Source organism: Homalodisca vitripennis, chromosome 6 (assembly GCF_021130785.1).
Source record: "Homalodisca vitripennis isolate AUS2020 chromosome 6, UT_GWSS_2.1, whole genome shotgun sequence".
Taxonomy (NCBI): Eukaryota; Metazoa; Arthropoda; class Insecta; order Hemiptera; family Cicadellidae; genus Homalodisca; species Homalodisca vitripennis.
The window spans coordinates 91,920,035-91,992,123 of NC_060212.1; the positions used below are offsets into that span (position 1 = coordinate 91,920,035).

The window sequence follows — 72,089 nt, forward strand, 5'->3', positions numbered from 1 at the left end:
TTAAAGGAATACTTTTGTACGTAGGATAATCAAAGTTGGGGTTTTATATACATATATAACATCATAACATAGGTGAAAACTTTATTTTCGCGTTCCTTGTAAGTTTACCTATTACAGATGTGCCTGGAAGTAACTGTTTGTATATAGTAATTTAAATTTCTTCGTTAATGTTTATTAAGAAGAAACTGTAAATTTTAAAAACTAATAACTGCAGTTAATAATTTCTTATTAACTCGCTAAAAACTCTATTCATTTCTGTTGCAGATAAGAAAGCTTAAATATCATGAAAAAAATAAGGAATCCTAAAGTTAATATAAATTGGATTACTAATAAGATAAATGCACTTGAGGAACATATTAAGAGTGACGGTATCTATATTAAAATTTAAAACATAAATTGAAAATTTTCTTAACAACATATTTAACTCATTGATTAATGGTAACATATCATTTCTAACTAGTTTGCATATAAATAGTTTGTTTATATATTTTAATATATGTACCTTTATATTTGTAGGAAGATGCTGAGGAAATTACGGTAAGATATTTAATACAGATTTTATAGGAAATTTTTTAATGTCGACTGTGGAAATTTGTAGTGTACACATACAATATAACATTTGTTAAACCTTTAGATTTTTATATCCTTTAAAAAGTTCCTCTGATTCAGATTCGACTTAAGTCTTATGATTTGAATAACATTATTTTCTGATTATAAAAATAAATTGATAAAAGGGAGAACCTCCATGATTCCCTTAATGAGCGCATAAAAAAACAGGTAGTATAATGTCCACAAAAAGGTAAGTTAATAGCTGGGAATTTGTAAGAAAATGTGTTACATATTAACGGAATACCTTTGTACATAGTATAAGTAAAGTTGTTGTGTTCATATATATATATATATATAATATTATCACATAGGATAAAACTTTCTTTTCGCGTTCCTCGTAAGTTTACCTATTACAGATGTGCCTGGAAGTAACTGTTTGTATATAGTAATTTAAATTTCTTCGTTAATGTTTATTAAGAAGAAACTGTAAATTATAAAAACTAATAACTGCAGTTAATAATTTGTTATTAACTCGCTAAAAACTCTATTCATTTCTGTTGCAGATAAGAAAGCTAAATATCATGAAAAAAAATAAGGAATCCTAAAGTTAATGTAAAGTGGATTACTAATAAGATGAATGCACTTGAGGAGCATATTAAGAGTGACGGCGGTATCTATATTTTGATTTAAAGAATACATTGAAAATTTTCTTAACGACAAATTTAAGTAATTGATTAAAGCTAACACATCATTTATGACTAGTTTGTATATAAATAGTTCGTTTATATATTTTTCAAAAGATGCTGAGAATAGTATGTTAAGAAATTTACTAAACATTTTATAGAAATATTTTTGAACGTATACTGTGGAGCTTTGTAGTGTACACATACAATATAACATTTGTTAAACATTTAGATTTGTATTTCCTTTAACAGGTTACTATGTTTCAGTTTTGATTTGAGTCTAATGATTCGAATATTATTATTTAAAGATTATAACTATAAACTGATAAAAATGAGAACATCTATGATTCCCTTAAAGAGCACATAAAAAACAGGTAGTGTGATTTAAAGAAAAAGGTAAGTATATTAAATAGGAATTTGTTATAAAATGTGTTACATTTTCAAGGAAAAGTTTTGTACACAGAAGAATCGAAGTTAGGGTTTTTATGTATATAATATTGTTCTTTTGAAGATAAGAAAGCGTAAAGATCATGAAAGTCATAAGGAACCCTAAAATTAAAATAAAGGGGATTACTAATAAGATGAATGCACTTGAGGAACATATTAAGAGTTACGGTATCTATATTATAATTTAAAACATAAATTGAAATGTATTTAAAAAACAAAATAAGGTATTTGATTACTGGTAACACATCATTTATAACTACTTTGCATGAAAATATTTCATTTATATATTTTGTAGGAAGTATATCTACATTTACTTTAACATTTGTAGGAAGATGCTTACAATCTTACGGTAAGATATTTAATACAGATTTTATAGGACATGTATTAATGTCGAATGTGGAACTTTGTGGTGTACATATACAATATAACATTTGTTAAACTTTTAGATTTGTATTCTCTTTAACAATTTCCTCTGTTTCAGATTTGACTTAAGGGGAGGCGGAATCCCTATCTCCGTAATGCTAACTTTATGTTCCTTTTCTCAAAATCTATTAGGCCTATCATTCTGTAATTTTTACCAGTTATTTATTTGGTTTTCATACATAACCTGAGTTGTTTTCATGTACTTTAATCAAGTCTTAGCCTAGATATGATTTTTTTTCTACCTGTATAAAAAATATATTTTTATATTTTATCAGTTTTATTTTTTTTTCTTATAAGTTATTCAACTTAAGACCTTAAAAAAAAACTCAGCTTGTATAGAACAATAATATATATTTGAGTAAAAATTTCAAACTCTGTATCTATAGTGGTTCCTGAAAAAAGGAACATTACAACTAACAAAATACAAACTTGCGGAAAACGGCAATTTAAATGAAAATATTTGTTATTTTGACTACTAAAACATTCCAGCATCATATGAAGTGGCTGCTTCTTCATCTTCTTCAAGTTTTCTCTTCCTTAACTTTTCTAGTCTTCTTGACTGTCTCAAAAACCCTGAGATAGCTTGATCGGCTCTGCGGATGCGTTCGCTGTCCAAAAACTTCATGGCACGAATAGTATTATAACTTGGTTCAAGTCCCAATGACTTTAACACTCGACACTTAGTTATGTTACCATCATTGTAGCTGGCCACAGCTTCAAAGACACCAAATTCTAAAGTTTGTAATGTAACAAAATTGTTCTTAGGAATTCTGGTCCATATAACGCTGTTGACACTCTCGTTCACATTTTGTGTCTTGCCATGTGTACATTTTTTTAATAAATTTGGATCAATCAATGCTTTGAATATGGGCTTGATTGCTTGCATTATAGGCTCTGGTAAATTGTTCTTGTGCTCATACATTTTGCCCTCAGCCCTTGGCCTTGTTGTACTTACACCAAGATTTCTCACCTTGCGGGCACAATCGGTGCTCGGGTTTTTCATCAGAAGATCCTGTGTGGCAATAAATAGCCCATATGGCTTGTCGCATATCTTGAACAGTTTTATTCTCTCTTATGGCTTTGCCGTAGTATGACTGTATCTGGTCAATTTTTTTATCTGTTAGGCGATTCTTTCCTCCCAAAGACTTTCCATCGTCGAAGCTTCTGTTTTTTCAAATCCTGCTTCAGTCTGCGCAATCTAGCACCCATTCTCTTACTAACGTGGTTTATAACACTCTAATTTTTTAATTTCAGTATTTCCATAGGGTTTTAATGCAACAATGCTTTCAAAGCTACTACTGTCTCCATCACCTAGGTAACTAACATATCTTACTTTATACTTTTCTTCAGACCTCAGAAAAATTTGTCTTATACCGGCACCCTCCATGCTGCCGCTCGAGCCTTTATGGTTTGCGTAACAGTAGGCATCATGATTTTGCTTGTCCACACAAATACAGTATTTAGACAACACTGCCACATCCATAACTTTACCACTATCAATGCTAGTACATGTTACCACTCCGTTAAGAGACTGGTGGCCTCTACGCTGCCATGTACCATCAAAACCAGCTGATATGTCTCGGGGTTCCAATATAACATCAGGTACATTACGCTTCTCTTTCTTCAATCATCACTTCATTTTTCTTGCACAGCCTCTTCTACAGCGTTTTTCATAGAGTCAAATGCAGCTATTTTACATTTGTTATGTAGTATGGTAATGTATGGAGAAAACTTTGTTGGAGGTTGAGGAAGGTTGAGAATTCCGCACAAAGCTTGACCAGCAAGTAATCCCTTTCCGATGCATCGTAAGCCATACACTAACCTAATATTTACATCAAAGTATGTTTTATTTACATCAGGAACTTTAACTTCCTTAGTGTTACTGAATTTTACAACAAAATCACAATGTAAACAATGCAGAATCAATGTAGAGGCCAAACCAACACAGTTTTCAGAACGAATTTGTAAACCGTATTGTTTACAATTTTTACAAATAGTATTTTGCAGTAATATATCTGACAAAATACTTAGATCAATTAGGTTCATTCTTATAACTATTGTCAATGTCATACTTATCATTATTCAGAAAAAGTCAATCTTCTTTGAAGAGCGTGATACCTTGTAAGGCTTGCAAGTTTTCAGGCAAGTTAGGCCTAGGTTGTGGAGTTTCAGCACTTTCTGTTGCATTATTAGAATTTTACCACTTTCTTCTTCCCACGACCACCAATACCTTTTCTACTTTTGGTAATCTTTACCAATAGCTCGCGGCATTATACTTATAAAAAATATCTAATTCCAACCTGAATTATCAAAAAGTAAACAATAACACACACTCACACCAATAATCTTGACAAAAGGTTATGATATGTTTGATTCAATTCAATTCAATTTGACAGCTTGTGAGTCAGTTCAGACACATTACTTATGCAGTGTAGCCAACATATGGACAAGAAATAGCAAACAAAAAGAAAGACTGGTTGTATAAATACAAGTGTGACAGCGCGAAATATTGTAATGTAAAAACTTTTCTAGGTATGCATATTTGTTTCAGATTTTTTTCAAATGGATAACACATTTTAATAGCAATGTGTTATATATCAAATTGTTCAGAAATAAATTCTCTTCAAAATAAAATAATAAAAAAAAAAAATTTTTTTTTTTAAATTTTTTACCTTACCGCCTCCCCTTAAGTCTTATGATTTGAATAACCTTATTTTCTGATGATAACTATACACTGATAAAAGTGAGAACCTCTATGATGTCCTTAATGAGCATATAAAAATAGGTAGTATAATGTCCAGATAAAGGTAAGTTAATTAGCTACATATTTGTTAAAAACTTTGTATCATATTAAAGGAATACTTTTGTACGTAGGATAATCAAAGTTGGGGTTTTATATACATATATAACATCATAACATAGGTGAAAACTTTATTTTCGCGTTCCTTGTAAGTTTAACTGTTACAGATGTGCTGGAAATAACTAGATTGTATATAATAATTTAAATTTATTAGTTAATGTTTGATAAAAAGAAACTGTAAATTTTTTAAAACTAATAACTGCAGTTAATTAATTCATTATTAACTCTCTATAAAACTCTATTCATTTCTGTTGCAGATAAGAAAGCTTAAATAACATGAAAATAATAAGGAATCCTAAAGTGAATATAAAGTGGATTACTAATAAGATGAATGCACTTGAGGAACATATTAAGAGTAAAACGGTAAGTTAATTAGGTAGAAATTTGTTAGAAATTGTTTGAAATTATAAAGGAATACTTTTGTACATAGTATAAGTAAAGTTAGGGTGTTACATATTATAATATTATCACTTAGGTGAAAAGTTTATATTTGCGTTCCTTGTAAGTTTACCTTTTACATATGTGCCTGAAAGTAACTGTTGTATGTAGTAATTTAAATTTCTTCGTTAATGTTTCATAAGAAGAAACTGTAAATTATAAAAACTAATAACTGCAGTTAATAATTTTTTATTAACTCGCTAAAAACTCTATTCATTTCTGTTGCAGATAAGAAAGCTTAAATATCATGAAAAAAATAAGGAATCCTAAAGTTAATGTAAAGTGGATTACTAATAAGATGAATGCACTTGAGGAGCATATTAAGAGTGACGGCGGTATCTATATTTTGATTTAAAGAATACATTGAAAATTTTCTTAACGACAAATTTAAGTAATTGATTAAAGCTAACACATCATTTATGACTAGTTTGTATATAAATAGTTCGTTTATATATTTTTCAAAAGATGCTGAGAATAGTATGTTAAGAAATTTACTAAACATTTTATAGAAATATTTTTGAACGTATACTGTGGAGCTTTGTAGTGTACACATACAATATAACATTTGTTAAACATTTAGATTTGTATTTCCTTTAACAGGTTACTATGTTTCAGTTTTGATTTGAGTCTAATGATTCGAATATTATTATTTAAAGATTATAACTATAAACTGATAAAAATGAGAACATCTATGATTCCCTTAAAGAGCACATAAAAACAGGTAGTGTGATTTAAAGAAAAAGGTAAGTATATTAAATAGGAATTTGTTATAAAATGTGTTACATTTTCAAGGAAACGTTTTGTACACAGAAGAATCGAAGTTAGGGTTTTTATGTATATAATATTGTTCTTTTGAAGATAAGAAAGCTTAAAGATCATGAAAGTCATAAGGAACCCTAAAATTAAAATAAAGGGGATTACTAATAAGATGAATGCACTTGAGAAACATATTAAGAGTTACGGTATCTATATTATAATTTAAAACATAAATTGAAATGTATTTAAAAAACAAAATAAGGTATTTGATTACTGGTAACACATCATTTATAAATACTTTGCATGTAAATATTTCATTTATATATTTTTTAGGAAGTATATCTACATTTACTTTAACATTTGTAGGAAGATGCTTACAATCTTACGGTAAGATATTTAATACAGATTTTATAGGACATGTATTAATGTCGAATGTGGAACCTTGTGGTGTACATATACAATATAACATTTGTTAAACTTTTAGATTTGTATTCTCTTTAACAATTTCCTCTGTTTCAGATTTGACTTAAGTCTTATGATTTAAATAACATTATTTTCTGATGATAACTATACACTGATAAAAGTGAGAACCTCTATGATGTCCTTAATGAGCATATAAAAATAGGTAGTATAATGTCCAGATAAAGGTAATTTAATTAGCTGGATATTTGTTAAAAACTTTGTATCATATTAAAGGAATACTTTTGTACGTAGGATAATCAAAGTTGGGGTTTTATATACATATATAACATCATAACATAGGTGAAAACTTTATTTTCGCGTTCCTTGTAAGTTTACCTATTACAGATGTGCCTGGAAGTAACTGTTTGTATATAGTAATTTAAATTTCTTCGTTAATGTTTATTAAGAAGAAACTGTAAATTTTAAAAACTAATAACTGCAGTTAATAATTTCTTATTAACTCGCTAAAAACTCTATTCATTTCTGTTGCAGATAAGAAAGCTTAAATATCATGAAAAAAATAAGGAATCCTAAAGTTAATATAAATTGGATTACTAATAAGATAAATGCACTTGAGGAACATATTAAGAGTGACGGTATCTATATTAAAATTTAAAACATAAATTGAAAATTTTCTTAACAACATATTTAACTCATTGATTAATGGTAACATATCATTTCTAACTAGTTTGCATATAAATAGTTTGTTTATATATTTTAATATATGTACCTTTATATTTGTAGGAAGATGCTGAGGAAATTACGGTAAGATATTTAATACAGATTTTATAGGAAATTTTTTAATGTCGACTGTGGAAATTTGTAGTGTACACATACAATATAACATTTGTTAAACCTTTAGATTTTTATATCCTTTAAAAAGTTCCTCTGATTCAGATTCGACTTAAGTCTTATGATTTGAATAACATTATTTTCTGATTATAAAAATAAATTGATAAAAGGGAGAACCTCCATGATTCCCTTAATGAGCGCATAAAAAAACAGGTAGTATAATGTCCACAAAAAGGTAAGTTAATAGCTGGGAATTTGTAAGAAAATGTGTTACATATTAACGGAATACCTTTGTACATAGTATAAGTAAAGTTGTTGTGTTCATATATATATATATATATAATATTATCACATAGGATAAAACTTTCTTTTCGCGTTCCTCGTAAGTTTACCTATTACAGATGTGCCTGGAAGTAACTGTTTGTATATAGTAATTTAAATTTCTTCGTTAATGTTTATTAAGAAGAAACTGTAAATTATAAAAACTAATAACTGCAGTTAATAATTTGTTATTAACTCGCTAAAAACTCTATTCATTTCTGTTGCAGATAAGAAAGCTAAATATCATGAAAAAAAATAAGGAATCCTAAAGTTAATGTAAAGTGGATTACTAATAAGATGAATGCACTTGAGGAGCATATTAAGAGTGACGGCGGTATCTATATTTTGATTTAAAGAATACATTGAAAATTTTCTTAACGACAAATTTAAGTAATTGATTAAAGCTAACACATCATTTATGACTAGTTTGTATATAAATAGTTCGTTTATATATTTTTCAAAAGATGCTGAGAATAGTATGTTAAGAAATTTACTAAACATTTTATAGAAATATTTTTGAACGTATACTGTGGAGCTTTGTAGTGTACACATACAATATAACATTTGTTAAACATTTAGATTTGTATTTCCTTTAACAGGTTACTATGTTTCAGTTTTGATTTGAGTCTAATGATTCGAATATTATTATTTAAAGATTATAACTATAAACTGATAAAAATGAGAACATCTATGATTCCCTTAAAGAGCACATAAAAACAGGTAGTGTGATTTAAAGAAAAAGGTAAGTATATTAAATAGGAATTTGTTATAAAATGTGTTACATTTTCAAGGAAAAAGTTTTGTACACAGAAGAATCGAAGTTAGGGTTTTTATGTATATAATATTGTTCTTTTGAAGATAAGAAAGCGTAAAGATCATGAAAGTCATAAGGAACCCTAAAATTAAAATAAAGGGGATTACTAATAAGATGAATGCACTTGAGGAACATATTAAGAGTTACGGTATCTATATTATAATTTAAAACATAAATTGAAATGTATTTAAAAAACAAAATAAGGTATTTGATTATGGTAACACATCATTTATAAACTACTTTGCATGAAAATATTTCATTTATATATTTTGTAGGGAAGTATATCTACATTTACTTTAACATTTGTAGGAAGATGCTTACAATCTTACGGTAAGATATTTAATACAGATTTTTATAGGACATGTATTAATGTCGAATGTGGAACTTTGTGGTGTACATATACAATTATAACATTTGTTAAAAACTTTTAGATTTGTATTCTCTTTAACAATTTCCTCTGTTTCAGATTTGACTTAAGGGGAGGCGGAAATCCCTATCTCCGTAATGCTAACTTTATGTTCCTTTCTCAAAATCTATTAGGCCTATCATTCTGTAATTTTTACCAGTTATTTATTTGGTTTTCCATTACATAACCTGAGTTGTTTTCATGTACTTTAATCAAGTCTTAGCCTAGATATGATTTTTTTTCTACCTGTATAAAAAAATATTTTTATATTTTATCAGTTTTATTTTTTTTCTTATAAGTTATTCAAACTTAAGACCTTAAAAAAAACTCAGCTTGTATAGAACAATAATATATATTTTGAGTAAAAAATTTCAACTCTGTATCTATAGTGGTTCCTGAAAAAAGGAACATTACAACTAACAAAATACAAACTTGCGGGAAAACGGCAATTAATTAAATGAAAATATTTGTTATTTTGACTACCTTAAAACATTCCAGCATCATATGAAGTGGCTGCTTCTTCATCTTCTTCAAGTTTTCTCTTCCTTAACTTTTCTAGTCTTCTTGACTGTCTCAAAAACCCTGAGATAGCTTGATCGGCTCTGCGGATGCGTTCGCTGTCCAAAAAACTTCATGGCACGAATAGTATTATAACTTGGTTCAAGTCCCAATGACTTTAAACACTCGACACTTAGTTATGTTACCATCATTGTAGCTGGCCACAGCTTCAAAGACACCAAATTCTAAAGTTTGTAATGTAACAAAATTGTTCTTAGGAATTCTGGTCCATATAACGCTGGTTGACACTCTCGTTCACATTTTGTGTCTTGCCATGTGTACATTTTTTTAATAAATTTGGATCAATCAATGCTTTGAATATGGGCTTGATTGCTTGCATTATAGGCTCTGGTAAATTGTTCTTGTGCTCATACATTTTGCCCTCAGCCTTGGCCTTGTTGTACTTACACCAAGATTTCTCACCTTGCGGGCACAATCGGTGCTCGGGTTTTTCATCAGAAGATCCTGTGTGGCAATAAATAGCCCATATGGCTTGTCGCATATCTTGAACAGTTTTATTCTCTCTTATGGCTTTGCCGTAGTATGACTGTATCTGGTCAATTTTTTTATCTGTTAGGCGATTCTTTCCTCCCAAAGACTTTCCATCGTCGAGCTTCTGTTTTTTCAAATCCTGCTTCAGTCTGCGCAATCTAGCACCCATTCTCTTACTAACGTGGTTTATACACTCTAATTTTTTAATTTCAGTATTTCCATAGGGTTTTAATGCAACAATGCTTTCAAAGCTTACTACTGTCTCCATCACCTAGGTAACTAACATATCTTACTTTATACTTTTCTCAGACCTCAGAAAAAATTTGTCTTATACCGGCACCCTCCATGCTGCCGCTCGAGCCTTTATGGTTTGCGTAACAGTAGGCATCATGATTTTGCTTGTCCACACAAAATACAGTATTTAGACAACACTGCCACATCCATAACTTTACCACTATCAATGCTAGTACATGTTACCACTCCGTTAAGAGACTGGTGGCCTCTACGCTGCCATGTACCATCAAAACCAGCTGATATGTCTCGGGGTTCCAATATAACATCAGGTTACATTACGCTTCTCTTCTTCAATCATCACTTCATTTTCTTGCACAGCCTCTTCTACAGCGTTTTTCATAGAGTCAAATGCAGCTATTTTACATTTGTTATGTAGTATGGTAATGTATGGAGAAAACTTTGTTGGAGGTTGAGGAAGGTTGAGAATTCCGCACAAAAGCTTGACCAGCAAGTAATCCCTTTCCGATGCATCGTAAGCCATACACTAACCTAATATTTACATCAAAGTATGTTTTATTTTACATCAGGAACTTTAACTTCCTTAGTGTTACTGAATTTTACAACAAAATCACAATGTAAACAATGCAGAATCAATGTAGAGGCCAACCAACACAGTTTTCAGAACGAATTTGTAAACCGTATTGTTTACAATTTTTTACAAATAGTATTTTGCAGTAATATATCTGACAAAATACTTAGATCAATTAGTTCATTCTTATAACTATTGTCAAATGTCATACTTATCATATTCAGAAAAGTCATCTTCTTTGAAGAGCTTGATACCTTGTAAGGCTTGCAAGTTTCAGGCAAGTTAGGCCTAGGTTGTGGAGTTTCAGCACTTTCTGTTGCATTATTAGAATTTACCACTTTCTTCTTCCCACGACCACCAATACCTTTTCTACTTTTGGTAATCTTACCAATAGCTCGCGGCATTATACTTATAAAAATATATCTAATTCCAACCTGAATTATCAAAAGTAAACAATAACACACACTCACACCAATAATCTTGACAAAAGGTTATGATATGTTTGATTCAATTCAATTCAATTTGACAGCTGTGAGTCAGTTCAGACACATTACTTATGCAGTGTAGCCAAACATATGGACAAGAAATAGCAAACAAAAGAAAAGACTGGTTGTATAAATACAAGTGTGACAGCGCGAAATATTGTAATGTAAAACTTTTCTAGGTATGCATATTTGTTTCAGATTTTTTTCAAATGGATAACACATTTTTAATAGCAATGTGTTATATATCAAATTGTTCAGAAATAAATTCTCTTCAAAATAAAATAATAAAAAAAAAATTTTTTTTATTAAATTTTTACCTTACCGCCTCCCCTTAAGTCTTATGATTTGAATAACCTTATTTTCTGATGATAACTATACACTGATAAAAGTGAGAACCTCTCTATGATGTCCTTAATGAGCATATAAAAATAGGTAGTATAATGTCCAGATAAAGGTAAGTTAATTAGCTACATATTTGTTAAAAACTTTGTATCATATTTAAAGGAATACTTTTGTACGTAGGATAATCAAAGTTGGGGTTTTATATACATATATAACATCATAACATAGGTGAAAACTTTATTTTCGCGTTCCTTGTAAGTTTAACTGTTACAGATGTGCTGGAAATAACTAGATTGTATATAATAATTTAAATTTATTAGTTAATGTTTTGATAAAAAGAAACTGTAAATTTTTTAAAACTAATAACTGCAGTTAATTAATTCATTATTAACTCTCTATAAAACTCTATTCATTTCTGTTGCAGATAAGAAAGCTTAAATAACATGAAAATAATAAGGAATCCTAAAGTGAATATAAAGTGGATTACTAATAAGATGAATGCACTTGAGGAACATATTAAGAGTAAAACGGTAGTAAGTTAATTAGGTAGAAATTTGTTAGAAATTGTTTGAAATTATAAAGGAATACTTTTGTACATAGTATAAGTAAAGTTAGGGTGTTACATATTATAATATTATCACTTAGGTGAAAAGTTTATATTTGCGTTCCTTGTAAGTTTACCTTTTACATATGTGCCTGAAAGTAACTGTTGTATGTAGTAATTTAAATTTCTTCGTTAATGTTTCATAAGAAGAAACTGTAAATTATAAAAAACTAATAACTGCAGTTAATAATTTTTTATTAACTCGCTAAAAACTCTATTCATTTCTGTTGCAGATAAGAAAGCTTAAATATCATGAAAAAAATAAGGAATCCTAAAGTTAATGTAAAGTGGATTACTAATAAGATGAATGCACTTGAGGAGCATATTAAGAGTGACGGCGGTATCTATATTTTGATTTAAAGAATACATTGAAAATTTTCTTAACGACAAATTTAAGTAATTGATTAAAGCTAACACATCATTTATGACTAGTTTGTATATAAATAGTTCGTTTATATATTTTTCAAAAGATGCTGAGAATAGTATGTTAAGAAATTTACTAAACATTTTATAGAAATATTTTTGAACGTATACTGTGGAGCTTTGTAGTGTACACATACAATATAACATTTGTTAAACATTTAGATTTGTATTTCCTTTAACAGGTTACTATGTTTCAGTTTTGATTTGAGTCTAATGATTCGAATATTATTATTTAAAGATTATAACTATAAACTGATAAAAATGAGAACATCTATGATTCCCTTAAAGAGCACATAAAAACAGGTAGTGTGATTTAAAGAAAAAGGTAAGTATATTAAATAGGAATTTGTTATAAAATGTGTTACATTTTCAAGGAAAAGTTTTGTACACAGAAGAATCGAAGTTAGGGTTTTTATGTATATAATATTGTTCTTTTGAAGATAAGAAAGCTTAAAGATCATGAAAGTCATAAGGAACCCTAAAATTAAAATAAAGGGGATTACTAATAAGATGAATGCACTTGAGAAACATATTAAGAGTTACGGTATCTATATTATAATTTAAAACATAAGTTGAAATGTATTTAAAAAACAAAATAAGGTATTTGATTACTGGTAACACATCATTTATAAATACTTTGCATGTAAATATTTCATTTATATATTTTTTAGGAAGTATATCTACATTTACTTTAACATTTGTAGGAAGATGCTTACAATCTTACGGTAAGATATTTAATACAGATTTTATAGGACATGTATTAATGTCGAATGTGGAACCTTGTGGTGTACATATACAATATAACATTTGTTAAACTTTTAGATTTGTATTCTCTTTAACAATTTCCTCTGTTTCAGATTTGACTTAAGTCTTATGATTTAAATAACATTATTTTCTGATGATAACTATACACTGATAAAAGTGAGAACCTCTATGATGTCCTTAATGAGCATATAAAAATAGGTAGTATAATGTCCAGATAAAGGTAATTTAATTAGCTGGATATTTGTTAAAAACTTTGTATCATATTAAAGGAATACTTTTGTACGTAGGATAATCAAAGTTGGGGTTTTATATACATATATAACATCATAACATAGGTGAAAACTTTATTTTCGCGTTCCTTGTAAGTTTACCTATTACAGATGTGCCTGGAAGTAACTGTTTGTATATAGTAATTTAAATTTCTTCGTTAATGTTTATTAAGAAGAAACTGTAAATTTTAAAAACTAATAACTGCAGTTAATAATTTCTTATTAACTCGCTAAAAACTCTATTCATTTCTGTTGCAGATAAGAAAGCTTAAATATCATGAAAAAAATAAGGAATCCTAAAGTTAATATAAATTGGATTACTAATAAGATAAATGCACTTGAGGAACATATTAAGAGTGACGGTATCTATATTAAAATTTAAAACATAAATTGAAAATTTTCTTAACAACATATTTAACTCATTGATTAATGGTAACACATCATTTCTAACTAGTTTGCATATAAATAGTTTGTTTATATATTTTAATATATGTACCTTTATATTTGTAGGAAGATGCTGAGGAAATTACGGTAAGATATTTAATACAGATTTTATAGGAAATTTTTTAATGTCGACTGTGGAAATTTGTAGTGTACACATACAATATAACATTTGTTAAACCTTTAGATTTTTATATCCTTTAAAAAGTTCCTCTGTTTCAGATTCGACTTAAGTCTTATGATTTGAATAACATTATTTTCTGATTATAAAAATAAATTGATAAAAGGGAGAACCTCCATGATTCCCTTAATGAGCGCATAAAAAAACAGGTAGTATAATGTCCACAAAAAGGTAAGTTAATTAGCTGGGAATTTGTTAGAAAATGTGTTACATATTAACGGAATACCTTTGTACATAGTATAAGTAAAGTTGTTGTGTTCATATATATATATATAATATTATCACATAGGATAAAACTTTCTTTTCGCGTTCCTCGTAAGTTTACCTATTACAGATGTGCCTGGAAGTAACTGTTTGTATATAGTAATTTAAATTTCTTCGTTAATGTTTATTAAGAAGAAACTGTAAATTATAAAAACTAATAACTGCAGTTAATAATTTGTTATTAACTCGCTAAAAAACTCTATTCATTTCTGTTGCAGATAAGAAAGCTTAAATATCATGAAAAAAATAAGGAATCCTAAAGTTAATGTAAAGTGGATTACTAATAAGATGAATGCACTTGAGGAGCATATTAAGAGTGACGGCGGTATCTATATTTTGATTTAAAGAATACATTGAAAATTTTCTTAACGACAAATTTAAGTAATTGATTAAAGCTAACACATCATTTATGACTAGTTTGTATATAAATAGTTCGTTTATATATTTTTTCAAAAGATGCTGAGAATAGTATGTTAAGAAATTTACTAAACATTTTATAGAAATATTTTTGAACGTATACTGTGGAGCTTTGTAGTGTACACATACAATATAACATTTGTTAAACATTTAGATTTGTATTTCCTTTAACAGGTTACTATGTTTCAGATTTGATTTGAGTCTAATGATTCGAATATTATTATTTAAAGATTATAACTATAAACTGATAAAAATGAGAACATCTATGATTCCCTTAAAGAGCACATAAAAACAGGTAGTGTGATTTAAAGAAAAAGGTAAGTATATTAAATAGGAATTTGTTATAAAATGTGTTACATTTTTCAAGGAAAAGTTTTGTACACAGAAGAATCGAAGTTAGGGTTTTTATGTATATAATATTGTTCTTTTGAAGATAAGAAAGCGTAAAGATCATGAAAGTCATAAGGAACCCTAAAATTAAAATAAAGGGGATTACTAATAAGATGAATGCACTTGAGGAACATATTAAGAGTTACGGTATCTATATTATAATTTAAAACATAAATTGAAATGTATTTAAAAAACAAAATAAGGTATTTGATTACTGGTAACACATCATTTATAACTACTTTGCATGAAAATATTTCATTTATATATTTTGTAGGAAGTATATCTACATTTACTTTAACATTTGTAGGAAGATGCTTACAATCTTACGGTAAGATATTTAATACAGATTTTATAGGACATGTATTAATGTCGAATGTGGAACTTTGTGGTGTACATATACAATATAACATTTGTAAAACTTTTAGATTTGTATTCTCTTTAACAATTTCCTCTGTTTCAGATTTGACTTAAGTCTTATGATTTGAATAACCTTATTTTCTGATGATAACTATACACTGATAAAAGTGAGAACCTCTATGATGTCCTTAATGAGCATATAAAAATAGGTAGTATAATGTCCAGATAAAGGTAAGTTAATTAGCTACATATTTGTTAAAAACTTTGTACATATTAAAGGAATACTTTTGTACATAGGATAATCAAAGTTGGGGTTTTATATACATATATATATATAATATCATCACATAGGTGAAAACTTTATTTTCGCGTTCCTCGTAAGTTTAACCTGTTACAGATGTGCCTGGAAATAACTGTTGTATATAGTAATTTAAATTTATTCTTCGTTAATGTTTGATTAAATAGAAACTGTAAATTATAAAAACTAATAGCTGCAGTTAATTAATTTATTATTAAGTCCCTAAAAAACTCTATTCATTTCTGTTGCAGATAAGAAAGCTTAAATAACATGAAAATAATAAGGAATCCTAAAGTGAATATAAAGTGGATTACTAATAAGATGAATGCACTTGAGGAACATATTAAGAGTGAAACGGTAAGTTAATTAGGTAGGAATTTGTTAGAAATTGTTTGAAATTATAAAGGAATACTTTTGTACATAGTATAAGTAAAGTTAGGGTGTTACATATTATAATATTATCACTTAGGTGAAAAGTTTATATTTGCGTTCCTCGTAAGTTTACCTTTTACATATGTGCCTGAAAGTAACTGTTGTATGTAGTAATTTAAATTTCTTCGTTAATGTTTGATAAGAAGAAACTGTAAATTATAAAAACTAATAACTGCAGTTAATAATTTCTTATTAACTCGCTAAAAACTCTATTCATTTCTGTTGCAGATAAGAAAGCTTAAATATCATGAAAAAAATAAGGAATCCTAAAGTTAATATAAAGTGGATTACTAATAAGATAAATGCACTTGAGGAACATATTAAGAGTGACGGTATCTATATTAAAATTTAAAACATAAATTGAAAATTTTCTTAACAACATATTTAACTCATTGATTACAGGTAACACATCATTTCTAACTAGTTTGCATATAAATAGTTTGTTTATATATTTTAATATATGTACCTTTATATTTGTAGGAAGATGCTGAGGAAATTACGGTAAGATATTTAATACAGATTTTATAGGAAATTTTTTAATGTCGACTGTGGAACTTTGTAGTGTACACATACAATATAACATTTGTTAAACCTTTAGATTTTTATATCCTTTAAAAAGTTCCTCTGTTTCAGATTCGACTTAAGTCTTATGATTTGAATAACATTATTTTCTGATTATAAAAATAAACTGATAAAAGGGAGAACCTCCATGATTCCCTTAATGAGCACATAAAAAAACAGGTAGTATAATGTCCACAAAAAGGTAAGTTAATTAGCTGGGAATTTGTTAGAAAATGTGTTACATATTTACGTAATACCTTTTTACATAGGATAATTAAAGTTAAGTTTTATTTTTATAATATGTAAGAAACCCTTAACTTTATATAACATTATCACATAGGAGAAAACTTTATTTTCGCGTTCCTCGTAAGTTTACCTTTTACAGACGTGCTTGGAAGTAACTGGATTGTATATATTAATTAAAATTTATTCGTTAATGTTTGATAAAAAAAACTGTAAATTATAAAAACTAATAACTAAAGATATATATAATTTCTTATTAACTCCCTAAAAACTCTATTTATTTCTGTTGCAGATAAGAAAGCTTAATGATCATGAAAGTAATAAGGAAACTTTTAGTTATGAATTTCCTTTAACAAGTTCCTCTGTTTCAGATTTGACTTAAGTCTAATGATTTAAATGATATTATTTAAAGATAATAACTATAAACAAATAAAATTTTGAAACTCTATGATGCTATAATGGTCACATAAAAAACAGGTAGTATAATTTACAGAAAAAGGTAAGTTGATGAGTTAGGAATGTGTTAGAAAATGTTTGAAATTTTAAATGAATACTTTTAAACATAGAATAAGTAAAGTTTGGGTTTTTTATGTATAATATTGTAGGTGTAAATTTTGTTATGTGTACCACGTAAGTTTACCTGTTACAGATGTGCGTGGAAGTAACTGGATTGTATATATTAATTAAAATTTATTCGTTAATGTTAGATAAAAAATCTGAAAATTATAAAATCTAATCACTAAAGATAATTAATCTCTTATTAACTCCTTATAAACTATTCATTTCTGTTGCAGATAAGAAGAATAATGTTTTTCTCTATGTACTTATACATTTATAGGAAGATTCAGATAATCTTATGGAAAGACATTTATTAGGGGGAAAACATTTTATAAGAATATTTTTGAATGTAGTCTGTGGAACTTTGTAGTGTACACGTATAATATAACTGTTTCTTAAACTTTTAGATTTGAATTTCCTTTAACAAGTTCCTCTGTTTCAGATTTGAGTTGAGTCTAATGATTCGAGTAATATTATTTAAAAATAATAAGTATAAGGTAATAAAAGAGAGAACCTCTACGATGCTCTTAATAAGCACATAAATAACAGGTAGTATGATATACAGAAAAAGGTAAGTTAATTAGTTAGGAGTTTGTTAAAAAAGGTTTGACATATTAATAGAATACTTTTGTACGTAGAAAAAGTAAAGTTAGTGTTTTTTTATATGTATGATATTATAACTTATGTGAAAATTTTATTTTTGCGTTACTCGTAAGTTAACCTGTTACAGATGTGCCTGGAAGTAACTGAATTGTATATATTAATTACAATTTATTCGTTAATGTTTGATAAAAAAACTGTAAATTATAAAATCTAATAACTGAAGATAAATATAATTTCTTATTAACTCCTTAAAAAACTATTCATATCTGTTGCAGATAAGAAAGCTTAATGATCATGAAAGTAATAAGGAATCCCAAAGGTAATGTAAAGTGTATTACTAATAAGATGAATGCAGTTGAGGAACATATTAAGAGTGACGGTATCTATATTATGATTTAAAAATAAATTAAAATCTTTCTTAATAACAAATGTATGTAATTGAATACAGGTAACACATCATTTATAACTCGTATGTATAAAATAGTTCGTTTATATATTACATTTATAGGAAGATTCAGATAAACTTATGGCAAGACATTTATTAAGGGGAAAACATATTATAAGAATATTTTTGAATGTAGGCTGTGGAACTTTGTAGTGTACACGTACAATATAACTGTTGTTAAACTTTTAGATTTGAATTTCCTTTAACAAGTTCCTCTGTTTCAGATTTGAGTTGAGTCTAATGATATTCGAGTAATATTATTTAAAGTTAATAACTATAAAGTGATAAAAGTGAGAACATCTACGATACCCTTAATGAGCACATAAATAACAGGTAGTATGATTTACAGAAAAAGGTAAGTTAATTAGATACATGTTTGTTAAAAAAGGTTTGACATTTTAATAGAATACTTTTGTACGTAGAATAAGTAAAGTTAGTGTTTTTTATATACACTATACACTTGTAAGTTTACCTGTTACAGATGTGCCTGGAAGTAACCGGATTGTATATATAATTTAAATTTATTCGTTAATGTTTGATAAAAAACTGTAAATTATAAAATCTAATAACTGAATATAATTAATCTCTAATTAATTTCCTAAAAGTTTCTATTCATTTCTGTTTCAGATAAGATACCTTAATGATCATGAAAGTAATAAGGAAACTTAAAGTAAAGTGTAATACTAATATGATGAATGCACTTTTGAAGAACATATTTAGAGTGACGGTACCTATATTATGATTTACAAAATAAATAAAATACTTTCTTAATAACAAATTTAAGTAATTGATTACAAGTAACACATAATTTATTACTAGTATGTATATAAATAGTTAGTTTATATGTTTTTCTCTATGTACTTTTACATTTATAGGAAGATGCAGAGAATCTTATGGTAAGACATTTATTACACATTTTATAAGAATATTTTTGAATGTAGACTGTGGAACTTAATGGTGTACACGTATGATATAACTTTTATTAAAAACTTTAGATTTTTAATTTTTTTACAAGTCCCTCTATTCCAGATGTGATTTGAGTCATTATTATGATGCGAATAAAACTATGTTAAGATTTTATATATAAACTAACAGAAGTGAGAACCTCTATGATGCTGTTAATGGGCACATTGAAACAGGTAATATTATACACAAAAAGATGTGTTTTAATTAGCTAGGAATTTGTTAGAATTTGTTTGACATTTGACATTAAAGTGTACAGTGTTTTTTATTTCGGATAAACATTTATTCATTTTTCTTACCAACCCTTATATATTTTTAATAGTGGTCTTAATTTTTATTTATATACTATTTATAAAATGTAATATATTTATTAATTGTCTTTTTTCGCCTTTTAGGACCTGACCCTGAGAAATTATTTCATAAAGGACCTTTTGCGCTACTTCGGAGGTAGGGGCTGCTTCCGGTAAATTTCCATGTAGAAAGTTGTTGGACGTTATTCGCAGTCCTGTCTACCAGGGAGAAGGGGTAGTCAACTCTGTCCAAGCCTTCCAGTCATAGCAGTTAGTGGGTGGCACGCCTTCATGTCAAGGTTATAACTGTTGTACCCTTAATATCTCAATATTTGCGCTTAGTAATTTGCCGTTCCTTCGACATGCATAAGTTTTACCAGATTTAAGTGATACATCGGTTTTTTCTGTACTCAGTATAGGGTCAAATAGAAGGTATAATCCAGCCAGAAGTGAACACTCTAGAGGGTAAAAGGAGGTATTTCTATCAAATAATTCAATAAACTTGATTTTCTCAGAATTGAGTACATTTTAAAATATTTAAATTTGATCATAATATGTTTAGCTATCTATGGTATTCAATATTAGCAAAATTATTATATGAAATATTACACAACACAGAAAAGAATTCTAGGAAAGCTTTATTCACACATTATTTTTTATATTTCACTTACAGAATGGCGGCCTGTTTTTGGGTATGAAAGGAAAAACGGAAAATAATTTTGCTATAAAGGCCGGGCGTATAAAGTTGTGATAAGTATTCAATATAATTTCGAAAATATGAGTGAAAGCGATAGTTGCCATAATTTATACGATACTCAAACTAAACTGTATACATATAAAAAGCAGTTTTTTGCAGACCGTGTCCATTACCCAGTATCATTAAATTAAAAAATTAATGTGACGATAGTTTGTATGTGAGCAGACATTCTCTTTCGTTACTTCAAAGCAACAATCTAAAGCGACATACTCTTTAGAAATATTTAGTAGTTAATTAAATTTACGTTATTACAATATTTTAAATTTATAATTTGCTTTTTAAATGACCTCCGTTTCATATGGCAGTTATTTGACATCGTAGATAAAGAGGGGAAAACTAGACTTAGGTCATATTTACAAAATTGTTTGTTTTTACATGGTTTCTGGTAGGCTAACTTATATAGGTTTATGTTTACTGCAAGATAAATGTTACGAAATACGAAATACTTAAACAATATAATCATTACAAGTATAACTCTACATAAAAACAACTCTAACTTATTGGAAACAAACGAGACTAGGTTTTTAAAAAATTTATGTGATCTTAATCTTGGTTCAAGATTTAAGTTACTTTGATCTGAGCCGTGAATCAACTTACTAGTAAAGGGTCGATACGGATCATTTCGATTTATACGGTGTAATGCCTAACATTAGATTCGTCAGACCGTCAGTGCAATTTAAACTTAATTCAAATCATGCATCTTCAGTATTAAACGTAATTAGAAATAAAAATATTATACTTTAGTTTAACTACTTTCACTCTTAAAGTTTATCTTTATTGCCTCATACAAATTATGACTGGAAAGCTTTCTGAAGTGAAATTATGCTTTGTCTAATTACATATAGTTAGAACTGTGTACGTACTTAATAACTACTTATCTCAATATTTATAGCTTCTTATATTACCTGGAACAAGAAAGTTGTAATTATTGAAATTAACTTATAACCCTGTACTTTGTACACTAAAAAAGTAACCAAATATTGCAATTTTTCAGTACAGCTGATTACTGTCAATAATACAATAATAATTGAACATATGTCTTATTAAAGTAAATTTTACTACGTAGCCTAGACGCTTGTTATTCAATGGGTCTGAATATTCTAAAGGCTTCATGATATGAACATTGATGTATCACCAATTTAGGTTGGTACCAACAAGTTACCGAGGCTCATCGACTCTAGGCAGTTTTTGTGGTTTAGGTGCGATGTTTTATATGCCCCGATGTGGTGATGTGTCACTTTATTTTACATATCAATTATAAATGGTTCATAATTTCAAATCCGTTTATTAAGTACTTGATATTATTATCTAAAAACGTGTTTGATCGATTTAAAAAATACAATTTCACTAAACATGAAAGCTTTTACATGGGAATCATACCTCAACCTAAAAATTTGATTGACCAAAGAAACTGTTGATTAATGTGATTATTTAAATGTAATCATTTTAAGTTTCATCCTCGTTCTGTAAGACATTTTAGTATTTCAATTTTAAATAAGGAATATTATAGTATTTCATATTTTACATAAAAAGTTTTATAAATTGAGTAATATTCTAAAATATTAAACTGTTACATATTTGGAATAGACAAAATATTCCGCCCAACCTTGAAGGATAATGTTCTTGTGCTTTACCAACAAGGTTTAATTAAACGTTCTCAGGATCACATAGTTGGTCCCTTAACCCTTTCCGGGCCAGGCGGCAATATATTACCGCCATAGATCGTGTCTGAAAAGTGCCAATATGCCGTCGGTGACATACGCGACATCAAATGATTAAAGTTTTATGTTTTTTTATTCCCTGGTATATTTGTAGATATTTAATATGAATATAATTTTTATTTTGGAGGTCTATGCATTTTTATTTTGTAATTGTCACGTGACATTATCAGGTGACTCGATCTATTGTTGTTAATTCTTTATGCTTTAGTGCAATCGTACCATTGTATGCTGGATTCATCCTCATTATTTTATTTTGTGGTTGTAAATATTAGTAGTGTTACCTGCTTAGCTATTGTGTGTAGTAGTTACAATGACTGACAATTTGCGATCTCACGGGAGTGAAATTGTAAGTAGCATATTTGTAAATAAATTTCAAATAAAATTGTGTAAATATTTCTTGGTAAATAGTGTTTTTAACTGTATTGAAACTGCTTATGGATCCTACAATCATATCCGTAATGTGAATATTTATTTTAAGTTTTTTGCAGTTAAGAGTCAGTTGCTTTATCACTTGTTGCGAAGTACAATTATGCGTATTTATACAAAATGTGTCATAAAAAATTTATTTATGAGAGAAATAACACAAACTTTTGTATGGTTGTTCCTTTATAAATGTACAATATAATAACATAGCTTTCTACAGTAAAATTATTTTTCCTTTTTTAGTTATTTACGAAAAAAATTAAAAAATTAAATTTTTTTTTATGTAATCCATTAAAACATTATTTTTTTTAAATTTTAAATTACTTAAAACTACATCTTTATATTTTTTTGTTGATTGTATATATCTATACGAGTAATTTGGTGCAACTTTTAGGTCATTCTCTAATGTTTATGAAAAGTTATAAATTTTAATCTAAGAGACTGCAAAATCGCCAATTTTAGCCTGGCACTTTTGACTAGTCACAAGGGGATAGATATGTGAAAAAATTTTGCAACATCTCATATTTGGTCCTGGCCCTGAAAGGGTTAAGAGGCACTTAGACCGCGTAATCCAGCCCTAAGACACACAACCCCTGAAACGCTCTCGTGTTGCTGTTGGGGTCTGGGAACACTTTACTCTTCACGTTTCTGTCCAACATAAGACAATATTTACAGAGCATTTGTAAAAATTATTTTTAATTCTATAAGGACAGTTCTAATAAATCAAGAGCAACATATGATATGGACATCATTGCCCCAATAAACTAATAATGTTATTAGTATCCCCGTGGTGGGAAGAAGGGTAAGGGATTTTGTTTGCACAAAAAATTTTTGATTATCTCATTACAACAATAGGGTCGTAAGTCATCTTCTGTATGGAAACCTTTAATCCTTGCTTTCTGTGCTCAAAGAAATTAGTTCTCATTTAAAGATATATAAGTAGTAAAAGACACATTTTCAAGAATGTCTTGTACATAAACTGCTCTTGCAACCATTTGAAATAATACCATTTGTGTATTTAAAAGGAGCCCTTATAGAATTACCTTTATAAATATTAGGATTTGTACATCAAGATCAAACAATCTTGGAACGGTACCGTTAGTAGTTTATTTCAGTTAATGTAAAGAAAGTCTTATTTTATATTTATTTCTTTTAAAACAAATACCTAGGAGAAACTTTAATCTCAACTGTTTAACCAGTAATAGTGTATTCTTTAGTTCTTGTATCTTAAAAGGAAGTTCATTTCAAAACACTTGAATATGTGTTAAAATCTGCAGATGACCATTTCTTGCATATTTTTGTTACCTTTTCAGAATTATTTTTCTGGCTAGGATGCCACAACTTAAAACAGATAATATAGCCAGTAATTAATTTTGTTGGTTCAAAAAAATTAGTGTAAGCATTATAATTTATAGGAAAAAGAAAGTACTTTATTTTCTGATAATTTTAGTGTGTTTTACATTTCAAATTATGATATAAATCTATATTTATAGTAAACTAAGCAAAGTTCATTAACTTAAAAAAATTTCTGAGAATGGTAACATTTATTTTTCGACAATCGTTTAATATGAAAATATGGTAGACATGGCGTATCATAACATTAACAAAAGGTACTCACCGGTTTGCAGCATTTTCGTAACTAGATAGGGCACCCTTTGATTCCACACCTCTGATTGGTCGCATTTTCGTAACTAGATAGGGCGCTCTTTTATTCCACACCTCTGATTGGTCGAAAGCCGACCAAATGACCATATTGGTCTGATTGCTCGAGATTGTAAATTGGTTGCTAACCTGATTTGTGTCAGGGTTTTTCCCTCAGTGAAGGATTTTCTTCCATAGTATGAGGGAAATTTAGCTATTTATTAGGAAATTACCTAACCTTATAACGGTGGCAATTAGACTAATTTTATAATATTGTTTATTGTGTAAATCTTACTGCCTTAGATGTATTTAAGGTTAAAAGATTATTTAAGCCTAGTTCTTGTTATTTATAGTTATTATTATTTGATAGAGTATAAATTGATTGTTCAAACTCAGGATCAGATAATAAAACTATTTAACATTGGGCGTTGTTATACAACGGTTAAAGCACAATTTCATTGATACCATATTTTGTGGTCTTTGGCTTACAGTCTGAAGAAAAATTATATAAATTTAATAATTTGAAAGTTGGACAATTCGTAACCATATTAAACAGACCTTTAAGAGATAAGTCATTGACGTTTGAAATTCAGAAAGATAAATACACAACTTATGTTATTGTTTTTACAGATATAGAAGCTGTTAGGAATCTCCAGACGAGCTGCCCTGAATATACTCGCAATGGGAAAAATCTGAAAACGCATAAACTTAAGGATCTTTCAGTCATTGATTAAGAATGTAAAAGACGTCCACCAACACAAACTTTCCACTTCAATTCGCCTGCTAAAAAACCTATGCCAGAGATCTGTAGACTACGTATCAAGAATCAAAATTATCAAAAATACAATCACTGCACAGGTACTGGAATATGAAGGTCTGCGGTAGGAATCATCTGAAATTCTTAAAAGAACATCACAAGTTGTCCCCTACGCTTTCTACAAAATAAATCAAAATTTACATAATATTAAAGTTATTTTATTAAAATAAATAGCCTGTGGGTATTGAGATTGTGTTTCAAGGCGTTAATAATAATAATAATAATACGTTAGTTAGAGTTTATTTTTGGTGTTGGAGTATATTTGCAAGCGTATCAGATTTACTGCAATCATGATATATAGTTACGTGTTACAAAAGTAAGGCAGGTCTCGCGGAATATTACAAAACAAATTAAAAAGTTCTCCTGGACGACTTTTGTTCAAGTCAACATTGTTAACTCTTGCAAACTTAAGTTTTCATAAGGTAAATCTATTGAAATAAAAGCAAAACTCTGGCTTATATTTAATTTTTTTTATTATGATGAACTACTTAGATGTAAAATTTAAATATGTGTACTGAATTAGAAGTTCAAACTGAAAAAATTTGGCTGACGCTTAAATTTCAAGATTTGGGCTTAATATAATGATTTCACACTAAATAGCTATAACAAGGATGATCAAAATCATAGTTTTAACAAGTCGACGATGGTTAGATGTTACGAAGACACTGACCACTCGAGCCAACATGTCATTGCTAATGTTATGGAAAAATGAGGAGTGTACCACATGAGTTTCAATATTACACGATCCGTGTTTGGCTGAGCTTTATTGAAGCATATTACTCGAGGGTCTGGAAACATTGCATGTTTGTCTGTCTGATGTCTGTTCGCACTATATCTCGAGAACAAACTGACTTATAGAGTTTAAATATTGCGTGAATATATATTTATGCATCATTAACATCGAGTTTGATAATGGTGCATCTCACTCCATGGGAATTGACTGAGCGTTAACAAAAAATAGTACATTGGTCTTATGGGTAACCCCAAGATACCCACAGATAAATTGGGAGAATGAATAAATTTTTAAGTAAACTGAGCATAACAATTAAAAAAAAGTTGCCATAGTGACTCATTTAGTTTGACGAAATGACCTTTAGACTTGGCGTCTTGAGCGCAACTTCAGCGAGGACTGTTAAGTGACGATATATACTCGAAATAAAATAAATTGGCATGAAAGATATTGTAAGGTTATTGTGAGAGCTGTGATGTAATACTCACATGTGATTTGGGTACCAACGAGTAAACATTTACTTAAAAGTTTTGGGGAAGACTAGTCCTTGAAAACATATTTTATTTCACTCATTATTGCAACAGGAATGTCAAAATGATCTTTATTGTTATATCCATCTCTATTTGCTTGAGTTATCTGGGACTTACGCTAGCTATGTACAAGTATTACTTCACCACTTTCACTTACTCAATTATTTTCTACTTATACAATAACATTGGCTGCTTTTTCATTGACTTTATACCTACTTTCTTGGTAACTTTACAAAGAAGAGAATTTTTTTGAGACTGGACTTGCTATACTCATTAGCTCGCAGAACAATTTTGCAGATTGCACACCTTGGCCAATAAATCGGGAAGTATAAGGTGAATATCACATTAATTTCAGATTTACGTGATTTAAATCGCTTACTACTACTATGTTTAATGCTAAAATTACAACCAATGCGTTTAATTTTAATATTTTACAGTAGATTTAATCGGTTTCAGTTAAAACAGGTAGCAAACTTCCACACTTACAACATTGAGCAATTTGATTCAGTTGTTGGGGGGCCTAGGTCTGAAAGTAGGTGTTGTTTTTCTTCTAAATTGACACTAATAAGTACCTTCATAGTATGACCAACTACTGTTGTTTACGTTTATTAAAAAACTTTACTTGGTGCTCGAGACTTTTCAAAATAAAAAGTAATAATATACACTCCTAAAACAAAATACATTACAGCAATTGAGAAAATAACCTCACAAAAACGGCAATCACAACATTCATATTCACAACACAATATTTATTTGTTTTACTTCTACGGTTCAAAACAAATCAGCTGTTTATAGCAAAACAGAAGTGTGGCAAAACAGTTAGTCGTTGACTAAACTGCTTGCATTGCTATACCAAATTATTCTATCAAATACAAATATCCAACGGATGTCAACAAATTTTGTCTTTAAAAGATGAGTAACTACCAAACGTATTTAGAACAAATCGATTGTTATCCCTACAGGTAATCTAACTCCCCTTAAAGTGTAGCCTACGCATGAAAACGCTCAAAAGATTCTGTGGGTAGATAAATGCTTTAAAAACTTATTTATTTTTAAAATGTGCCATCAAATTTAAAATGAATTCATGAAATGCTGGCAATGCAGTTGAAACAGAGTTTTTTTCACTTCAGTTTATGTGGTTTAGGCTAATGATCAAACAATATTATATATGTGTTCTACATGAAATAGAAGTGAATCATGGCTGCGTAGTTGTGACTCTAATAATACTTAATACAATTATAGTATAAGTAGTATTAACAGAAGTATTAGACTTGTGAATGTGATACATATGCGTAGTATGTCGCAATAAACAGTTTTACATACTGCAACTATAAAAATTATATCTTTATATTAGTTTACTGAAAACTATTTAATCAGAAATAAATTATATACAATCATTTAGGAAAAATGTATGGCGTTCCTACAGTTCCTACATTTTTACTTCATTAAATATTTCTTAATACTGTTCGATAAGTTTTCAAAAGTATAGATTCAATATACTATTTCTATGCAATTTAAAATATTTGTAACACATGAAAATGTAAAGAATATGCGACAGGTATTAATTCAGTCTACTAAAACAGTAAACATGTGTAGTTCGTGCAGGTTATAGTATACCACATGATTTAGCACACATAAGAGCAAGGTAACATAATTATTGAGTGATTGGTAATGTTTTGTGCTTTTCTTTTACTTCTGGAATCTGAGAAGTCTATAATTGCACTTAGTCTTCAAATGATTTTTGAGCTTCCTATATCTTTCTGATGTCAACTTGGAATAAGGTGAGAATTGTTCTGTTAAAGTATCTTTTAGTCAAAGTGGGTAGGTGACAATAAGTTCTTATTTTAGGTTAGCACAAGCCTTTAACTCACGGGAGCGCCGCATACGCCAATAGTCATCAGTTGCAATAGATTGTTATATTAATAAACTCCTTTGCCCCAATTTCTAGAAATTTACGGTTCGAGATATTATTGTCTTGGGAATCCATAGGGCCGCTTAGAAGAAAGTTACACATTTGATTTTTCTGTGTCCAGCTAGACGGCAAAAACCGACCAGATGTGGACCTTACTGGGGTTCGTATGGTTACATATCTTTTTTTATATATGATTATTTTTCTACTTAAAAATTGTAGGTGTATCTAACACTGCAATGTAATCCGTCAATTTAAGTGTTAGCAATAGCAGCATGCATATTTATTTGAAAGACAAGTAGAATGTTTACTTTGATTATGTTGCAGTGTTTTTGTCGGTTTCATGAACAAGTAAGTTATAAAAGCTAGAAATACCAGTAAAAAACAAAAATAGCTCATCATATCTGTGACTTTGGCTTATCACAATACGAACACAATTGTCCTTACATTAGTTGTTTAGGTACGAAAATAAATGTATTTAAAACAATTTAAACTTATTTAAGTAACTGATATTTTGGTATTATAGTGGTTGCAGTTTGAATAAGGGGTGATAGTGGTTAAACCAAAATGGAATTTCGTAAATGAACTGATGATTGATAGGTGAACAGATCAAACAGTATCACTGTATGAAAAAAACTGTACAAGTTCATATGGGCAGTAGTTTGACATAGATAATCACGGCTAAAGTGAACGAAATGTTTGCCTGCCATTTATTTACCACTTGATATGTGTATTGCACCTGTAGTGTTGATCATTCTGGCAATAAAGCCTTAACAATTATTTTGAAAAACAGTTCAATACACTCAAAAGGTTATGTGTAACTTATACTCAATCTGAAAAGAAATTCTTCTTATCCATTACTCCTTGTCACTTCACTAAGTGGGGTAAATAAAAGAATTTTAATTTGTTCAGGTTAAATCAAGCCTTCATTTCCTCCATTTAAACTTTCTCAGCAAAAGCAGATTTAATGTCGCAGCTCAGTTGATACTCCCTCCTGTTAAGAAGAAACCTTTTAACTGTAAGGAAACCCCACTCACTTCAACAGTAAACACACATAGAAAGTTCCACAACTGAGCAGGAAGGGGACGTGGGCACCATCAGAATAATCCTCAAGTATCCTCTGCGTAGCGTAGCAGTCAATATAAAACCCATAATGCTCTCTTCTTTAGGTATTTATCTATTACCAGCGGTATTCAGTTATTTTCTAGCACCAAACATGACCCAGTTGTCTGTTGCTTGTGGAAGCGTGTGGACCACAAAGTGGTCGTTTCCGCTTATGCGTTGATGGATTTCGTTGGGAAAAGTACAGTTATCATCCTCATAATAATTTCAAAATATTTGGTATTTTTTAACATTTTTATAACCTCTCTAAAACAGCTGAACAGCTGATGCCTATCAAAACATAATTATATTTACGGAGACAAACCTAAATCAACACGTTGCTTCTTCTGAGCTGGGCTTCACTCATCACACTATATATCGCAAAGACAGATCGGAGCTTACCAGCCACAAAGGGGACGGTGGTGGGGTTTTAGTGGCAGTTTGCAATAAATTTCATTCCAATGAAATATCATACGCTAATTCAGTTTGTGAAGCTCTATTTGTGGAACTGAAGTTTGACAATTCTACTAGGCTCCTTGTTTGTGGCGTCTACATACCTCCTTACTCATCCTCTCAAGATTATATTAATTTATCTGCTATGCTTGATGAGATCATTGTGATCACCTCTAGCGAATTTCAATCTATTCTTATAATTGGGGACTTCAATCTTCCTGATTTCAACTGGATGTCGGACACTCCACAGGCTGCTTCTGCCTCACACAGAACCGTCTTGGATATGGCCTCGTCGCTTGGCATTAGGCATATGAGTGGAGTTCTGAATGGAAGAGGAGTTCAGTTAGACCTAGTGTTTCAGGAAGATTTCTCTGTCACTTTCGCTAGTGATCCTCCTCTGCCATTTGAAGACTATCATCCTCCCCTTTGTTTAACAGGCACCATAGGCAGTATCAATCCCCTTATTCAACGCCCACAATATGTTCACGATACGAGGAAATTTAACCTCGAGAATGTCAAGAATGAAATCTTTGGCGGCGCAATTGTTATTGACTACGACTGCAAAGATGTGAACTGTGTCTTTTCCAGTTTCTGCTCTCAACTCGGTAACTGTATAAAATTGAATTCCCCCTTGAAGAGATTTGGGAGCTCCCCGTTTCCAAAATGGTTTACCTAGGAGACATGGTTGTCCTCAAGAAAATATTGCATGCACAATATAAGAAAATCCTCACGGACTTCGACTACTGTGAATTTAGCAGTGTGCGTGATCAATGTAAGATCCTTTCTAGAGCTTCTAAGGCTAACTACGTCCACTTTGTTGACTCAGCTATCTCATCTAATGTAAAAGTCTTTTGGAGCTTTGTCAACGATTTAAGACGAAAATCTTCTGTTCAGAGTGAGATGAACTTCGGTGACTCAGTGTCTTCCCATCCAGGAACGATGTGTAATATGTTCAGCACATTCTTCTCTTCGGTGTATGCGCCTGCTGACAATAGTTCACCACCAACAAAGGCATATGAGACTCCTTTTACCTTTTCCGAGGTCTTAGTTACTGCTGAAGCAATCAATAAAAGGCTGAAAGCTCTCGACGCTTCTAAGGGATGCGGCCCAGATAACATTACTCCTGGAGTCCTGAAGCATTGCCACGCCGAATTAGCCCCCATCCTTCTCTTTTTGTTTAACTTGAGCCTGGCCAAGGGAGTTTTTCCTGAAATCCTGAAGGAGGGTTACGTCGTACCCATTTTCAAATCTGGTGACAGACAGAACATAACTAATTACCGGCCGATTGTGATCCTGTCAGTGTTGGGCAAGGTATTCGAGGGTTTGGTACTGGACATCCTTCAGCCGCTCTTGACATCTTCATTGAAGAACAGCATGGCTTCATGGCGGGGAGGTCCACCGTGACTAATCTTCTCGTATTCCAAAGTTATGTTCTTGAGGCTTTCAGTCGTAGGCTCCAAGTTGATGCTGTTTACATCGATTTTAGCAAGGCGTTCGACAGGATCAGCCACAATTACCTACTTAATAAACTTGAGGGCTGTGGTGTCTTGGGAACTATGCAGGCATGGTTCCGTAGCTATCTTACCGACCGCAAGCTGGTGGTTCGCTTTGCAAATCAGACTTCTGACGCCTTTGTCCCATCTTCTGGTGTGCCTCAGGGCTCCAACCTTGGCCCGCTTTTATTTTCCATATTTATTAATGACATCAAGGAGGTCACCAAAGTTCCTTTCTAAAGGGGCGTTCACACATGGCGACTAACTAGCCGCTACTAAGTCGCCGCTACTTTAGTTCGCCGCTATTTACTCGCCGGCAAATTTTCGATCTCTGTTCACACATCGCGGATTTGTAGTAGTTAGTACAGTTCGATGATTCGTTGTGAGTAGGGTTTGCTGTGGAAAATGTCTGTAGGAAGGCGAGAGACTTTGAGACGTGTTATTGAGTATCTGTGTTAAGGAACTTTGTGATGAATTAGTGAATAAATTAAGAAATAAAAGAAAACGTCAGTGGGTCCGGGAGTGGATACGGCGAAGGGATAGGCTAGGTGCTTCTGCGACACTATTGAAAGAATTGGCAAGTGAAGATCCCCAATCTTATTACAACATTATGAGATTAACAGTTCCAAAGTTTGAGGAGTTGTTAAAAATGGTATCACCATTAATAAAGAAGGCGGATACACGATGGAGGGAAGCAATTTCTTGCCGTACCAAACTGGAGATAGCTTTGAGGTATATGGCGAGTGGAGACAGCCTGAAATCACTGCAATACCTTTTTTAGAGTACCATACAATACAATTTCCGTCTTGTTACCTGAAGTGCTGAGTGCCATATGTGAAGTTCTTCAGCCATTTATGAAGGTAAGATTACTTATTTTCTTCAATAGCAATAATCTTCAATACTATGTTAAATTAAAGTAATGTAGGCTTGGGAATTCAATATTCAAAGCACAATGAATGCATTTCCCATACGTTTACGTATGGGGAATGCGTCCATCATACTGGACATTCTCTGCATATAAGTATACTATTTATTCAATTGCAAAAATAACATTTATAAACTAAATCAATCCCCTATAAGGAGGCCAAAACATTGAAAAAAGTAATAACAAAACATACTAATCGTGACATATTCTTTATTAATGAAACACAGTATTACATTCACGGTTTTGGCATTTCGCGCCAATCTGTAAAAGTGCTTTCTGCACGAGGTCTAGTCCGGATTGTGTTCGAGTTGTCATACGGCTGAATCTGTAACGGACTATAAACATCACAACTACTTGAAGATTCAGCAGGCGAGGGCGTGAACTGATTTGTAAAGTCGATTTGATTCAGTCTTTCTCTAGTAATTAAGTTTTGTATTTCCTGTTGCAACAGAACAAAAACTCCTCAGAGGTAATTCTCTTAACTGAGATCAACGTGCTTAGCGAATCTGTCATACTGGTCATCTGTAACAGTTTCAGTTTCCTGCAGCGATGCCATCATGGCTATGTTTTTCCAGCCTATCTAAGGAGGATTCAAAGCGGGGTCGGGTACTTTGAGTTACTGCCTGTGGGATACTTTATCATATTGCCTGGCTTGAAAGGTTTTTTTACGAAGACTGGGTGGGTGGCATGCTACTTACAATCCTTTTTACAGGTAGAACAGGCGCAGGTGCTGCGGTTTGATGTTGCGGTTGCAGTCTGCTCCAATTAACAAACCATCTACGTTTTCCGGGTTCATCCCCTGCAATGTCGTCTTCGGCTACATTCTGAGTGTCCCAATCCTGTGGAAAAACACATCAATATACAACTAATGCCATTCAAAGCTCGGGCTCCTGAAACCATTGTTAGTTAAATGAAGCCAAAGTCTGCATAAAGCTAGCTATACATATGTATATAAATATATATATATATATGGGTTTTCACAAAATTTAATAATAAACTGGCAATTTTGATACAGTAACATCTAGAATCTTTAGATAAATAAAATGTAGTATTTTACAGGCTTTTTTATTTGTAGGTACCAAACACCGAAGAGGAGTGGAATGCAATTATGAAAGCTTTTTGAAGACATTTGGAATTTCCCAAACTGTTGTGGTGCTGCTGTGATGGGAAGCATGTTGCTGATAAGAAAAACCACCAAACTCAACCTCAGAATTTTACAACTACAAAGGGACCTACAGTATAGTTAACTGTTAGCCTTAGTAGATGCTGACTATTGCTTCAGATACATAGACGTAGGTAGTGATGGTCGAGCGAGTGACAGCACCATATTTCCAGAACTTCTACTTTAAAACTGTGCACTAGAGCAAATTTGTTAAATTGGCCAGAGGGAGGGGTTTTAGTAGGAGACGATATCTTCCCTTTGGGAAGTAACTTGCTGAAACCTACGCTCATAGAAAGCTAACACTCCAAGAGAGGATTTTCAACTACCGCTTATCAAGAGCTAGGCGATTTGTAGAAAACGCATTCGGGATTTTATCGTCAAGGTTTCGTGTATTCAACACTCCGATCGCACTCAAGGTAGATACAGCTGAGCTTCTAACTAAAGCTTGTTGCTCAATCCACAACTGGCTTAGAATGACAGCTAGTCGGGCGTATTTACCACCAGGATCAGTGGACGAGGAGGACATCATTACGGGCCAACTCACCGGTGGCTCGTGGCGGGATGTACCAACTACATTGAGCCCGATGGAAAAGCAATATAAATCCAATAACTATGCACAGGATGGAGAAGATGTCCGCTATGCATATTCTTATGCTTTCATGTCCCATATGGCTGTACCGTGGCAGAAGAAAGCTGTTGGCCTAAGTAAATAAAAATGGACATTGATGGAATGGTAATATAGTACCATGAAATGTGACTGTAAATATCATATGTTTTCTCTTATTTTACAATTATGTAAATATATTATACCAACAATGTTGCGTTCATTATTTTAATCAATACTGTAATAAGTATAAGTACAGATTATAATGTTTATTTATATTAATTTCGTAATTACCAAACAGGACGTAATGTACTAAAAACTGAAAGATAAAATACCTTAATTACATGTGAAACAGAAAGTTAATCATGTATAATTTGTTTTTAAATTGTTGGTATAATTAATTTAAAAATAATTCAAACATGCTTAATTTCAGTTTCCTATTTCGTTTCAATATTTTTATCTCTTAATTGTTGTGCATTACAAGTTTGGTAGTTCTGATTTCCAGAAAAATAAAAAAGGCAGGGCATAAACAAGAATATGATGTTTTTATGTACTTACATACCGTATTTGATTTAATACAAAACTGTTTTTTTTTTTAAACGAGCCTTTTTAACCCATCTTCAGGATAAAAAAGGCTTGCTGACTTGAAGTTTGACCTGTCTATGATTAATTAATCATGTACAGTAATTAACTTACCATACTTGAAGATGATTGCCTCCCGGATAACACGCTATTCCAGAAAGCGTCTGCTGCACCAAACCAAACCAACTTAGGTTTATACACCTCACTTGCCCCGGCACCACTCTTCTTCGACTTCTTTACTTTGTTCAGTTCATTACGATATGCATCACGTAAGTTCTTAATTTTTTTCTTCAGCACATCTTCAGTCAACTATTATTCCATTAAGTCTGAGTTCATCAAGCAATTTGGCAAACGCCTGTTGCTTCGAGTCGCGTTTTAGATATTCAGGTGACCTAATGTCCCACAAACACTCATGCTTTCTGTAAATTTCAAGGAAAAGTAACAATTTGGTCACTACTCCACTTCACACTATCGGCCATCTTTAGTATAGAATCCGTATAAACTGACAAAACGTTATAAAAGGAGCAAAACACAACAACGAGTCGTCAGATCGCAAGCTACCGGCTTCTAGTCGGCGATAACACTATTCACACAGGGCGACAGGCTTGCTACCACTCGCGGCGAGTGTACCACGTGACACTTCAAGGTCAGCTACTGGCGACTACTCGCCCCAAAAGTTAAACATGTCCAACTTTACTCGCGAGTGAATTTTTTACTCGCCGGCGAGTGCTAGTCGCCGCTACTTACTGTTCACACATAGCGATTAGTAGCCGCTACTCTAGTCGCAGCGAGTAAAGTCGCCATGTGTGAACGCCCCTTTACTGTTTGCTGACGATATGAAACTTTTTCTTGAAGTGTCCTCCAGCGCAGACTGCGAACAACTTCAGCAAGCTCTTAACTGTATATCGAAATGGTGTCAGTGCAACGGGATGTCCATTAATGCCAGCAAGACCAAGCTTATGACAATCAAGAGAACCACCTCCACAATTGATTTCAAATACTCCCTTGATAACAAGCATCTTGATCATTGTACATCCATCAAAGATCTAGGAATATTTCTCGACTCCTATTGGCTACAGTCTCCATATTGACCAATTATGCTGCCGAGCGTCTGGTATGATGGGGCTGATTATGAGAACTGCTAGGCATGGCCTCGGCTCTAATGCTCTTGTACTCCTCTGCAAGTCCCTTGTCCTCCAGCTGCTCGAGTACGCTTCAGTTGTTTGGTCTCCTTACCAAGTGGGCCTCATTGACAGACTGCAGTCCATGCAAAATAAATTCCTTAGGTATTTGCACTGGAGAGAGCCTAATAGGCCTCTGAACTTGCTTCGGCTACATCCACTGGTCGTTAAAAGGGAGGTTGCAGATGTTGTCTTTCTTTATAAGATTCTCAACTTTGTGGTAGTCTGCCCCGCTGTTTTTTTTTAGCGAATTGCTTTTCGTCTCCCTGCTGGCACAAGGTCGCGCAGCCTCTTCGAGCTGAGCCACTCAAACCGCAACTATCTCCATTTCAGCTCTGTCCCAAGAATACTTCGGCTTGGCAACGAGTGAAGTAGACTTTTTCTGCAATCGACTGGGAGCTTTGAGACGTGCTGTGTTGACAGTGAGGCTGGAGACATTTGAGTCAGAGTGAGCTTGCCGAGTCCTGCACAGTATTACATTAATAGTTACTCGATTGTTATCTTTGATGATTTAGTCTTTTACTGTTATCATTATTGTTATTGTTGTATTATTATTTTTTATTACTTGTTATATCACTACTTGTTATTGTTGTGTATTGCACTATTGTTATTGGTACCACTTTCGTTATGTTTCACATTGTTTTAGTTTTATCTTTGTTATATCTGTTCATTTCACTATGTCTTAGGCATGGTCAATTGCTGAACTTGATTTTTCATACTGCACTTTATTATGAGAATTTATTACTGTTCTAGTCATCTTAAGTATTGTAATTTTTCAAAATGGTTATACCGTAGGAATGTAAATAAATAAATAAAAGACAAAATCTCAGTTGCTCCCGGCTTGTGCAAGCATGCATATAAAGTGATCGTACTCGCTTATGCGTTGACGGATTTCTTTAAAAAAGATACTGTTTTCATTGGTATGAATACAAATAAATAGTTAGTATCTTGTACATTTTTATATATGTAGGCTACCGGTTTCTTGTTTAACTTAAATTTTTTAAACAGACGCCATTTTGGAAAGGATAAAAGGATTTGGATGATGTTTTATTTTCAAAACCGTTTCCCGAAAGTTAATACAGTTATCAAGTTTCATAACATTATCTTAACGGATTCATAAGATATAATTCTTGTATAACAAATACATACTTATGGATGGATGGAAAACTAAAGGCTTTAGGAAATACATTCATATGAAACTTTTTTGCTCATTTTTATGTGTAGAGCAATATCAAAAAGTATGGGAACATTTTTACGAAACACCCTGTATGAATCATCTTGTATAGGTTTATTATCAAGGGAAAATATATCAATATATGATATATGTTCACTGATAGCATACATTTAGGTAATGTATTTCTTTATTGCTGCTCGTCTCCTCAATTAAATAAATAAATAATAATTTATTTTAATTTAACGTGTTATTTTGGTCTATATTTCCAGCTCCATGAAAAAATGAACTTAATTTTCAACTGCATCTACAGAATAGTAAATTGATTCTCTGTAAATTGTTTGTTGCGATTCCAGTTACAAATTAAAACTGCTGGAACAACTGCTGGAAGGTGAAATAAAAATAATAATTGAATTTTGTTTGGGAACCTCTTCACTTCCTCAATATTTCTTAAACACTGTAGTATCACTGAATTAATTAATTTTTGTAATTAATTTCTATAACATTAATAACTCTAGATTGAGAGAAGATTTATTTAACGCCTTCAGTTCTTATTTCAAATAAATAGTACTATCAATAATATATACTTACTGGAAGAGATTATTGTTAATAAGGGTATGTATGTGGAAATAGCCATATGCCACTCGTGTACAGCATGAAATCACGTGATTAACAACTCATGCGGGATGATTGACATGTGACATCGCACTGCAGAATGAACTGGTCTATATTATTGTCCATCTAGACTAACAGTTTATTTGTCAAATATTACGAGGCAGTTATTTCAACCAGTAAATATGTTTAACACATGTTTATTTATCTGAGTTACATTTAGTGTACAAAGAACTCTCCTCCTACATATTTTCTTCGTGCCCATTGTACATACCACAATTACATTAATGTGGTAATCGTATTAACTAATAAACTGTGTTTTGTAAAAGCCATATATTACGCGTTGACAAAATTGAATAATTAGTTATTCAAAGTTTTCTATTACGTGGGACACGCAAAGACAGAAACCTCCTTTCGTCATCAATTGATGGGAGAAACTGATTATGGCTCAAACAATAAAATAAACACGTTTTGTTTTATTTGATTTATAACTACAATGCAAATACACATGTAACCATTACTTAATAACAGTGGTTGATTAGATACAATTATCATAACAGTTAAAACCAAAATAAAAATTTGTCGTATAATCCCATCAAGTACATATATAATAACTGGAATATACAATCTAAAATACAGAGGTATTTAATTAAAATGGACACAGATAACAAGGCCAACAGGCATACTAAATAGAGACTTTGTATGGCCAACAGATGTGACTGACATTTCCACAGAGAAATAATAGAAAAATGTTTATCATCTGTCACTCAAATTGACTCTATATATATATATATATATATATATATATATATATATATATATATATATATATATATATATATATATATATAAAATATATATATATATATATATATATAAAGATATTTAGGCCTTTTACATCGTGATTTGTGCAAATTTTATGGGAATGTTATTTGTTTATGTATTTGTATGTGTGTTGTGTTGTATAGTATGAGAAAGGCACCCATCATCACGGCTACTAAGGTCCGACGATAAAGAGTAACCTTCGGAGCACGTAACCGTAGGAAAAATGACTTTGGATGGATTGAGGGTAGTATACCAAACCTAATTTTATTTTTAGTGATCGGAATATAACCTGGCTCTGTAATTTCGAGCTATCTCTGGTCCGACTTACCTCAAACAACATATAATGTTATGTTGCATGTCTACCCGTAGTGAGACCGGACACATGATGCGAAATAGCTTAACAAACCAGTAAATGCAAGGGTGTTATCATCTATACTCATTAGTAATAAGTTATCACACTAAAGTACATAATTCATTAGTTAACCTAAGGGTAAAACAAACTTTTTATAATCAGTATTTTTAGAAAGAAACGTTTGTAAAGCCATCCACAACTTTTTTAACAATTAAGTATTATGTTTTATTTCTATTATGTCGAAATATATAAGCCTTAGATATACATCATTTCTAGAAATTTTGCAGCCTTCAAGCGAATGTCATCAATTCTATCAATATTAACCTTAAAAACATTTATCGTACATCACTTAGAGCTTTAATTTTTTTATTAATCTTCCGTTACATTTGTAACAAATTAATAAGTTATATCACCTTTTTATGAGTCTCTATTAAACACATCCTTCCAATTGAAACGCATTAGGTTCCGTTACCACCTGCGGAATTTGCAACTTTAAAAAGAGGGTAAGCGATTTTAGGTTAACTGCATTAAAATACAGTGAGGAAACAGCTAGGCACATTATTTTGGATTGTCAGAGTCTTACAAATTGAAGAAGAAACCTATTATAAACCTCAAAATCAGATGATTAATTTGAAAACGTATTGGGCAGAAATACTTTTGATCTTGTAGAAGGTAAAGGAGTAGTATGGCCTTACTAACATAACTTGGGGTGCACAATAAGCTTAGGGTTACGCGCTGGGATCTAGGAGTCCTTATAAACCCTTCTGAATCTGTTCTAATGTAAACCAGAACTACATATTCATTGCACTGAATTACCTGGAGATTGTATAGACATAAATATTGTGTAACGGAGGGAATCTGTTTCGATCTCAGATTCAAAATCTGTGCTCCACGTTCGGTGAGGTTCAATAAAGCACTAAAAGCATTTTAGTATAAGGATTTTTAATCCAAAATCAAACACTATTAATAAAAAACAGATATTATAAGATATACTAACATATCTTAAAGAGTATTATGATGACTAATAAATAGCTCGTTGGAGGAAGAAATAAAATACAAAATTGAATTCTTTTCCCCATTTGTTGCAGTAAATTAAAATCTTTCTTCGTGTTACTGTATAGTTGAGGAATAATGTAAACGTGACTACTTATTTAATTAAGAAATAATAATGTGTAAATTTCAGACTAACTTTGGATGTATAATAAAATAGAAAAATACTAAGATAACTGAAGTCTCAAACTGGAGGATATAAGATATAGGACTTGTTAGGAGGCGAGTCACGTAAGTTATTAGTCCCACGTGTGTTCGGCTGTGTCTCTGGCCCTTCGTCAGTTGTCAGTACCATTGGCAGGAAGTTGGCATCACTGAGAACTTTGGAAATGATACAATTGGAATTGATTAAAGTTCACTACTAACGCCTGATAATGGCATACGCATCAACGTATGGTACCCTCATATGAAAACACAGATAGAAACTTGTAATTTAGATAAAGTGTTTACATCTTGTTGGAGCGCGTATATGCTTCCGTTGTTCTGAGGTTATCAGTCAATACACTTTTTGAACGGTATCATTGAATCACCAGACATTTTCCAAACCACTGAGCTTGAACTTCCAAGAGAAACTCGCTCCGGATATCTCTTCACCAAGCGTTATCAGCAAATAACCTACAACTATCATGACTGTATTCATCTACTCCTAAGTGACGCCAATGATGTGGGAAATGATTCAGACACCTTTGATCAATCTATTGAAGCTTATAGAAAAAGTCTCATCCTTTCCTTAAAGATTTATCTGTAAAGGAGTTCTGAATAATAGTATTATTTTTACTATTTCTTTTATATATTTGTCAGAATATTTTATAGTTCTTCTTGTATTTACAATTAGAACCATTATTATGTTTAATGTTCATTGTAATGTGTATTATTGGTAGTTGTTATAATATTTTTAGATCGCAATTTCTATACACTAATTGCTTACAATTAATTGTTATAACTGATATTTGTGTATATTGAGAAGGTGCAGGAACTTAAAAAATAATAGTACTATATTAATAATTTGTAACCACAAAAGTAAGTAAATTTCATGATAATTTATTTAATATCCTTTACATTATAAATTATCTTTTGGAGACGTATCTGCTAAAACTCCTCACAAACTTTGTGCTACTTTATATTTTAAATCATCAATAATTTTGTCATTATGTTCAAAATTCACTGTAGTTTTGAAAGAAATCCGTAGCCAGTTTGCCTTATGATTTCCATTATTTTAAACATAGTCGTCTTACTTTAACAGTCGTAAATGAGATACATCGTTTATTAGAAAAAATTATTACTTAATATAAAAAACAAGATTCAAACAAGGAGGAACTCAAAGTTATAAAAATCTTCTTAATTTTCTTTGATGGATGTTCAACATTTCTTTCGTAACATTAAAAACTGTAACTCCGCTGAACTTGGCTAAAACCGGTCCCTAGACATTGCGGTTCTGTCAGCAACAACTTGTGTTGCCGAGAGGGTTACTTTGTTGTTGGGCACGAGTATGTCACAAACGTGTGTACACTCTACAACCACCACCCCGGGTACAAGCAGTCAGCTGTATTAGGTGTTTAACAACATATGACTTTCTGGATGGTCTCTTTGTGATTTCACAATAAAGATTTATGAAAACAATATTATGTGTTAAGACATCCACATTTGCTTGCATAAAACTACTGTAATGTGCTTTGTAAAATATCCAAATTTTTCACTGTTTTGTTAGTTTATTTTTACTCAATTATAATTCGTAAATCTGAGTATAACTGTACTAAAATCATGTCATAATATTGATAGTTAGAATATGAATAAAAGCAATATTTTTATTACTTTCAATTTTCAATAACTAAGCGGTACATGAACTGCTTTGACTGTAATACTAGCAATGCTACTGTTACTTTGATATTATCGTTACATTGTTACTTTATATTATGATTCCAACAGCATATAATATAATATGTAATAAACAGTAAAATAAATAAAAAGGTCATTAAGGATTGGTGTCCAGTACATAAGATTCGTTAGACAAGATCTTAAAGTTCAAGTTATTAAAGGTATTTGTATTAGAGAAATATGTTGGACCTCTAACTAGTAGCGGTCCCAGTTTGCTCAGTCTAGGGGGTGGGAAGGGTAGGTGTGGTTTTCACAAGTTAACGGCGTAGTAGAGTTAACTGTTAACGGTACTATCCGAGGGCGCCACCTTGTTTCCAGTAGTAGTGTGGTAGGAGAACGGAGTCAGAACAAGGAAAAAGACCCGTTACTGAATGATGTTGTAAAATTAATGACCTTATAACCAACCAAAGTAAGAGTGAGTTAAATACAAGGTAAATTTAAGAAAAGGAAATACATGTAAGAAAGCTAACCTCATTCAATGTAATCATTAAGTTTAGAAAAATTCTAAGAGCCTGTTTTTTTTATTGCACAAGAAACATTTATCAAATGAAATATTTATTAAAATTATGTAATTTTACATTTCATATCATGGAAAAAGGTTTGATTACCATTTCTGTATTTGGATCTCAACAGTCTGAGGGTACAGGTAACCCTTAGATTTATCAATACAATATACCCTAAAACACCAGTAATTATACACTAAACAACATTACCTTGGCCGGCCACTAGTACTTCTGGTATTTTACCCATAGATATCAATCAAAACAATACTTACATAAACTAGACACATATTTACACAAAGCACATTAAACATCAATATGTATCCAATAAAGAAAGATATTTATAAGTAATTATTCGACTACGTAGATCACAACCATACGCCTCCGTAAGGGCTCACGGTCAGGGAGGAAGGCACAGTAGCAGGTATGGCACGGGCACTGGGTAGGTAGTGGTACGCAGACCTATGTGGAGGCACACAAACCGCTCCCGAACAAATCCCTGAGCACAATTCAGACAATAGAATCTACAAAAATATTTGACACTAAAAGATGTATAATAGTTGCTTCAGAATAGCACGTCAAATTTATGTTAACAATAATAACAATGAAACCTAAATATTCCGTGAAATAATCTTAACATGAAGTATTTTGAGAGATATATAATCGGTTTGTAATGTAAATAACCCCAAAAATTAACTATTAGTCAATTACTCAATCTACAGTAGTCAATATAATGAGATATAGTTAATTAAATTCCAAAAATAAATTATTAACTAAAATAAGCTTTAAATAGAATTCACTTGAAAACATCTTTTCATATTTGTTTCCTATTCTACAAATGCCTTTTCTTACTTACATTTTGACAAAGCACGTAGCATAAATTACCAACATTTATTATCCTGAATTTACAAACAACAGCAAAAATAAAACAGACTAACAGATAATTTTTTAACTTATAGGCCACACAACACTATTTATTACCTAAAGTACATTTTGTTGTTATTTCAAATGCATTATTTAAAATAAAAGTTCTAACCATTGCAACAACATATGTTTGGATCTAAGAAAATATGAACCATTAAAACACTATGATAATATTTACAATCTGAAATTATTTATATTTATGAGTACAACTTACAAATTAATAAAGGCTCAAGTAATTTCTGCTTCTTAATTTCACTAATATATTTACTCTGGTTGGTTGAGAAAACTAAAATTAATTCCAAGTATCTGTATTCAAAAGTATTTATAATTTCTTGGTAGCACACATTATTTGACTTAAAAGAATATTAAAATACCTCACCTTGGCAACAATCCAGTAATGGGCCAGGAAGGGAGCAATGTAGGTAAAGACATTATAGATAACCTCGTGGAGACTCAATTTCCAACTGAACAATCTTCAAACTATCGCCATGAGAGAGAGAGGATAAGCCTCGTGAAGCCTGACAGTCAGTAACAAAGTCCAACAGGAAGTAGTAGTCAATTGTTGTTTGGCCAGCTGGAGCTGCAGCTGTTTAATAGCCAGCTGATATGGATTTTCCAGGTTGATCAGGCCTGTCTGCCAAAGTTAATAAAATCTAATTCTTACTCTCTGTTATAAAATTTAAGGTTCACAAAAAAAAATGTTACACCACCCCCTCTCTCATGAGAAAAATTTCCCAAATTTTCATCCGTTACTGAAGATAAGGTTTTAAGTCCGAGGTATGCCAGGTGCCCATGAATTGCCCATCTTCTGATTGGAGCTGATAGGTCACTGGAGATATTTTCTTCTTAATTCGGTAAGGCCCAACAAATTTTGGAAAGAGTTTGGATGACTTGTAGTTGACTGCATCCGCTTGGGTGAAGTTCCTCTTCCATACAAGTTGACCTGCTTTAAACTGCTGCTCTCTCCTCCGCAGGTTGTATCGTTGAGCATTAATCTCATGTGCCTTCTTCATCCTTTCTTTGATCTCCTTAAAAACTTCATTCAAGCGCGTCAGTTTCTGGAGGTGATCACCTGCATCGGAAAGCTGAGGCAAATCTTCTTCACCAAGATTCCCAGATCCCTCACCCGATAAGTTGATCTCATGTCCGAATACAAGAAAGGCTGGAGAATTACGAGTGGTCTCATGTACTGCCGTTCGTAGGGCACACCCAATCTGAGGTAACTTAATATCCCAATTGCGGTGATTATCCCCAACATAAGATCTCAACATATTCCCTATAGTTCGGTTCACCCGCTCCGTCGGGTTTGCTTGAGGATGATGACTAGGAGTGTAGATACTCTTCACTTTATATTAATTGAGCAAATCTCGAAATGGTTGACCAGTGAATTCAGATCCATTGTCGCAAATCACAATGTTAGGAACCCCATATACCAAGAATACATCTTCCTCCAAACGTTTAGCAACAAGTCTTGCAGTTGCTGCTCTTAATGGAAACAGAAGGGTATACCTGCTGAAGTAATCCAGCACTACCATCAGGTACTTGTAACCTCTTGATGATCTTACAAAAGGTCCCATCAGATCCAGACTTATTGTCTGCCACGGTCGGTCCACTACTCTCTGAGACCCCATAAGTCCTGCTGGCTTTAAGGTAGCATACTTAGCTTGCTGACACACCCTACAGCGAGAGACATATGTTGCGGTGTCCTTCCTCATCTTAGGCCAATAGTACTTCTGTAAGAGTCTGTGGTAGGTTTTATACGTGCCCAAGTGTCCAGATGTAGGAGCGTCATGAAATTGTTTGAAGAGTTTCCCACGCTGATCCTTGGGTACAACTAGCTTCCAATCTTCTTGCTCATCACCAACCGAAGTAGATGAAGGGACACACTTCCAGAGCTGATTATCGACCACTTTCCATGAAGAGTAAAGGTCAGGCTTTTCTTTTACTGAGTCGATCATCTTCAGATACCACTTGTTCTCAATCGGAAAACAGTTAGTTAGGGAATCAACGATAAATTCTGCAGGTACAGATTCTAATGGGTTCCTAGATAAAATATCCGGAACAACGTGTTCTTTACCTTTGCGATGCAGCAAAGTGAAGTTAAAAGGTTGAAGACGTAATGCCCACCGTGCCAATCTTCCTTGAGGATCTTTTAAATTATGAAGCCATAACAAACTGTGATGGTCAGTTACAACAACAAAGTGAACTCCTTCTATATAAGGGCGGAACCTTTCAATTGACCAAATGACGGCCAAACACTCCCGCTCTGTAGCAGAAAACTTTTGCTCAGTTTTGCTCAATGTCCGACTTGCATAGGCAATCACATTTTCTCCTTCCTCTGACATTTGGGAGAGTACCGCTCCAACACCAACAGCCGAAGCGTCACAAGAAATGGTAAATTCCTTCCCAAAGTCTGGGCAAGAAAGGATTGGAGATTTTACAAGGTTACCCTTTATATCTTCAAAAGCATTCTGAGCTTCAATGGTCCACTTAAAGTTGTTATGTTTCCTCAGCATTGAAGTAAGAGGATAAAGACGAGAGGCAAAATTTGGGATAAACCTCCGATACCAACTTGCAGTACCGCAGAATGCACGGACTTCCTTCACTGAGCGAGGGGTAGGAATTTCCAAAATGGCTTTCACCTTTTCAGGGTCAACTCTCAGGCCATTAGCATCGACAATATAGCCCAAATATCGAAGTTCAGGTTGGCAAAATCGGCACTTGTCTTGATTTAAGGTTAGATTAGCTGCTGCTAGCCGCTTGAAGACTTCTTCCAGAATTTCAAGATGTTTCTCAAAGGTCTGTGTGACTATTATTACGTCATCAAGGTAGATAAAGACAAAAGGTTGCAAGTCCATCCCTAATATAATATCAACCAACCGTTGCCAGGTGGCTGGTGCATTGTGGAGTCCAAATGGGAGAACATTAAAGTGGAAAAGACCTCTTCCTTGGGGCAAAACTCGTAGGTTTATTAAGTGCATGAACTTGATGATTTGAGGAATTCTTGCGATTATCAGTGCGAGAGTAAGCTAGATCAGGTTCTAAGACGGTGTCTGGCCTAGGAGGAGGCCTACTATTTGTAGTTCTCAATCTTCCCAGCTCAGCCTTACGTCCCATTTGTCTGTCGGAGTTCATCAATAGAAGAGATCACAAACATACAGAGTTTGTCCTGCAAATAATGATTTAGATTCTTAAGAATCTGACGAAGCCTGATGGGTTCCGGAATTGGATTTGACAAACGACCATAAAGACCCTCCATAGAAGCAATGAAAAGATCAATATGCTCTTGATCGCCTTGAGTTCTGTTCATAATCTCCTGCAGCAACATATCGTCATAATCCGGCGTCTGAAAAACAAGTTTCATCTCCGTACACAATTGCTCCCAGTAATTGACTCTGCCCTCGGTCGACCGATACCAAATTAAAGCATTGCCGGTAAATAAATCAACTGCTGACCTAAAAAGTTGAGCTTCAGAAACTCCGCGAGCATGACGAAGTTCCTCAACCCGCTGCAAAAATGCACCAATGCTCTGGCCAGGACCATTACTAAACTGTAAACCCCATTTGAAGACTGGTATAGGTTTTGCAGTTTCTGCCTCTATACATGACTGATCAGATTTCAGTTTCCTATTTTCAACCATAGTAGATATTCCTTGTCCAGCATGTCCAAGAGGGGGAAGGTGCTTTTCTTGTGCGATATTCTTCCGATTTACATTTCCTTCAGAGGGTGGAGTTTCTGTATTGGTACCTTGGGAAGTGCCTCCTTCTTCCGCAGTATTCACTGACGTATCTTCACTCGCCTTCTTTTCTTCAGCTCCGTCCAGCTTCTCCGTTACCTTAGATGAGGGGGAAAGGAAGGTATCCAGCATGTGTTTTGATCTCTGTAATAAGTCGTCTTTCTTCTCCGCTGTGTCTTTATCCCAGTCCAGATCCACAGGTATACGCTCCACTCGCAAGTAAAGATGCCAAAGGCGGGCAGAAAGTCTTCGATATTCATTGTCTTTTGTATTTCCTTCATAATCTTCAACTAGCTCTGACAGGTCATTGAATTTTTCCTCACATTCTTCAAGTTCGGTTTCAGCATTTAGATTACTGATAACGTCTTCCTTAATCTCAACATTATCAAGAAAAGCTTGAGAGAGCCTGGATCTAAATTCATTTGCATTTCCTGTAGTAGCTAAACCTCTAAGTTTCAACTCATATTCATTTTCATGACGACGTAAATAATATGCATTCATGGTGACAGCAGAAACCAAATTCCAAAGTGAAAACGAACACTCACACAATTTAAGAAAAGATAATAGAGGTGTAACAGTCAGTAAACAAAACCACTAATAATTACGAGTACCGACAAAAGTGTTGCAATATACAAGTTAACCAACCATAATGTCAATATCAATCACCATCACAAAAAAAAAAAAATCACAAATATATTTAGTCCCCACACAAGCCAGGTCCCACGTTGACAGCGCCAAATGTAGCGGTCCCAGTTTGCTCAGTCTAGGGGGTGGGAAGGGTAGGTGTGGTTTTCACAAGTTAACGGCGTAGTAGAGTTAACTGTTAACGGTACTATCCGAGGGCGCCACCTTGTTTCCAGTAGTAGTGTGGTAGGAGAACGGAGTCAGAACAAGGAAAAGACCCGTTACTGAATGATGTTGTAAAATTAATGACCTTATAACCAACCAAAGTAAGAGTGAGTTAAATACAAGGTAAATTTAAGAAAAGGAAATACATGTAAGAAAGCTAACCTCATTCAATGTAATCATTAAGTTTAGAAAAATTCTAAGAGCCTGTTTTTTTTATTGCACAAGAAACATTTATCAAATGAAATATTTATTAAAATTATGTAATTTTACATTTCATATCATGGAAAAAGGTTTGATTACCATTTCTGTATTTGGATCTCAACAGTCTGAGGGTACAGGTAACCCTTAGATTTATCAATACAATATACCCTAAACACCAGTAATTATACACTAAACAACATTACCTTGGCCGGCCACTAGTACTTCTGGTATTTTACCCATAGATATCAATCAAACAATACTTACATAAACTAGACACATATTTACACAAAGCACATTAAACATCAATATGTATCCAATAAAGAAAGATATTTATAAGTAATTATTCGACTACGTAGATCACAACCATACGCCTCCGTAAGGGCTCACGGTCAGGGAGGAAGGCACAGTAGCAGGTATGGCACGGGCACTGGGTAGGTAGTGGTACGCAGACCTATGTGGAGGCACACAAACCGCTCCCGAACAAATCCCTGAGCACAATTCAGACAATAGAATCTACAAAAATATTTGACACTAAAAGATGTATAATAGTTGCTTCAGAATAGCACGTCAAATTTATGTTAACAATAATAACAATGAAACCTAAATATTCCGTGAAATAATCTTAACATGAAGTATTTTGAGAGATATATAATCGGTTTGTAATGTAAATAACCCCAAAAAATTAACTATTAGTCAATTACTCAATCTACAGTAGTCAATATAATGAGATATAGTTAATTAAATTCCAAAAATAAATTATTAACTAAAATAAGCTTTAAATAGAATTCACTTGAAAACATCTTTTCATATTTGTTTCCTATTCTACAAATGCCTTTTCTTACTTACATTTTGACAAAGCACGTAGCATAAATTACCAACATTTATTATCCTGAATTTACAAACAACAGCAAAAATAAAACAGACTAACAGATAATTTTTTAACTTATAGGCCACACAACACTATTTATTACCTAAAGTACATTTTGTTGTTATTTCAAATGCATTATTTAAAATAAAAGTTCTAACCATTGCAACAACATATGTTTGGATCTAAGAAAATATGAACCATTAAAACACTATGATAATATTTACAATCTGAAATTATTTATATTTATGAGTACAACTTACAAATTAATAAAGGCTCAAGTAATTTCTGCTTCTTAATTTCACTAATATATTTACTCTGGTTGGTTGAGAAAACTAAAATTAATTCCAAGTATCTGTATTCAAAAGTATTTATAATTTCTTGGTAGCACACATTATTTGACTTAAAAGAATATTAAAATACCTCACCTTGGCAACAATCCAGTAATGGGCCAGGAAGGGAGCAATGTAGGTAAGGACATTATAGATAACCTCGTGGAGACTCAATTTCCAACTGAACAATCTTCAAAACTATCGCCATGAGAGAGAGAGGATAAGCCTCGTGAAGCCTGACAGTCAGTAACAAAGTCCAACAGGAAGTAGGAGTCAATTGTTGTTTGGCCAGCTGGAGCTGCAGCTGTTTAATAGCCAGCTGATATGGATTTTCCAGGTTGATCAGGCCTGTCTGCCAAAGTTAATAAAATCTAATTCTTACTCTCTGTTATAAAATTTAAGGTTCACAAAAAATGTTACAAACTTACATACAAACATAAAGTCTGCACTTGAAGATACATAAGTAATACATTATTTTTCAAATTTATGTTAATATTTATGAAGAGTTAGTAGTTTGTAAAAATAACGCCCTAATAGCTTGGAAATTATTTTATTGAAATTGTACGCTGATGAAGTAAAAGTTACCCAAATAGAGCAAGCGGAGCTTCGTGAAGCATTAAAACCCTTTAAAAAAGCTGATCTCGCGATCTTCTCAGTCTAACTATAGTAAACCCATATAGAAATGATGGGCCAAGATCAAGCTTTGAAAACAAACACGTGTAATATTACAAGGGATGATCATCTGACTTGTTTCAAATCTTGTACTTAACTTGTCAATTCTATCCGATTTTACTGTAGTTAGTCACAGGCAAAGTGATTTCATTAATTGATAAGTAGTACATAAAATGTTGACGAAACGTATTTTAAACATTCAGTTTATTATATGGTTCCGTATAGAACCAGACTTACATAAACCATTTGTGAGGGAAGCTTAAGTTTCATCTTTTTTATTCTTGTTTTTAAATGTATTGTAAATACAGCTGAGTACATAATGCGAATGTGGGTATCCGATCCGACCGAGTGAGGAAGGATCCGATCCATATAACTTCATCTGAATTAAAACTTAAATATTATCACAAATTCCATTTCAAGATTATTTTAAATTTGAATGTATTCTATCCAAAAGTTCTCTCATAATTATTCAAAAGATTGTCTAGTGTGCGCCGCTAGTTGTTGTGGAGTTCGCGCTTGCTCGCAGATACCTGGGCGGAGAGACACACTGGTTGGTTTGGTTCATTAATATGGTAGTTCCTTGGATAATATTCATGTGCTGTAGATTATACATCGAGTTGGAGCTTCAACTTGTAGTGTTGTGTTTCAAACTAATAACAAAAAATGTTAGTTAGCTCTTGCTTTGTTATAAAATTAGGTAACTTGAATATTAAAATGGCTGATTTTATTTATATATATATATACAATATACTAACGCTATCACATACTTTGTTCAACATTTTAAAAGATTTTATGAGTACTCGATACTACATTCATTAGATTAATTAAAACTTCATAGCTGCCATATATGACAATAGTGAGTCATATAAAAGTTTGCGTCAATCATAACAATTTCTATACATCCCCAATTAACTTTATAGTTAATTACAGTCAATACCTGCTTGTTTTACTTCCTTAACCAAGCAGACTTGAAAAATTTATAAAATATTCCTAAATAATAAGTTGAATTTTCAATCTAAATATTACATTTCAAGAGGAATGGTAGCTTTTTAAACAGAAAATCACTACATAAAAACCTGATGTATTGAACAAAAGTATACTTTCTTAAATTACAGGTTTTAAAGTTGTATTAACAATTTAAGTTGATTTTGCGTTGATGCCCCAATCAAGGATATATATATATATATATATATATATATATATATATATATATATATATATATATATATATATATATATATATATATATCCTTGCAAGCACGTCTGAGAACCTTGTTTCAGTTAAAAAGTGTAGACCTATGACCACTGTAGTTTATTCCATTGCAGTGTATTCTGACGTCCATAGTAGGTTAGTCTAAGAGGGCTACTTCAATTAAAAAACAAAACAGCTAAAACTTGTTGTATAACTGTAGCAAAATGTGTTAGGAACTTTGTCTTTGGTATCTGCCTTACACTAATAATCAAGTATTATTTATATATTTTTATACTTAGTGTTTGCTGAAATTTGAATTGGAAGTACATTTTCAATAAAAATTCCGATATTATCGGTCAAAATAAGACGGGTTGTTACTTATAAAGTTACTCTATGCTTCCAATACTATAAACAGGTAGAATCTCAAACTAGTACTTTATTTGGTTTAATATATGATTGTTTTGTCACATTATAATGTAAACATATAGACACACAGACTGATACCATTAGATTGTTTATATAGTAATATACATTCATACTTAAATGAAAAATCTGCTGAAATTTTCGGAAAGTATTTAGGTAGTATTTCTATTCAATAATACCGCTAGTTACAAGCCAACTGTGCTTTCTAGTAAACTACATTAGCACCAGTTTTGTTCGAAATTATTATTATATAGGCATCATAGTAATAAAACTAAACATCAGTATTCCAGTTTGAAATACTTTTTAAAAAAGAGCAATTATTTAAAAAGTGTCAAATGTTATTTTAGCTAAGTGTTATATGTCAATATTTCAAGGTATATAGCGATAAATCAACAAGACTACAAGTTGAGCAGGAGACAGCAGTTAATGGACAGCTGACAGGAAGGTCGTACGTTGATTAGAAGCCCGAGGTGAGAAGCTGCAGTTGTCCTTTGACCCTTTGTCTCCTACGTGTTACTGGCAGCTATTACTTCTATGTAAACATTAGCAAGTGCTCAAACAGCTGATGTAAATTACATTATTTTGTTTCTTATCCCTTATTTAATAGACTTCTAATCTCTGTTTAGAAATTAGCAATACTTTAGCAAATTACATTTGCAATATATAGCTTGTATTTAATATATTCACTTTTAAATATCTGTATAAATTTATTATTTCTAAAAGATAGCTCAAGTTATTTTCTGCATTAATTAACACTGTACTATTATGAGTGGATACATTATTTAAATTTGCAATTAATTTTACTGTAAGGTATTATGAAATGTGTGAATGAGTATATAGTACGGAAAATTAATAAACAACATTTAAAACACTGTTAAAATTTCATGTAAATGTCTTTGGTACATCGTTTGTGGTTCCTGAAAAAAATTGTAAATTGTAAATTTGTTAATAATCTTGTATGTCCAGTATTTTTAAATGGGGTTATTTCCTCTGAGAGGTAGCGAAGACTATCACTCAAGAGGTAGACAAATTTTGTCTGTCACTTCGAATGATATGTTGAAAATGGATTGATCTATACTGTAAATTATGTATGGAGCTTCGTTTCTATGTGGGCACCACAGAGTTGGTGGTGCAAGTTATTCCGTAGGATTTAGCTGAGTGTTAGTTAATATTTTTATACCTTAGGGCCTTAGGGATGCAAATTTTGGCAACAAGAAAACAATATAATGAATAAATTTTTAAGCATTCTGAGTACAATGGTATAGGATTTTAATATGTAAAATTGTTATCTCCATATTGAAACAAAAACAGAAGATTCTATGTTAAAAATGTATCACATGACTTGATTTCAGAGCACCCTTCAGTTTTAACACCCTTCCTACGTCACAGAAATTTCTATTACCTGACAATCCTTTAAAACCTTCTTGAACCAAAATGTGCATGCATCATGTTGAAGGATACTTCATAAAATATTTTATATGAAGACTTTGATATTTAACTGACTCTTAATGTTTACATAGGAAATGATGAATTACTTAAAGCCAATGCATTAGCTTGTGATCAGGGTCGCATGCTGATGGGACATAATTAATTAACCCTCAGTCTGTCAACGCATTATTCAGTCTTCATTTCTCTCAGATATTGTGTCAGCAGGATAATGTTAATGACACAGTTTAAGCCATTACACAAGCTTGTGGTCATGGGGTCGCATGCTGATGGGCCATTATTAATTAACCCTTAGTATGCCATCATATTATACAACTCTCATCTCTCTAAGACACTGTGCCAACAGGTTAAACTTAATGTGCACAGTTGAAGCCATTGCACTAGCTTTTGGCTATTGGGTCGCATGCTTATTAATCCTCAGTTTGTCAACACATTATTCAGTCTTCATCTCTTTAAGACATTGAGTCAGCAGGGTAATGTTTATGACACAGTATAAGTTATAACACAAGCTTGTGGCTATGGGGTCGCATGCTGATGGGCCATTATTAGATAACCCTTAATCTACCTCTATTTTTACACCAATCCCGTTTCTTCACGCCGTTGACACACGCTTCATTATTCTGTGTATTTTGGTTTACCTTTAAAATATAAAAACATAATTGAACATTGTTTGCATTTAACTTTAATCCTTTACGAGTTTTTTTTTTAATTATATTTACTAATTCAACTATCTACTATCTACTTTTTATAATGCTAGCTGTTCAATATTAAAAACACACAGCCTATATTTTCAATATAGAATATCCTACTAAGCAAATGGTCCTATATTTTTATAGTAGATATTTATTGCCTTTGATTGGCTGCAAGTTAGTGATGTCTATTTAGGGGAGCATACTGAGTGAGCTAAATATTATCATATGTGTTACAGGTATGTATGTTATATATTTAGAAAAAAAGATGTATGGGCAAATAAAGAGTGAGTAAGATTGAGGTGCCCAGCTTATCCTTTTATGTAGTATCTAATTTTAGTATTTAGCATAGTTTTTATTAGAGGTTCTTTTTCTAGGTGGCATTACAATGTAAGGGGTTATTTGCCCAATAACATTTGTTAGGAACGTCGTAAAAAAGTTATATTCGGTTTATCGTGTTTCTATAGAATAATATATTTAAATTACATGATACAAGATACGAGTGCAATTTGAAAATTAAAAATTACTCTTTTCTTTTTCTTTTTTTACAATCTGGGAAATTCTTTTTCCAAAACAAAATCCACAACAGTATTTCAAGAGTATGGTGAAGGTTGTATATTGAAATTTCAATCTATTTCGAATATATCCAGTCTATCAAGACTTAATTTACCCCCAGTATATATATATATATATATATATATATATATATATATATATATATATATATTTATTTATTTATTTATTTATTTATATACACACATAATTTAATAAGTTTCCTTTTTCAAAAGAATATAAATTTCTGCTGACAATATTTTGTTTTCCACTAACGAAGTTAATGAAAACCTTTATTTGGAAATTTTTACAGTTAAAAAAATGATTCGTGTACTAAAAGACCTATACCATAAGTGTCGCCTGGGTTTTAGATGTCTCTGAATATTATTTTCACTACTATCTGGACAGGCACTATATTTTTCAATCAAAAATAGATTTAACAAACTACTATTACTTCTAAATAATACATGTCGGTTTATGTCCCGATGTATAATATGCTAAACCATACAAAATTGTATTGCTTGCTATAACGTTGTTAAGGTTTTTCTATTTGTATAATACGCTGTATAATGCTGTATATGTATTGAATAATGTGGGGATTTTAGCTATTAATCACAAATAAGACTGTTTACCTTAAAATAATTGCAGTATTTATTATATACATACTGATTAAAGAGGTAATTATATTGAAGAGAAAGTATATTATTGAAGATATGGAAAATATACGATCAATTCACAGCAGAATTTAAACATTTTAACTTAATTTGGAATAGCAAATACTTTATATTAATTATCTATTTAAAATTTCGAGCTTTATGATTATATAGATTTCACAAATACAAAAGTGTTGTGATTTATTAAAACAAGAGTTCAGTATTTATTCTCATATTACCACTGGCGTTGTACGCAGGTACACAGATCTGAGTAATTACGTAGATTTACCGACATCACTGCCCATCGTTATACCTACAATGTAAGACAACAGAGAGACGTCCTACTACCATTGTTATCTGACAGTTCATTAATTGTGGCCTGAGCGAGGTTTTGTTAGAGGACATCCTCTGTGGTAGACATTGATCCATAACACTACCACCTGACCGCTCAGTCATGTTTGTAGTTCTTATTATTTTCTTTGGTAATAATTGGCTGAAAGTGAAGCAAATTAACTAAATCAAAAGCACTTTCCACGTCATGTTGTTGGGTCGGTGCCGGGTTATGTAGGCTATTTAAGACTATAAATCATCGCACCAACAAGTGCATCAATGAAAATTAAGACCTCCTTGGAGTTAAAATACTAGCAATGTAATTTAAATAATAATCACCTTTGAGCCAAATTCACTAATATATTTTTCGCATGCTCCTAGTGATTTTACTCTTGATCACAAATAAAAAGGCAAATTTAAGCTGCGACACAAGAAAGAATTCCAGTCACGAAAATCATTAGCCCCGTGTGTGTCAGGATTCCCTTTGTAATGAAAGTAATCTATAGACAATAAAAGACTTGAAGTATATTGTCTAGATTTTTAACATAATTACTTTTTGAGTGACTGTTACTGCTCAAAGTTACTTCTCATCTATCTTCCTGAATCCTTACCTTTACGATTTGAGTTGTCACGTGTTTACACTATGAACAAGGGCAAATAACAATTAAAAAATAAAATCATCGAGAATAATCGAACGCCGTTGAACAAAAAGTGTAAACAATCTAAACGATGTCGTCGAGGCCCTCATACTGAAAATCAGCTGATATGACAATGTGGCAACACAGCCCTGGTGAGGGGGGGAAGTGGGGTGCGGTAAATGCCATACGGCCAGGTTTACAATGATTCTTGAAATATTTCGGATTTGATATGGAAACCATCATCAGTAAACAAATGTTTGCTTGTCAGTCAAGAAGCCGGAGCTTTTATTACAACTGGAATTAAGACTTCATCACAGGCTGCAAGGTGTTTTTTATATCACAATGCTGTACGTTTTGTTGAATTCATATACTTTTTTGATCTCGTTCAATGTTTTCTTGCATAATAGTAGGAACTATGAGTGATTTTATTTCGTCGGTTTAAATGAATGTTTGATTTCGTAAATGTATCCTGCTATTAATGATTTTACAAATAATGATGATATTTTCTTCTAAATTTGTCTAAATCCCGTTAAAAAAGATTTGACTACATAAGTTACGTTACATTCTTTTGAAACTATTTACAATATTTTATTTCATTTTATTTTTTGGACCGATTATATACTCTTCTGAGTAATAAGAGAGATTTTCTTTAAAAAAAAAAGAAAATACGATTTTTAAAACCTTATAACAAAATGTTAGAACACATGTATGAATATTGTAAATATAATTGAGCTAATGGTAATACAATACATTTCACTTTAGCTCATAGTATTTCAGCTAAAGTATTTGTGGCAAAAATAGTCCATATATCTCGAATAGTTTTGAACAATTGATGAAAAATAAATTTCAACCTTGTAAAACAGCAAAAATCGAATAAATTATATAAAATTAAATCGAATCAAATAAAATCAACATTTATTCCTTTTAACAAATGCACACTTTAAAAAATACAAATTGAAATACAGGAATAATCCCCCCAAAGACTGTAGGTCTGTGAGCGGGGAGAGTTCAACGAAACAGTGGCACACATTAATCTAAAAATACAAAATAAAAAAATTCTTACACATGGTACTTAATTAAATATACATTGTAGGTTTATAATCAAAAAAAAGTAAACTACTATAATTATAGTCTAAAGTATATAATCACTTTGTACTATTTATAATAATTAGATTAAAAAGATTGGAGTATCCATCAGAATATGCGATGCTGACATGTTACTAGTAATTATACTAAAAGAAACTAAAATTATGTTAAAAATAAGGAGAACGTAACCGCCTTTCAGCAGCCTCCCAGCCAATGCGGAACAACCATCGACTCACCCTCTGTTTGTAGACAGCCACACTCTCCATTTTTAATGCCTCTGGCAAGTTTCTAAATATGATTTGAGCAACATAATAAGAGTTAATAAGTTGTGAACCATGATTTAATGTAGGGGTAATGAATCCGTAGTTAGTCCTGTGCCTTGTTGTTTAGCCATGCTGTATTTCTGATAAAATTTCATTCTTATTGATTTTAATGTATGATAATAAATTTGTTATAAATATAACTGCCTTACATGTAATACTAGAAATTCGTTAAAAAGAGGATTAGTAGAATCTCTATGATTTTTCTTAAGTACAGTTTTGATGAAAGACCTCTGTGCGACCGCGAGTGGTTCTAAGACATTGGCTGACACCCCTCCCCAGCCAGGATACCATACTGCAAGAGTGACTGCACGTAGGCAAAATAAACAGACCTGCACCGATCCACAGTTTAACACCTGGCTTTTACTGTATGAACCCGTATATTAGCTTTCTAAGTTTAGATTTAACGTTTAGGACGTGTGGAAACCAAGATAGTTTATGATCTATTATTACACCTAAATATTTGTATTGGTCCACACGCTCAATAAGACCACAATCACAGGCAGCCGACCGCGGATCACAACAGGTATGCATTCTTAATACTCTCTCACTCGGGTCTGTTTGGTTACGAGTAACTATTGGCATGTATTTGGGTTTTCTTACATTAACTGTTAAGGAATTCTGATCAAACCAATTTTTTACTTTCGCTAAGTCCGCCGGTGCATTATCATAAGCTTCATCCCAAGTGCAGCCAGAAGAAACCACAGCCGTGTCATCAGCAGACAGAAATATGTTTACCTTGTAAGACCTGATTAGAAATATTATTGATATATATAATATATATATATATATATATATATATATTTAAATATATATATATACATTTTTAGTAGTAATTAGTAGAGTTAATAGGATTATAAGTGTTATATTTTTTTATTTATCATACAATTTCATACAATATGTTAGAGTTTTTATATATAACAAAATTCCTCTAACACGTTATATCTTAACCTAATATTTTTTCCGTATCGAAAATAGTTTTCTTCAATTTTTTGATCTCGGTAAGAATCGAGACATTTTGCACGTCCAAGTATCCACCGAGTTTCCTATTTATTTGAGCTTGTCCATTCTTAATTATTATAAAAACAGCCGTGTAGTCCTAAAAGTCATTGTTTAAAGAGATGCAAAAGATCTTTTAGAACTAAAGACTATGAATAAAGGAAAAAATTAAGATGTTAGCTCCTGTCAGGAACATTGTTAGGTCTCATATCCTCGTTCATGACGCCAAGATAAAATTGTGTTGTCTAAATGGCCTACTAAGCTATCTACTAAGTATCCCATCAAGGCTACCACAACTACTATGTAGTTAGTAATGTCAAAAACCAGACAATACTCTTCAAATATTTCATTTTCTATAGTTCGCTTTCTGTACAGAGACAACCCTGACAACGACGTTAATGATTTACGTGACTGGAATACTTTCTTGTGTCGTAGCTTGAAGCTTATTGCCTTTTTATTTGTAATCCAGATCAAAATGAAACTTAAGATCGTTTTACACAAATAAAGTTTTGACTAAGAATACTTTGAAACAGAATTAATACTGTTGTTATAAAAACATACTACTCGGAAATTCACCAGAAGATAATGTTTGTATAAAGCATTGCACGATTATTTATATTAAGTCACTAAGGAAACGAAAAGAAACGAAAAGAACAGATTAGTGGATTTTGTTCAGAGGTAATTGATTAATATTACATTGCTTAACTTTTATAGATGCAATGTTGGTGTGGTGTTGCATAATCTGTAATAGAAATAACCCGGCACCGAGCCAGCAATATGACTTGGAAGATGTTTTTAGAGGTAGTTAATTTTCTTTACGTCCAGCCACTTACCTGAGTGGATGGCAAGGTGGCGGTCTTAAGGGCAATTTCTATTGGAGAGGTTGTCCTCTGACAAAACATCGCTCAGGCCACAATTTATGAACTGTCAAATAACAATAGTTGTAGAATGACTCTCTGTTGTCTTACATTGTCGATATAATGAAGGGCAGTTATGTCCATAGATCTATGTAATTACTTAGATCATTGTATCTGCGTACAACGCTAGTGGAAACCAATGGAAATATGCAATTAAATACTGATCTATCATTTAATTAAATCAATATAATATATGTTTTTGGATTCTTTATAAACATAAATGGTAATTTATAACAATAAAAATATAAAATATTGATTGGTGTAATTTAAGCTAAAACTATAAGATTATGTTATATACTGATCATATATCTTTCCACTTATATAATATGCGAAGTGTATCTCTTTAGTAGAATTACGTCTTTTATCAGTGTTTATACATAAAGTACAGTAATACTGTTAGTTACACAGTCTTATTTGTAATTAATAGCTATATAAGCCACTGTATACAGTATATGTACAGCATTATATAACGTATAATATGAATAGAATATCCAGGTAACGTTATAACAAGCAATACACTGTTTTATAATATTAAACATTGGAGACTAAGCTGACATATATTGAATATAAGTAATATTAGTTTGATACAATATACATTTGGTTTTAAAAACATTATCCCTGCCCTAGTAATTGTGAACAAGAGTAGTCTATCCAGAGACATCCAGAACACACGCGACACTAATGGTATACGTGACCTGTATCCTGGATTACCTTTTCTACGTCTGCAACACACATACAACTTTATATTCGCTAAGCATTACTTACTGATTGATATATAAATAGTGCTATGTTTATAGTATATAACATGAGAGGCAATACTATAAAGATTTCACTATCCATACTGTTATCCATATTATGATTCCAATATGAGATGCTTACGTTATATAGTTAACAGTGCCGGTTTAGGACTAATAGCGCCCTGGGTGAGATTTCTTCGGCGCTCCCTAACTGCAATTCAATTACATACGAAAAAAGACTACCGGCGCCTCTTTTCGTCCGGCGCCCCTGGGCGGTCGCCCAACCGCGCCCTACTCTAACTCCGCTCCTGATAGTTAATATAGATTTTTTAAATATCTTCTAATTTGAATCTTAGTAAGTAGAGCATAATTTGTTGTACTCCTAGAAGTATAACCTCGTTTATCCGGATGAGTTGGGAATGGTAGAGACCCGAATAAATAAAAATCTGGATAAAAGAAAGTCCAGAAAAATTTTTATACGAGTAACATTAAAACACAGTATATTACAGATAATATAGAAATGTTTTTCTTTTAAATATTGCGATAAAATAGAACCAAATTATTTCCTTTTTCATAGAATAATTATAGAGGCAGGAATACAATTTTAAAATATAAATGGTGTAAGAAAACAATAAGTATTTGCTGAAGGATAGTTAATTATTACTGCGGGCTTTTTATATCGTTGTGATAAAACTATGTATTGTACTGTTAAAAGGGTATACAAGAAGTACCTTTGATTTGAAAGACATAACGTTTATTTCAATAATGAGATTTTAAATATTTTTGAATACTCAATTACAATAAGTAAATGAATACGAAGTTTATTTCTATGTTTCCAGTAACTTATATTACTAAATTAATAATAGCAAAATATATATTCTGAAACGTTATAATGATCTAAATGGAAATATATGTTATTAATTTCGAAAATATTTACGAGATTTAGAATTTACTTACGGATAGATTATTGTGTGTCGTTGTTAGAATTATTAAATAAATAAAGAGAGTACTCTCTGAGAAATTTAAATTTAATTGTTGTTTTGGATTGTAATATATTTCAGTACATTTAGTCTTCATTATATTTTATCTCAGTAATTTTATGACCGATAGAGAAGCGTAATACTTGAGTGACTCGAACAATAAATTCAATTTTTGTACTCTTCCGTACATATTGAGACTCATATAGAATGATATTAGTTGTAGATTGTAGAAGGAATCATTACTTATCAAATCCTCTAATTTTTTTTATTCCGTGGCCGACGTTGTGACTAAAGCCAAATCCTTCTGGTTTAACACAGCGATGAAAAAATGCCTGCAAATTAAATTCTTGAATAAATATGTTTCCTTGTTGTGGTGAGTCATCTTTAGTATATAGATGTTTATTCAAAACTGCCCATGGCCAGCAGTTTTCAGTATAGGAGAATATAAGAGGAGACGCTTTATCGAGATTGACTGAAGCTTAACCAACTGTCAATTCCCTACTATTATTCAAGTATAATAAAAGAAACATGAGAAATAACGAAGAACAATAGTGCCTGCGGCAAAGACAAATCCATAAAACTGTCTCAAAGTAGGCAACCATTTATACGGTAACCATAAGGACCATAACTGGTCGGTGGAGTTGCTTAAGCTTTAGCCAATCACGATAAAGATCCACTCCTTCAAATTGGCTGTATTTATTACTGCTGACTGTCGACAGTTTCGGTAAGCAATGTTTCGACGCGATCTGAACCGGAAAACTGACCTTGGTTATTTTCCACTATGATTCCCTATAACGACCTTCCACAATTACCTAGAGTAATCTTATTTTTATGTAGTTGGCCTCATTACATATGAGGGGCAAAAAGATTTACTACTAAAAATATTATGGTTAATTTTAATATTTATTAAGAAAATGTCATTCATATTTAAGGACTGTCGATGTTTGTAGTTTTTCCTACTTAATATTTCTAGAAAACCAGATTTGATTTATTTGTATATAACATAAAACCACTTTGAAATAGTTTCCAGTCTGCGGAAAAAGATTTAATATAAATCGAACTATATAACTAATACAACTAAATAATTTAATTAATTTAATTTAATTTAATATAACTAAAATACGAATGCACAATAGATCCTGTTGGTAAACTAAGATTTAAATAAAGTACTTATCAACCCTATAACAATTAAACTTGGGATAACTTAAATATGCTATTAAGTAATAAATTTAGGCTATGGATAAATAGAGTCTAGACCCTTAATTTGTGGATTGTTCACTCCGAATTGCTATATTAATGTGCTATTACATTCGTAATAAACGTCTATTAGACTTTATTGTTTTCACAAATATACAGTAGGTTTACACTATTAAAAAATGTTCAAGGGTTTGGACGTTACACAGTAACAAATAGTTCTTATTAGGAGAATGTTCACAGACGATGAAAATACGAGTTTCGGATACAAGTCACGTAAGTCATTAGTGTCGTATATGTCTTTGGATACGTTCTCTTTAGTTACTTTTGCTGGAAATATCTTCTAAGACTGTAAATGGATTTCCACGATTATTTGTATTAATAAAACGTCTGTAAGGTTTAAAATTAATCTAAAATGTCGTATTTTCTTTTATAGTAATGAAAGCATTAAATCAGAACATAAATCCGAGTGGATAACGATACTTAAATAAGGAAACAGGATTTTTCAGGACATTTTTCCATCGTTCAGTAACACATCTTTAAAACAGCATGTAATACAGCTCTCACCGTCCTAGTAGCCATGTTACTTCACTTATTATTATATTTATATAATTTTCAACTTGATTTGTGTAAAATCATGCGTGAAACTCAACAAAACCCCTCGCTCCTTAGAGGACCGATATACATATATAGTCTACCAAACTGGCACTAGACGCTCAAGTGCTTTCTTTATCCTTTCGGCTGAGCTTTAACTAAGTTATCATTCGAGAGGCTGGAAAAAATTAATTAATGTCCATTTGTCTGTCTCTCCAAGCGATATCTCGACAATAGACTAACCTATATTGTTAAAACACTGAAGGGAGTTTCATTAGTATATAAGCAACATTGAGTTTGTTGATAATGCATGTCACTCCATGGGATTTTTACATAGCGTTAGCAAATATTGTATATTAGTCTTATGGTTAACCATGGACAACAACAATATCATAGCTACCAGATTGGCAATGGAAATTTTAAGTCTGTCTTAATCAATTTGGCTACTAGCACTAGCAAAGTCTTCAACTCCTGGGTTGGAAAATTACGATATCTCGAAAACAAGCTTAACTATTGAGATAAAATTTTGCATGACGCTTCATTCTACATAAGCACCATTAATTTCGACAAATAAAGGGGTTTTAGTTATAAAATGAGTGAAAAAGTTAGCGCATAGAACAAGATATAAGAATTCATAGCTGTTTTGACACAGTATTTTGATACTGATACAACAAGTGACTCAAAATATTTTCATCAACAGCTGGATTGAACAAACCTGTGCGCTTATTTTGTCATTATGTTCAGTAGCTTGCATCACCGTATGGTAAATCCAACGCAGTGTTGTGTGCCAAATATAGATACATACTAAATATGGAAATGTTGATTATTGTTTGTCAGTGATTTTATTTAGGGTATGATTCTGTTTTTTTAGGGGCCCCACGCCTGGCCGACGAACAAAATTGACTGACGTTACCCAACAAAATACAAACGAGTTCAAAATTTCTCAATCAGATTCAAATCCGACTGCTTCACCAAAATGCCCAATCTGCCACTAACAAGCTTGACGAAATTCAACTGATGTGTGCAGAAATGAAAACAGATGTACTTGTATTAACTGAGAACGGTTTTAATGACAAGAACATCGACCTATGCAAAATTCCAAATTTTACATTGGCTAATTCATATTGCCGACAACTTTCCAAAGGAGGAGGAAGTCGCCATTTTTGTTAGAAAAAATTATACTTTTTCTCCATTTTTCACCCTTAAAAACTAGCGAAAAAGATTTTGAAGCAGTTGGGATAAAAATTCAATTCAAACAGATCAAAATTAAACCGTCATCGGAATCTATAGGTCTCCCAATGGCAATGAGGAAAATTTTTTTTACACATTTTGAAGCCCTACTGATGGATTTGACTTGCCATCAACAGGATTATGTCCTAATGGGTGACTTCAACATTAATGCAATGGACACTAATCCATCCTTCCACCAAACGATTTGTCGACTTGTTAAGGTCATTTGACCTAGAATTGTTAGTCAAAAACGCCAACGCGTGTGACACATTCAACACAGTCGACAATTGACAACATCATCTCCAATCTACCAAGTGTCGCAGTGTCCGTGGTCAATACAGCTATCTCGGACCACTATGGCCAAGAGGCCATAATTAGTGGAGTAAAAATCGAGAGGGAGCTAAAAATCACGAAAACAATAAGAGACTTAAGGCCAGGAAACATCGCTCTTCTCAAACACTTCCCTTTCTAAAGAAAATTGGAAACACCATGATTCAATTCATTCAGTAGATGAGCATTTTAAAAGGTTTAGTGATACACTCAACTTTCATCTTTGACATGTACTGTCCACTCAAAACCATAAAAGTTTGTCCCAAAAGGGTAAATAACAAATGGATAACTAAAGGAATTTTGGTTTCTAGAGAAAAACTAAAGATTTTCTCAGAAATCCAAAAAAAGTCCCAAAATGAAGAGATTTAAGTGGTTTTTTTTTCGAAATTACAAACGAATTTATAGAAAAGTTATCCAAGCTGCAAAGGCATATGATGTTTCCAAATCAATTATATCTTTCCAAAAATATTTCTAAAACTGCATGGGACATCATCAACAATAAAAACAAATCAAGTAAACAAACAAATCAAATTAAAAAGTGGTGATAGACTTGTGGAGGACGCGGTGGAGGTTGCAAATAGGTTTAACCAAGATTCTTCGGATCTGTGGCTTGTGAGCAAGGCCCTTGCCCATCACCCCCACAAAGGAATCACAAGACGTAGGCAGTGTCCAGTAGCCTCCCTGGCACTAGCACCTGTCGTTGAGGAAGAGCTTGAAAAAATAATTCAGCAGCTCCCAGCCAAAAAACAAATGAATTTAAATTCAATGTCAACGTGGGCTCATAAAAACAATGTTCAAAGCATATTGTGAGACCATTAACCCAATTAGTAAATTTCTCTTTTGAACAAGGATTTTTTTCCTCACTCCTCAAAACCGCCTAAAGTAACCCCTATTTTCAAGAAAGACGATCCCCAATCAACACAAAATTACCGGCCTGTCTCAATTTTTGCCAGTTATGAGCAAAATATTTCGACAAGCTTTTCTTGACACGAATGCTTCAATTTTTTAATAAACACAACCAGCTATCGGAAGACCAGTTTGGCTTCAGGAAGGGCAAGTCGACAATAGACGCAGTTGTAAAATCTTGTCGACTGGTTGTAGAGGGACTAGAACGTCGGGATCACACATTGAGTGTGTTCCTGGATTTATCGAAAGCATTCGACTGTGTTGACCATGTTACAATGCTTGACAAACTTGAATCTCATGGCATCCGAGGCGTGCCTCTCCAGTGGCTCATATCATTTCTAAGCCATAGAACTCAAATTGTCCAGATCTCAAACAAATTATCTGAACCAATTCACCTGAGTTATGGTGTCCCACAGGGCTCAATTCTCAGTCCAATTCTCTTCCTGATCTATGTCAATGATGACACGGAAGACTAGTGCAGTAATGCTGATGACACGACTCTCTGTTTCACTAGCAAATCAAAATTGACTTTGGAACAGCATAGTTTTGTTGAAATTAACAACTGTGTCCAAAATTTTAACAGCCCTCAATCTTAAAACAAATTCTGCAAAATCCAATTTTCCCCCCACCCCCCCCCCCCCCCACCCCCCCCCCCCCCCACCCCCCCCCCCCCCCACCCCCCCCCCCCCCCACCCCCCCCCCCCCCCACCCCCCCCCCCCACACGTTTAAAAATTTAGGGACGGTTGGAGGAAAGTGTAATGTAAATCTTTAATTCACGATTAATTTATGTGTTTTTATTATCACACTTAAAATGATTTATACATCAACTACTAAGTTCATAGAAAATATAGACATATCATGGTCTAGAAGCCACTAACGTAACCAATAAGACTCTTTGGTATTTGGTATTTTAACTTCTCTCCAATAACCTTTGGAGGAATACTATTATACAGTTGAAGAGGTGTGGGTTTGTCAAAAGCCTATCTCCTTCTTATGTAGAAATTAAGAATGAGCCTATCAATTACTGTAATTTTTCATAAGTTATATATAAAACGTAGTTGGCATCGCTATAAGTAACTACGACTGATAAAAAGACTCTTGTGATCTCAATAGTTTATAACTCATCATTTTTAAATAAATGACGTACTAAACTAGTAGTAATCTTATTTTAAAAATACCACATGAAAATCAATACCATCTTTAATTTTAATTATGATTTACAAGTGATAAAATTACTCCTTTTAACGGATTTTGAGATTAATATCGTCAAAAAAACCAAATATAAAAATGCTAAAATGATAGATAGTTATGTTTCCAACTCCCACTGCCAATCGCTGCTGATACAACAGTGTCGAGGAAATCGACAGTCGTCGTTACCAATGTGCTGAGAAGCTACTATACCAAAACTGCACTGCTGAGCTAGTCGAGTTCTGAAGCAGAAGAGACAACATGCTCACTTCTGAACACGCACCCTGCGTTTTAAAACCTTACTAGACAATTTTAGATCGCATCTTAGCTTGTAAGTAGAAACGTATTACTGTCTGGTAATACTGTTAGCGAGTACTTGTCGAACATGGTTACACGCTCTGCATGAAATGCCATAATGTTTTTACGCTGAGCCGTTTATTAATTGTTCAGAGATCTAGCGGATTTTACCGGAAAATCGTGCCTACGACATTTCCCACTTTAAATACTGCTACCTATAACCAATGCTGGCAATAATCTTCGGCGCATTTGATTTTAGGTACCTTATCAAATTCTCTAGTGTTTTTTATAAGACACTCTCGACACTCACAAGATATACATTATATAGTTTTTCATACATCATCAGTAATATGTAAGGAATCAATAATCTACATACAAATAAGAAAGGTATGCAAGGATCCTCCTAGGACACTGTCATGCAAATACTCCACTTATGTTTTTTTTTTCACCCAACTCTTGCAGTGAAACTAGGTGCCTACTAACCTCTGAAAATATGTAAGGAAGGAAATGTATATGAGATCTTTAAAAACATCTAATGACCAGCCTTGGCAGGGATTGGAACTGCCTGTGCTTAAAGCAGTAGCCGTGCATTCATCACTGTTACTAGAAACCAAACTAGCCAACAATGGCTGCAGTGCCACTGTTATACGCACCCAGGTTAGAGCATTGCATAGTACTAGAGTCAGTTCGTGGGCAGGTCGTCACCCTTCTAACATGTAGTCCTCCCCTCCCTTATTAGGTGGGTTATTTGAGATATTTAGGTTACGTCACGTGTGCTGAAATCTATTGCAGACAATATGCACTTCCTCAACAAGAGAATAATGTAGATATGTAAATTCTCACTGAGACGTGGTGAATTTTACAGTATAATTACTTTGTTATATCGTTTAATATTTCAGATTATATAATTTTTAAGTATTATTGAAGTCCGAGTAAATTTAAGCAAGAAAATAGTATTTTATGTAACAAAGTGGTTGGTATTTAAAGTTAATTTATTCTATTCTCGGTTGCAATTTAAGTAATATTAATATAGTGCTTACCCCATATAAAATGTTGTTACCCTCAGAGGCGATAAGAGGACTGTCTGTCCCATCCAAGGACAGAGCGGCCTGGTTTACACAGCCGAGGAGAAGGCCGAAGTCTTCGCCGACACCATGGAGGTTTAGTTCTCTCCCAACCACGATATTGACGACCCAGAACACTCAAGTACAGTGGAGGGCTTCCTGGAAGCCACCGACCAAGACGACTTGCCAGAACCGGACGAACTGCCCACCATCACGGAAGCTGAAGTCGCCGGCGCCCTCGCTAGACTTTGCCCGAAGAAGGCCCCGGGAGCAGACCGACTGGGCACCCCAGCCCTCAGAAGACTGCCAGAATGGGTCGTGAAATGGATAACCTCCCTCTTCAACTCCTGCCTCCGACTAAAACACTGTCCCAACCCCTGGAAGTAGGCAAAGCTTATCCTACTCCCGAAGCCTCTTAAAAACCTCACCCTACCCGACAGCTACCGCTCAATCTCCCTACTACCTTCCTTGTCGAAAATCCTAGAGCGACTCATTCTGGCCCGCTTCCCCGAGGACTTCCACATGGAAATCCGCAAAGAGCAATACGGCTTCCGTCGGGGTCACTCCACCACCCTCCAACTGACTAGAGTGTTCTCAGACCTCACTGACTCCCATAACCAAGGACTGGTCACCACCGCAGTCTCCCTGGATGTCAGCAAGGCCTTCGACCGCGTCTGGAATCAAGGGCTCCTGTATAAGTTGGCCCACAGTCCACTTCCTCGCAGTTTGTTCCGACTTCTCCATCTTACCTAGCAGACAGAACTTTCTCTGTCTCAGCTCAGTGGAACAGGCCGCGTCGTCGTCTCGGCCCATCACCGCGGGCGTGCCACAGGGATCTGTACTGGGCCCAGTGCTGTACCTGTGGTACACAAATGACATCCCAGTCATTCCCAGGATGTCTCTCGCCCTCTACGCTGACGACGCACTGTTCTACAGTAAGTCGGCCAACGTCCGCCAATCATGTGCCTACATGAGAAGGCAAATGGAACATCTGGACCCCTGGCTGAGGAAGTGGAAGATCAAGATAAACATTCAGAAGACCGAGGCTGTCTGCTTCACCAAAAACCCGCAGTATCCGGCCCAGAAGATTCACCTGCAGGGGGACCAACTAAGGTGGACCAAGTCTATTAAATACTTGGGAGTCGTCCTCAACAGGAATCTAACGACTGGACTTGCCGCCAAAGGGAGGATCCGCCTTGGAATGGCCACCCGTCAAGGGCTGTCAGCTCTACTGAGACCTCACTCCGGACTTCCCATCAACACGAAGCTGCTGCTCTACAAAACGATAGTCCGCCCCATCGTGACATACGCGGCTCCTGCCTGGTATCCACACACCTCCAAGACGACCAGGAAGGCACTAGAAGCCTTCCAGAACAGGACACTCCGACAACTGACGAACACACCATGGTTCGTCAGAAAACACGGTCGTCCTACGGTCTGCAGGACTACCCAGCCTGCATGACTTCATCACTGGCCAGGCGAGAGCCATGTATGCAGCAGCAGCTGAATCCAAGTGGGATCACATCCGTGAGTGGGCAACCAGGGAAAGCCGTCCAACCGTGGTAAACCCTACAGCTAAAAGTAATTTTAAACGACCCACCCTAGAAGATTAAATAAACTACACTATAACGACTCTCCACTTAACTCCACTACCTAAACTACTACACCACTTTACTCCTACCTAAATATTAAAACCACACACCCAACAATTCCCCATCACCCAACGCAAAAATAGCCCCTCTTGGGGCTGGACGTACTGACGACCAGTAGCCATTCTGCTTGTTGCAGAGAAGCTACCACAGAAGAGACAAGAGTCCCGGCCTACCCGCTGCCTGCCTGTCTGCCTAAAGGTTCAAAAATATATTTAAAAAATGATTATTGGAGTCCGAGTAGAATTTGACATGAAAATATTATTTTTATATGACAGGTCGGGTAATAGAAAATGTTAATTTAATCAATTCTCGGTTGCGATCTAAATAATATAAATAAAGACGTTACATCATGTTTTTCGATTTGATATTCCACAACTCTCCAATTATGCCCAATATTTCAAGTGCACTATGTGCTGACTTGAGAGATGTATAAGTATTATAACTGTAGATAAGTTTGATGAAAGATTTGGATGTTGACAGGATAAGAATTCTTCTTGTTGTGCCGAATTCCAAGGAGAAGCCAATGTATTAAATTGGTATTATGCCCGAAAGTGACAATTAGACTTGTAATCTGTACAAAACCAAGGATCTTATCTGACCTGGAGAATCTGTTTATTTATGAATAGAATGTAAGTTATGGGGAGAATACATTCCAAGCTAAACGCCAGCCGCAGAGTGCTAGTTTCTACAAGTAATGAAAACATGCATCGGTCTCAGGTAACCATTACCCCAAAAGCAGTTGTTCACATAACCTAAACAAATTTTAAACAAATTGGAGATAAGGTGATATTTTGTAATAAAACACGACATGCACCGAAGTATTGTGTAAAAGGGAAGAACTATTCTTGGATGGTTCTCCCAAAGGGGGAAGCAATGATAGATCTGCCAGTGAAGAGGGATCGACATCTGTGCCTGGCGTGAAAAATGTAAACATGGCTATAACTAAGCATGTAAGATTCCCATTCCTTTCTTCCATTATAAATAATACTCAGCACTCGGTATTACAATATACAGGAAGCTCACTATCGTCAATAAGTAAAGATAAGCACGAGCTAATGGAAAAAATGTATAACTCGTTGCCTACTTAAACTAAATGTAGTATAGTACGCGTATTTGATTTTTAGATGTATCCTGGATACAACTTTGACTTAGATATAGATAGTGAAATTGTCTTGGAAGGCAATGTCTACTGCAGCTATGTAGTTATCCTGGCATGATATTTTAGAAACTGCTTTTATGAAAGTAACTGGCATGATTATTAACATACAAGAAGACCTATAATGTTTCAAATGCAAACACAATTATTGTGTTTTTTTTTAATAGCATCGTATTAACAAATTAAATAAAAGTGCAAATTGTAATGGGATATAGTATAGGGAAGGGTGAAATTATAAAAATATTTTCAGATTTTTACCAATGTTTCAATCTGAGAAGTATTTTAGCTTAACTTTTAATACTAACCGGTATTTTATTCACCATTTATTGCAACAGAAGTAACTAATAATAATACTTTTTCAGTACTGTGTAATATAAGACATGCTGTATTAAAGAGGGTTTTCTCTAGGATTAGCGTATAGAAAAATACTGAGAGAGAAGAGGCGAAAAATATGAGCAAATATGTAAGATCCCTGCAGGACCATTAGCTACACCACTACAACACCCACTTAGTCAGTGGCTTAATATGTTCTAAAAAATATCTCCCTGATTGGTAGGCAAAGCTATTCCTTAGTTAAATACATTTTAGTTCAACAGGATTTTATGTTTAATTGCTGAAACGTTAAATGTTCAAGCCTAGAAATCTTTCGATACAACCATACAATTAACTTTAATTTCACCACAGATAAAGACAGTCTCCTCCTAGAACTTATTGATCCCTACAATGTAAAAAAAACCACTATCTGTTTTGTTTCCTTATTTTTAGTGTGTAAAATGCTTGATTACCAAACGATTTAATAAGTGAGATTAAGTTTTGATGAGTCCGTACGTTTTGAATAAATTACATTCAAAGTGTGAGAAATTATAATTACCACTAATTTTAATACAGTTTCATTACAATTCCTCTGATCAACCAATATTTCCTTTTATAATCTTATTCCGTTGCAAACGATTCATAGTTTTGTATGGGCTCTGAAGAAATGCGTCCAATAAAGGGTGTAGAATCCACTGGAATTTGTGACTACAAATATATATATATTATATATATATATATATACAGGGTGTTCTGAAAAAAGGTGCCCATAAGTCAGGGCGTGATTCCTCACATCAAAATAAGAAAAAAAGGTCTAATTAACATAGGTCCGAAAATGCTTAGTTACCAAGTTATACAGGGTGAAAGATTTCGTCTGAATTTCAGTTCCCCTGCTGCAACGAAGCCCTACGGGTATTTGTTGGCTGTTAATTAAGATGTAAAATTTAGCGTACTTTATGTAAAATGAACTGAAAAAATTGAATAAAACCGTTTCCAGACCTGTAGCTACAGTAATTTTTAAGATATGTGACGAAATACGCGAAACTTGGTCCCGA

The 72,089-nt window shown here is 32.7% G+C and overlaps 1 long non-coding RNA gene across 1 annotated transcript; it reads left to right on the top strand.

Annotated features, from left to right (window-relative positions):
• Positions 1-17,110: 17,110 nt before the first annotated feature.
• LOC124365230 lies at positions 17,111-25,661 on the top strand. The gene is made up of 2 exons (XR_006922718.1): positions 17,111-20,454; positions 25,328-25,661. It is a non-coding gene; the product is annotated as an uncharacterized LOC124365230 (long non-coding RNA).
• The last annotated feature ends 46,428 nt before the right edge of the window (positions 25,662-72,089 follow it).